Source organism: Vicia villosa, linkage group LG3 (genome assembly GCF_029867415.1).
Source record: "Vicia villosa cultivar HV-30 ecotype Madison, WI linkage group LG3, Vvil1.0, whole genome shotgun sequence".
NCBI classification, from domain to species: domain Eukaryota; kingdom Viridiplantae; phylum Streptophyta; class Magnoliopsida; order Fabales; family Fabaceae; genus Vicia; species Vicia villosa.
The window spans coordinates 49,129,462-49,201,550 of record NC_081182.1 but is presented as its reverse complement, the minus strand read 5'-3'; the positions used below and the strand labels follow the sequence as shown (position 1 = coordinate 49,201,550).

At 33.7% G+C, this 72,089-nt stretch overlaps 2 protein-coding genes across 7 annotated transcripts in view; one reads left to right on the top strand and one right to left on the bottom strand.

Moving 5' to 3' along the window:
- The first annotated feature begins 49,418 nt into the window (after positions 1-49,418).
- On the top strand, positions 49,419-50,320 carry LOC131655669 (uncharacterized). Of its 2 annotated transcripts, none has more exons than XM_058925502.1 (3): positions 49,419-49,613; positions 49,718-49,780; positions 50,048-50,320. In XM_058925502.1, exons 1-3 carry the CDS (start codon positions 49,470-49,472, stop codon positions 50,183-50,185), a joined length of 345 nt encoding a protein of 114 aa, XP_058781485.1. In that variant the 5' UTR covers positions 49,419-49,469; the 3' UTR covers positions 50,186-50,320. The 2 variants fall into 2 exon arrangements, with proteins under 2 accessions (XP_058781485.1, XP_058781484.1); XM_058925501.1 differs by having other exon boundaries at positions 50,039-50,320.
- Positions 50,321-63,322: 13,002 nt separating this feature from the next.
- The window catches only part of LOC131661348 (bidirectional sugar transporter SWEET1-like), an 8,804-nt gene continuing 37 nt past the window's right edge, over positions 63,323-72,089 (bottom strand). The window contains exons 1-8 of one of the 5 annotated variants that reach the window (XM_058930864.1): positions 65,146-65,533; positions 65,008-65,038; positions 64,743-64,847; positions 64,639-64,675; positions 64,400-64,495; positions 64,050-64,329; positions 63,781-63,900; positions 63,323-63,665 (exon numbers count right to left, since the gene is read on the bottom strand). In XM_058930864.1, the coding sequence (XP_058786847.1) occupies positions 63,486-63,665; positions 63,781-63,900; positions 64,050-64,329; positions 64,400-64,495; positions 64,639-64,675; positions 64,743-64,776 (747 nt within the window). In that variant the 5' untranslated portion in view covers positions 64,777-64,847; positions 65,008-65,038; positions 65,146-65,533 and the 3' untranslated portion in view covers positions 63,323-63,485. Of the gene's footprint in view, positions 63,666-63,780; positions 63,901-64,049; positions 64,330-64,399; positions 64,496-64,638; positions 64,676-64,742; positions 64,945-65,007; positions 65,534-70,108; positions 70,457-70,567; positions 70,688-70,836; positions 71,117-71,186; positions 71,283-71,413; positions 71,451-71,519; positions 71,740-71,784 lie in introns of those variants that run through there. The other 4 variants (XM_058930862.1, XM_058930863.1, XM_058930861.1 and 1 more) reach the window with 4 other exon arrangements.

Genomic DNA, 72,089 nt, shown 5'->3' with positions numbered 1-72,089 from the left:
ACATGGATTTTTATCGGAGTGCTGACATGTTTGCTGTTGCTTTTGCTAGCTCGCTCATGGGATCTCTGGTTTTCTTTCTTATAGTTTGCTGCAATTTACAGATCATAATCCGTTTGGTATTGATCTCGTTTCATTTTATCTTCTTCCCGTATTTTATTGCTTTCGTTCATCCTTTAACATGAGAAGTAGGACTTAGACATGCATCACATCTGAAAATCCTCTAAGGCGTGTGCCAGAGGTTCTGTTCTTGCCGGTGTGTTTATGTTTGTGCTTACAGGAAGTCCTAACAAAGGCCATTGTAAGTCCTCAAGAAGGCAAGTGGAAAGGGTTAGCAATCAACCCTCGCAACTTTCAGTCCCCAGGTCGTCCTTATGGTCACTTTTTGCAAGTTCAGAGCTCTGGACAAGTCCCTAAGATCGTCATGTCAAAGGCCCAATGGGTAAAGTGAAGTGGGTTCATGCAATCGAACCCCCACGTTTCTTAGCTCACGTTGACCGACGTTGATGCTTGGTGTACGCACACACCGATTTGACTCTGCTCCTATTTGCCTTGGTAATACAATGCCGCGGTTAAAGATTCACATCTCCTTGGTCTAATGCTTGGTTGACTCGGGTGATACGCTCCCCTTGGCTATGGCGTGACCGCTTTTCTACTACTTGGCCCGCGCCAGTAGGTGTTTGCCTTACGAGCGAGACTCGTTTGTGTGATACTTTTGTTTGCATTCGCTTTTTCCCATAGGTTGCTAGGTTAGCTTAGTCTTGTACCCTTTGTATGACAACATAGGTAGCAAGATTTCCCCCCTTAGCTTAGGTTTTCCTCATGCATCCTTTAAAACACAAACCATACTCTATGATTTTCTTTTCTTAAGAGCTTGTTATTTCCGCTCCATTCCCAAGCGTAAGACTCCAAAAGTCGAGAGCGGAGTGCGAATGTAACTCGTTCACCTAAAAAACATAAAATAAACAGAAACTAGTTAGCCGAGCTACGGTACCTCTGATTCCTCAAAAAAGGATACGTAGGCAGCGGGGTAGGGCCCGTGCGAGTACAACTCTTTTTTCCCCTATATTTTGCATGCATTTTAGTCCAGATTAGGCGTAGATTCTTTTACTCACCCATAGATTAGACTACAAGCGTGGATCCCATCGAGTACAATGGACGCGAGGGGTGCCAACACCTTCCCCTCGCGTAACTGATTCCCTTACCCTCTTCTCTGGTCGTGAGACCATTGTTTTGTTTCGTGGTTTGCTGGCATTCCTTTCCTTTCAGGATAAACATGTTAGTGGCGACTCTGTTGATTTTCGTGGTAGCGACAATAGGATACAAACATCATTTGGTCCTAGCATCACAGTCATGGAACACAGGATCAAAGACAACACTATATATTCTCAATTGGTCGACAACATATCTCAATCTGCTCTGAATTATATTTTTCAGGAAGCCAAAGAGTTGATAATGTAGGTTCTGATAGCTCAAAGTGTGGTTGCACACTTGTGAAAACCTATGGTCTCCCATGTGCTTGTGTTATATCTAAGAAGTTGAAATTTGATAGCTCGATACGAATGGACGACGAAGTTTGCACTCATTAGAAAAGGCTCATTTTTTTATGAAGAAGGCGTCATGAAAGACGATAACTCTAATATCTCTATCTTGACTGAATGGGAAGCGAAATAAGAAAGATTTTTAAAGCCAATGACAACATGAAACTCAACATAAAAGAGCAATTGAGGAAGATTGCATATTCGGAGACCGCTGACTTGAAACCACCCTCTCAACCGGTAAAAACAAAATGAACACCTAAGAAGGCCAAACCAACACAGAGTGACAATTCAACAATGTTGAGTCCTTCATATTTTGAACACGTTGACACAAAATTTCCCGATTCACCAACTTCGAAATCTCAGAAAAATGTTTTCAAAGGAACTAGCATTAGCAAACCACCTCTTTTACCGCCTCCACCAAAAATCCCATTCATTGAGGAGATACCAATTTTTATGCACAAATACATTGAACGAATCGTCAATGTTAAGGTTGACGGTAACTGGAGTTTTCGAGCCGTTTCTACTTTGCCCGGTAAAGGAGAAAAAGATCCCACACTTGTTCACCATGCTCTTATATAAGAGTTGAGTAGCAATAAAGAATCATACACATGACTATACGAGAATAAAGAAAATCTTGAAGTAATCTATCACTGTCTAGTTCCATGCATTAGTAGACCTGCGGTTGAGGATAACTGGATGCGCTTCCCTGAAGTGGATCACCTCATAGCAAATGCACATGATATAGTGTGTATTGATCTTATAAGATACGGTTCTTAGAATTTTTTTCCACTTTGCACTCCTCCACCTTCAAATCCAAATGATAGTATTATCTATGTTGGGTGGGTTTAAAATCTGCGACATTTTGTTTAAGTTTATTTGAAACTGGGATGCCTTATACCACTTACATCACTAGAGTGGACAACTCATTATACAACCAAAGTTGAGAGTTGGCCGGATCAGTTTGTTGAAAGGATGCAAGAGTTCACAAAATTGAGCAAGATTGAAAGAGACATAAATAAACAAAAGTCAAAGGTACCACCAATAGTTGTATATTTGACCGGTGTCAAGTTTTTTGGTTCATTTTAGTATTTATTTATCAATTTATTGTAAGTGATATTTTGTTAATGTTTTATGATGTCTAATATGTACATTTTGACATTTGCCAAGAAAATTATGCATTGATTACATGTTTTTGTCCTATTCTATTTCTGTCCTGTTCTGCCAGGGAAGGTTTCAAAAATACATCTCCAAAATAAAGGGAGGTTCCAGAGATACATTTTCGAAACTTGCCCTGGTACAAGATAAAATTTGTGAGGTCTATATTAGTCTATCGCTGCTATAAATATATAGCACTTGTCATTTTGTTTCATACCAAAACACAATACACCAGAATGAACATCATTTGACAACTTAGAAAAGTTCACTTTAACAGCGTTACACCCTCGAGAGAATTTAAGGTCACTGAGTACAATTCTCTTGAAGATCTGCAATACACATTGCAGGAGCTTCGACCATATGGCGACAATCACAAAATTATTAAGATTGAGTATCGCTCGCCATCTATTGACAAAGAAGGGAAGCTTGAGTTTAGCAACTATGAGCCGAAGACAACCGCTGATTTAAGGGCTACGTGGAGAACATTTTTCTGTTTATAATGAAAATTTTTGATCGAGATTGATGCGACTGTTTCGAGATTGATCATTGATATTATTAATATGTTACAACATCCACCCTGATATTGAAATGTAATATTTAATCTATGTTAAACTATACCCTAGTATATTTTATGATAATTATACCCTAGTATATATCATTCTGACAAAATTTTAAGTATTAACTACATAACTTACCGAACTCGGGTGGAAAGGCATCTTTGTCAAGCCTTTTATGATGTATGACATGTCCATTTAGCCTTACTATATTTCTAGTTATGGTAAATTACAATCATTATTGTGCAATAAAAATGCAGTTTAAGAATAACAAAAGAGAGTGAGAACAAAAACAATATATTTGTACCTATCAATAATGGCGTCTTCTTTGTCGCTCTGGTCGTGGGATAATTGAACTTGAGGTTCAAGTCAATTTTGTTAGCAATGAGTTAGGCCTATCTCAATCCTACAACCCGATTTTAAAACCACCCTGTAGGGTGAGAATTGCCTTCATTTATAAAAATATGTTTAGACTATATATTTTCCGATGTGAGACTCTTAATACACCCTCACACCCAGGACTGAACATCTAGAGCGTGGAAATAAATGGTGGGTGGCCTGATAGCGAAAAACTAATAGCATAATGCATAATGTTGGTTAAATTATTATCTGTTTTTCATGTAATGAGAGATTTATAGACTCTTTGAGCCTGTATTCGAGATCCATATAATGGTTTACCCCAACTTCAGGACCAAGAAACATGGTTATGGGAGGACTTTGTCTCCTTGAATTGTAGGGAGAGCAATTTTCTCCTTTTGACTGGCCCTTCACCAGCTAGTCATAATGGGCCCACTTCGTCACCCATGTTTATGGGCTAGTGGATAGCGAGATCCCAATCGAGGCAGCCTCAAGGCCTTTTTCATGTGACTACATGACTCATTCGTGCGGCTCCAAGCTTTCCAGGCTAGTATGTCCCTCGCCATTGTGCCTAGCCTTCCTTCTTTTCCATGGACTATACCTTCTTAGGGGTCTGATTAAATCATATCAGTACAATAGCATATCCCAACAAAGTCACTAGTAGTCCACAAGAGAACTGGTTGCATTTGGAATGCTTGATTTAGAGATGCATCATATGTTTCTACATAGAAATCCCATAAAAATTTCAACTCTTCTATCAATGGTTGAAGGTACATATTAATGTTATTACCTGGTGAAAGTGGTTCAAGTATTTATAAAGACAACGTAGAGTACGCAACCTTTATGCACCACCAAGGTGGACATTTATATGGTATTAATATCACATGCTAATGACTATAAGACAAATCCATGATTCTAAATGGATTAAATCTATGGTTGGCCAATCCAAGTCTTATATTACGTGACTCATCAGTAAATTCAAAATGACATTTATCAAATTCTTTCCATGCTTATGCCTCAACTTTCCATCTTTTGAACGCTCTTCATCATGCTACCATAATCAGCTAGATATCTTTGAACATGTACATAAACATCTGTTGAAGTCTAGGAATCAAGGGAAAGTGTCTCAAAACTTTTGAAGGAACTTTATGAGATTTATGATTTTTTTTCAACTTCATCATTTCTTTTTGCATCTTCATAATTCCAACATACGAGCTTAGGGTGAAGTTGAAGGAGACACGGTCAAGTAAAGCCGACTTCACAAGAAAGAAAGGAAAATAATAGGGTTTTATCCTTACTATTTTATCAAGGAGAAGGCGGGAAACCTGTCAAGCATCAACCATTTAAACGGGTCCATCTTTCTTAGTTCGATTCTTATATGTTGGGTGCCTCTTCCTCTTTTGTGGAGCACCAGAACCATTGCAAGAAGTATCATTGTCGTGATATTTCAAATAGTTCATGTAATCATTAAGGCAATTATAACCCGTCCTAATTCCTTTATCATACCTTTAAGGCATAACTTCTCTCAACAACTCTAAAAGAGCAATGAATGATATGTTGGTTCAACGATACAAACACTAATAAATATAGACGAATGTTGAACGTCAATTTAGAGAAGTGTTTACAGCCCGAATACAAATCTTGATTGGCTTCTTCGACTAGATTATAGAACTTTTTTGCATCTTTGTTGAGGCTACATTTACTTCATTTTCAATTTGATCTTCTTCATGATTTATATGATTATGATTAAGATCACCGGGTTTCAGTTTCTTTTTTCCATGTCCAACCCAAACTCATATCCATTATGGTAGTCTGAGGAGGCCACTTTTCAAAGTCTTTATTTTTCATACTACATACATGTAAATAGTTCAAGCTGAAAGTTCTTTTGGACCTAGTAGACAGTATATTCACTTCTATACATATGAATGTAGAAAAGTTGATGAAGATGGCAAGGTCTGTTAGAATTGGTGGTAAGGGTACAGTGAGAAGGTATATCCTATCAAAATAAATTTTCCTTATATATTAAAGCTATGATACTACTTTCCACTGTCCACTTATGTACTGCTTGCAGTCATATTAACTAAAGTTCCTTTCTTCTTTTATGTTGATATTTTATTTTCAGTTTCACTTTGTATTATGAACTTGTTAATTACACATGCAAATACCTTTACTTTGTTGTTTTATATTTTAGTTTAGCATAAAATTTGATAGTTTATGTTAATCAAAAAGTATATCACTCACTAAAATTGAAGTTTAATGTTATCTAATAATATAATATATTCTTCTCAATGTGTAATTTCTAAATGTTTGTGTTAGCTACTAAATATTTCAAAGTTTAGTTTAGTTCAAAATGCTTGATTATTAAATTCAATGTACTCTAATACTTGGGATTTCCGGTTCTTTGAGATAAAGCAATGAACTCTAATTGCTAGAGTCTAAAATCTGCCAAAATACTCTCACCCTTGGAAAAAATTAAGACCAAAAGGAATCAGAAACTTTAACAAAGCAGTTTAACTGGTCTACAACAAATACAACTAGAGGAAGGAATATAAAACTAAGTAATATATAAAAATGAAAATCAGCTAATTTAATCAAAACTCCAGTAGTACTAACACAAACAGTCTTTGAACTAAAACAGGCAGATTTTTTTCAAGTCAAATTTGCACAACAGTGTAGGAGAAACACAATATATTTTTACAATTTTTAATATATATATATATATATATATATATATATATATATATATATATATATATATATATATATATATATATATATATATATATATATATATATATATGGGTCATGCTAACATGTGCCCTAAGGGCACATGTTAAAGATGCTATAATTAGAAAAAGTTAATTATAATTAAATGTAATAAAGTCATATTTAAAGTTTCGAGACATTGAATGCACATGTTCCAAGAAAATATTTCTATAAATAGCTTATTAACGTGTGCCATTATATAGTTAAATATGTTTTTGGTCCTTTTAAATATGTTAAATTTCGTTTTGGACTTTTGTACATCTCAGAATTCTTAGAGCCGAGTTAGAAGCTCACAAAAAGCCGAGGAATCGGATATGCCCAGTATTCGTAAGACAACAAGAGTTCACTTGGTGCCTATGTATGAGAAACGAATAAGATCTCGAGTCGGACATGTGATTCTCGTGAACACGTTCACGAACAATATCTACACTGGGATCAAAGGTCAGAATTGTAAGCCTAAAGTAACGAATATGGGATTAGTTCCATGGTTGCATGGGAGTTACGAAATTAAAGGAAAAGACGTTACTCAATACTACCTCTGTCCCTAAATATAAGACTGTATAGAGTAAATTATTTTTATTAAGAAAGTTGGTTAGAGTATTGAATTTATTGACTATTTGTGTAATTTTATAAGTTTATGCAGAAACTGTGTTTTTTTTATGTTTTTCGAAACAGTCTCGTATTTTTAATTAAAGGAAAACGCCAAATAAAATAAGCGACATATAAACAGAAAATACGAATATGATAAATCAAATCCAAATAATATATACAAGCCGATCCAAATAGTAATAGTGTGCGAGAGATACAATCCGAAAACAAAAAAAATAAACCCGGACCCCTACTGGGTATGCCTAACCCTCTCTCCCTGGGACCTCCTCTGCCGCCTGTATGCCGCCGCACGGCCCGCATCAGTGACGATCATCTTCATCACGGCGACTGCCTCTGGACCGCCCTGATGAACGACACCTCGATCCAACGCGTCCCGCCCAAGCATCTCTATCCCCTGACAGATCGGCAGGAGATCAATGGCGTGGCCATCCTCGGCCTGCTGGTTCTCCAGGATCTCCTCGTGTGCTGGCCTAGGAGCGCCAGGAGCGTTGAGTCTCAGCAGAGAATGTGACACCCGATAGAACCATGTGATATAGCCCTCCACACTGTGCCAGTCCTGGGTGACCCGAATGCGACGATACTCCTCCAGTACCACATGACGCTGTAGCGGGGAAAATCTGAGATCGAAGCCATAGGATTGACTTGACTCAATATTTTAGTGAAAGTCGCCACCGCGCTTTATTATTTCCAAAGGAAAAGGGAAAAGAACGAAGAAAACCCAAAGTTTGTTTTTAAAACAAAAAAAGAAGAGATCTTAGGTACGGGTGTTGTTTATACAAGGGGAAGGTTTTAAGCACCCCTCATATCTGTGGTACTCCACAGGAACCTTTTTGAAAATCTGTGTCGTGTGTGCTAAAAAAGGGTTTGTTTTATTTTTAAAATAAGCTCGGAAAAGCATTAAGCCTTGTGCCTACATACCTCCTCAGTGCAATGGAGAAGTCAGAGCTAATGTAGTTCCGCTTAAAAGGGAAAAACGTTTAAAAACCGAATAAACACTTTATCGTCGTCGGAGAGAAATACTCAGCCATTGATCTTTGAGCATGAGAACAAACGAGTTCTTTGCATCGCAAATGAAAGAAGGGCCCCAACTCGGATAGAAATCAACGAGTATGCCACTAGCTCTCTCACGCGGAAAAGATCTCATTATATCAATCAATTTCTAAATCGTGGGGTATCGCCACTCGTTTCGACAATTAGTCGTGTCTAAACTTTGAAAGAAAAGGCCACTAAGGGCAAAAGATAGTTTTAAAGAGGTTGCAAACATAAGAAGGTTTTGTAAAAAGGGAGAAGATTTTGAAAATTAAAGAAGGGGAGGAGATGAAGAGGCTATCCTATTGCGTAAAATAAAAGCTAAGGAAAAGAGCGGTCTAACCGAAATAAGAAGCCAACACTTGACATTGTGAGTCAAGGTAGATTTCTCATCCTTTGGAATATCGACACTAAACCAACACATTATCACTTGGGGATCCAGATGAACTTATTATCTTTAGCACCACTTTGCATTAAGCACGTTAAAATTCTGACGAAAATCGGGCAGAGTAACGGCTGTTTTCGGGTAAAATCCTTATATCAATGCCTTGGAATTAACCATCAAGGAATTTCAAGGAAATACCTACATGCACAAACAGACAACAATCCAGTGCCAGACTGACAGAATAACGACAGAGTAACAACAGAATAAGGGTCCAGAGGTACTAAGTCCATAAGTCCAAATCTCCAAAATGCTCGGGATAGTAACCAATAGTCCGAAAGAGCCTTAAGTGTTTTTTAGATTTTTCTTGTTTATTAGTGTTTTAGCATAAAAGTAAAGTATGGCCCAAGTGGACAAAAGAAAAATAGCGGAAGCATAAACATATGTCCAAATGGACAAAGAGAAAATAGCGGAGTATAAACGTCCAAATGGACAAAGAAAAAATAGCGGAATGTAAATATGATGAAATGATAAATTAAAGCGATAAAGCGAGAAATATAAAGAGCAATATAATAAAGTGCGGAAATTAAAGTCAATTGTTAGATGTTAAAGATAACCATCTTGAAACTTGTCAAGTATGTTATCAAAGTTAGTAATGAAGATCGATGGTGAGTGAAGGATCTTCTCGGATTTAAATTCAATGGACATTTATCAGAAGCTTGATAAAATCATAGCGACTACGCGATAAACCTCCATAAGTCTTAAATCAACCGCATACAATTCTCTTCCATATTTGATCTTTTTTATTCGGGACACGAAATATTGCGCTATGTTAGGCAGATCGCCAAGTGATTTATATAGAAATCACCCTACAACGAGGCCGGTCAAAACTTTATGTGCTAATGCATGCGAGAGAAATCATATGTAGATCATTCTCCGAAAGCAATACCGCACGAAAAGAAAATAAGGAGTGATCTAGTCTTTACCAAGAATCCATAAGAATTCTCAAGGTATCAAAGACTTTCATTGATCAAAAGAAAAAGAAATAGAAGATGGAACCATATTCAAAAGCTCCTTTCATCCATAATTTCAATCTCTTAATATTGCGGATTTGGATTCTCATCCTATCGACGCCCTAAGTCCATTGAAATTAGAGAGAAATTAGGCCTCTAACTTGTGATTCAAAGAAAATATCAAAAGAAAGGAGTAGAAGATGAATTAGAACCAAAAACAAGTCAAAAAAAGGCAAAAAAAACACATTCTACTCAGATGTAAATCGATTTGCACATAGTGTAAATCGATTTGCATAACTCTGTTTTCAAATCTGCGCAGTTTTTCAGTTATGTAAATCGATTTGCACCAGATGTAAATCGATTTGCACAACACAGTTTTTCAAAAAAACAGCAAATCAAGAGAAGAAAACTTGTTTAAACATAAAACCAAACACCTTGTGATCTTGGATCAATTTGTGCACGAAAATGTATCAAGTAAGCAAGCAAAACTCATCAATGTAGCACCAAAGGTGCATCAAACATAAACAACAATGGATCACATCTTGAATTATGGAAAGGATCTAGAATTTTACCAAATCTTCCACAAACTTTGAATCTTCTTCAAGAACACACAACCACAAGCCTTGATCTCTCACAATTGATGAAGAAAGTAGTGTTTAGGTTGAGGTTTAGCTCTAAATTAGTGAGGTTCAAGATGTGACTCACTAATTTTTGTGGAAGAAACAAGAGCTTTGAGTGAGGGGTTTGGAAGAGGTGAGGAGAGAAAGAGCAAGAGTTTTCTTGGCTATCAAAGCTTGAAAAATGAAGAGGGGAATGGTTCAATTTATAGGGGCTAGGCTTGGGAATTTTTGTGGTTTGGAGTTAGGATGGGAAAATAGAATTAGGCTTGGGAGATGGATTTGAAGCCAAAAAAGAGATCCAATGGTCTTGATGCAATCACATGAGGGTTTATGATCAAATGATGTAGGTAATCAAATACAAGAGCTAAGTCATGCTTCCCATGCTTGCAAATGATGTCAACACTTCCAAAAGCTGAAATTTTCCTTCATTTTTCCAAATTCGCACTAGTGCAATCGATTTACACTTTATGCAAATCTATTTACATTGCTGAAAAAGGCAAAATCTGGGGCAAAAACAGTTGTGTAAATCGATTTGCACATTATGCAAATCGATTTGCACTGATGGCAGAAGCAAAATCTGGGCAAAATCTATTGTGTAAATCGATTTACATCTTATGCAAATCGATTTGCACAGTAAAATTGTTGAAAAATGCCCTTTTTGAAGGATACTTTGACTTGGTACCTACAAAACACAAACATACAAAAGCACAAGGCAATATTTTTGGTATTTTGGTTAGTAAAACAACATATACAAGAAAAACATTAGTGTTTGATGATTCCTTTACAGATGAATTGTACACAACATCACAAGTAGAGTTCTAAGTTGAAAACTTCTTGATTGATGATTGATATGCAAATGATGTATGATCTTAGGGTCAAAAATTGGGGTATAACAGATGCCCCTATTTAAGTTTCTTCTATCCGGAGATGTGAGGGTTAAATTCTCGGCTCGACGTAATTGAAGAGACTTAAATATAAAACACACAATTTTTGAACCTAAGGTATGATGCGATGCTAATGGATGCATCAAGTATGATTATGGAATAGAGAGAAATATAACATCACTGGGGAGATAAGAAAAGATTCCACTGGGGAGATAAGAAAGGATTCCACTGGGGAAAAGGCATGTGTTATCCAGGAATGGCACTGGACTTCATGGGAGAAAGAGACAGTAAACAGAAGCTCCCAAAAACATGACTGAATTTGGAAAGGACATCCAGGAATGGCACTAGATAAAAGAATCACGATATTCAAGAATAGCAATGAATAAAGTGAAGATCACAACATCCGAGAATAGCATTGAATGAAGTGAGAAAATGAATATCCAAGAATGGCACTAGATAAAGGAATCACGATATTCAAGAGTAGCAGTGAATAAAGTGAAGATCATAATATCCGAGAATAGCATTGAATGAAGTGAGAAAATGAATATCCATGAATGGTACTAGATAAAAGGATCACGATATTCAAGAATAGCACTGAATAAGGTGAGAAACATCTTTCAGGAATGGCACTGAAAAAAAGAAGAAACACAACACTCAGGAATGGCACTGAATGAGGTAAGAAATCACAATATCCAGGAATGGCAGTGAATAAGGTGAGAAACATCTTTCAGGAATGGCACTGAAAGAAAGAAGAATCACAACACTCAGGAATGACACTGAATGAGGTGAGAAAATCACGATATCCAAGAATGGCACTGAATAAGGTGAGAAACATCTTTCAGGAATGGCACTGAAAGAAAGAAGAATTACAACACTCAGGAATGGCACTGAATGAGGAAGAGACATCTAGGAATAGCACTAGACGGAGAAGACAAACAAGTATCTATTTTTGGTAGGTGCCAAGTGAGTTGGACTTTGATCTCAAGGTAAGATGTTGATAATAACAAGACCTCGGAAGAATGTAAATGAGTATGAATTTGTTTTTGCATGCATGATGTTAAAAAAAAATTATGCATGATGAATGCTTAATGCAATGCGATAATTTGTGACGATTGAGGTAGACTCTTTTGTGAGGCACGATAGGAACTCTGATTCCTCAACGCGGGAGCTCTGCCAACACTGCTTATGAAGAAGATGCTTGGACACACTTCTTGTCACATTGGTAGCTGTATCAAAATGATGATCCTTTGCGAAGGACTGATGAACTGCTTGGGGATTGCTGAAGAAGATTGTCCCTGATTGACTGATTGTTGTAAGTTAACTGATCATGGCTTTAGCTGAACTGTATTAGGGATGAACTGATCATGGCTTCAGCTGAACTGTACTCGGGATGAACTGATCATGGCTTCAGTTCTTGAAATGCATGTTGGGATGGCTTGCCCCAGTGTAAGTCTTGAAATGATATTCTGATCAACAAAACTTGACTGAACATCTCAACAACAGGATCTTGAAGTAACGTGCCCCTGATAGGATCACTGATCAAGTTTCTTAACTGTTTGAACTTCCTGAAAGATGAGTGCTTACTTGCAAATAAAATGTTCATTCAAGAATGGTAATTTTAATGCAATGCTCAAAGCATATTTTTTGAAATCAAAGTCATTATTGGAATGAATGTTATTGATGTAAAGCAAATGGAATCACTGGTCAAAACATAAAGGTTAAGACGTTCAAAGTGAAAGATAAAGCAAAGATATAATATGAAAACAAATGATTGGCAAATCTCATGGGAGTCAGGTTTACGCAACCTTGTTGTAGTATGCTTTCAAACAAACCTTGCTTCAATTAGGTCTTTTGAAGGTTGTAACGTGGCTAGGTTCACGGTTTTAGAAACAAAGGATATAAGGCTCAAAATTTGATTGTACCCACCCCATCTTCGTGATGATCTCCAATCCTAAAACTCAGTTAATTCGACTTATGCATTCAGGTTCCAAGAGGCTTCTGGAATTGCACCTTTGATAATGATGATAGTTCACAAGCAAAGAGAACTTTTGAGATTGCAGTCACGTCTTCCTTTTGTATTGTCACAACATTTTGTTGCTTGAGGAATTTATTGACTTCTCTTTTTTCATCTTTCTTTTGATATCCCTAACTTTTGCCTAAACTGTTTGTTTTGAACTTACAGTCAGCGGGATGCCTTTATTTTTGCCTAAGTCATTTTTTGGATTTTTGACTTAGCAGGCTTTTCTTTAATTCTATATATTTTTTGATACATTTTTTTAAAGATAGTGACTGCCTTGCTTAATGATTGATGAGCCATCATTGGCTTTTGATTGGCATCTCCAACATTTCTTTGATGTATGCGGAGGAACACTTGCGATTGAAACCTTTGTTGAAAGGTGTACTGAATGATTCTCTTAAAATAGAATGCACAACCAAATTAACTGAGAACTACCCTGCCCCAGGTTAAAAATGCGGGTTTTTTCGTACAGAAAGAAACACCAACTTCGAAGGCTCAGAGGGGTTGACAAGGGATTAACTTCCTTATTTCTCAAGTGTTTGGAAATTGGAACAATGCCTGTACATCATCAACAAAGTTTTATTTGAAAGCATACAGTTCAACAACTTGGGTATTTTATTGTTATCATCCTCCCTCCAATCTTTGCATAAAACACAAGTTTGATAGAGAAAGCAAATGGAAGAAAAAGTTTTGTAAAAGAAGATATAAACATAAACACAGTGGATGTGAATGAATTCAAAATATGCAATGCTCATTTCATTAAAATTAACATTCAAGAATAAACAAGTTTGAAAGCAAACAATATAATAAAGGAAATGCAAACAGTAAAGAAACGAGGCCTAGTGACTAATCAGCAACAAAGATGAGTTATCTTGTCTGAAACACTTGGCTTTAGGAAAATAATTTCCTTTGACCTGTTTTCAGCCACTCTGGTCTGGTAAAGGATTAGTGAAAACATTGGGACCAACATCTTTAAAAGAGAGGAGCTTCATCCTCACCAACTCTTGCACTAAGGCCTTCAAAGCATAGCAGCCTTCTAAATCATGGCCAGCACCACCCTGATGAAACTCACAATGAAGATCAGGCCGGAATCCTTTTGAGGGAGGGTTTCGAGGAGGAGGCATGGCTCTTGTTGTGATCAACCCTTTCCGATCCAACGCGGGATATAGTTCAGTGTAAGTCATGGGAATAGGATCATAAGTTGTCCAACCACGAATCTGATTTTGTTTCTGCTTATTATTACCTTGAGAAGGAACAGACAATGGACGTTGATGCAGGGTCCTATGAAGCACTGATTGAGGAAAGCAAACAAGCGTTTCCTTCTCTACTCCAAAATATGAATCACATGACATAACAGATGGTTGCCCCTGATTTGGAGTAGCAACATAAAAGGATAGAGGAGTATCCACTTGCTTTGTATCAATCGGAAGAATGTTGCATTCTCTCTTCAACAAGACTTGCAGGATTTCCACAATCTGATCCATCTGGCTTTTCAACTGGCTAACCGCTGCTCTTATCAACTCTTGGTCTTGTTGAAGTTCTTCCATACTCTTCAGATACATGCTTCTAGTTCAATGTGTCGAGGAATCAACTTGACAGATAAGCAAACCACTCTGAGGATGGAGACAGACGAGAATAAGTTTTCTGGACAACCTGGATGTATGTATGCAAATGATGCAATTGCTGTTTTTTGTTTTTTATTTATTTGATTTTCAAAGAATTCAAGTTATTAATTTGTAAACATCAAAACATGAAGGAGGTAAATCCTACATTGGATCAAAGCTTTGATCAAGTTATCATCAAGATCAATCATCCATTTTGGTGGATTAAGGTTTTCACCCCATCGACACCCAAGATCCATTGAGTTTGATGAAACTTATGATGTTTACAAAGAAAGACCTATGAGTTCCTTGGAAATCAAATGAATGCATGGATGCATGGTTTATGCATCAATCACAATCAAGATCACACATGGCCGCACGAACAAAGTCCAAAGGTTCGACGTCACGAGCATGGAGTCAAAGTTAAGAACCACCCACAAAGGTATGTACTAGGGAATTTTGTACCTGTCGAACGGGTTCTACAAAGGTTCCCAGAGTTTTCAATCTTCTATCAGATACTATCGGCTCGCACAATTGCTCATGGGCGCCAATAATATGCCTAAAAAGACCTCGTCTGAGCGTAGCATCGCATGACAACAAGCTCAAATTGGTACTCGAACTTGTTTTTGCGCTACATCCTAAAAAGGCTTAGATGGGTAAAAAGGGTTCTAGGCCATTCAGCTTCTACGGACACTCACTATTGAAAGTAATAGCATTCTTACGATAGTTCGTAACAACATCTACTACCTTCTATGAGGCCTCCACTGATTGGGGTTCCACCATATGACGCTCATGCTAAGGATTGCTCCTGACATGCGACTATTGGTCTTACCACCTCCTATCTCAAGTTACTCACAAAAGTCCAGGTTAGAACTTTATCTCATCACAGAGGAAGCATCGAGCACCAAAAAGAAAAAAGAAAATAAACAAACAAAGCACACAACAATATATACAAATAAAACACACATATAAACAAAAATAGGCTTAACACACTTAAAACTGGATCCCCAGTGAAGTCGCCATTTTTTCTGTAACGGGTAAAATCTGAGATCGAAGCCATAGGATTGACTCGACTCAATATTTCAGTGAAAGTCGCCACCGCGCTTTATTATTTCCAAAGGAAAAGGGAAAAGAACGAAGAAAACCCAAAGTTTGTTTTTAAAGCAAAAAAAGAAGAGATCTTAGGTATGGGTGTTGTTTATACAAGGGGAAGGTTTTAAGCACCCCTCATATCTGTGGTACTCCACAGGAACCTTTTTGAAAATCTGTGTCGTGTGTGCTAAAAAAGGGTTTGTTTTATTTTTAAAATAAGCTCGGCAAAGCGTTAAGCCTTGTGCCTACATACCTCCTCAATGCAATGAAGAAGTCAGAGCTAATGTAGTTCCGCTTAAAAGGGAAAAACGTTTAAAAACCGAATAAACACTTTATCGTCGTCGGAGAGAAATACTCAGCCATTGATCTTTGAGCATGAGAACAAACGAGTTCTTTGCATCGCAAATGAAAGAAGGGCCCCAACTCGGATAGAAATCAACGAGTATGCCACTAGCTCTCTCACGCGGAAACGATCTCATTATATCAATCAATTTCAAAATCGTGGGGTATCGCCACTCGTTTCGACAATTAGTCGTGTCTAAACTTTGAAAGAAAAGGCCACTAAGGGCAAAAGATAGTTTTAAATAAAGGTTTTAAAAAGGTTGCAAACATAAGAAGGTTTTGTAAAAAGGGAGATGATTTTGAAAATTAAATAAGGGGAGGAGATGAAGAGGCTATCCTATTGCGTAAAATAAAAGCTAAGGAAAAGAGCGGTCTAACCGAAATAAGAAGCCAACACTTGACATTGTGATTCAAGGTAGATTTCCCATCCTTTGGAATATCGACACTAAACCAAAAAATTATCACTTGGGGATCTAGATGAACTTATTATCTTTAGCACCACTTTGCATTAAGCACATTAAAATTCTGACGAAAATCGGGCAGAGTAACGGCTGTTTTCGGGTAAAATCCTTATATCAATGCCTTGGAATTAACCATCAAGGGATTTCAAGGAAATACCTACATGCACAAACAGACAACAATCCAATGCCAGACTGACAGAATAACGACAGAGTAACAACAGAATAAGGGTCCAGAGGTACTAAGTCCATAAGTCCAAATCTCCAAAATGCTCGGCATAGTAACCAATAGTCCGAAAGAGCCTTAAGTGTTTTATAGATTTTTCTTGTTTATTAGTGTTTTAGCATAAAAGTAAAGCATGACCCAAGTGGACAAAAGAAAAATAGCGGAAGCATAAACATATGTCCAAATGGACAAAGAGAAAATAGCGGAGTATAAACGTCCAAATGGACAAAGAAAAAATAGCGGAATGTAAATATGATGAAATGATAAAATAAAGCGATAAAGCGAGAAATATAAAGAGCAATATAATAAAGTGCGGAAATTAAAGTCAATTGTTAGATGTTAAAGATAACCATCTTGAAACTTGTCAAGTATGTTATCAAAGTTAGTAATGAAGATCGATGGTGAGTGAAGGATGTTCTCGGATTTAAATTCAATGGACATTTATCAGAAGCTTGATAAAATCATAGCGACTACGCGATAAACCTCTATAAGTCTTAAATCAACCGCATACAATTCTCTTCCATATTTGATCTTTTTTATTCGGGACACGAAATATTGCGCTATGTTAAGCAGATCGCCAAGTGATTTATATAGAAATCACCCTACAACGAGGCCGGTCAAAACTTTATGTGCTAATGCATGCGAGAGAAATCATATGTAGATCATTCTCCGAAAGCAATACCGCACGAAAAGAAAATAAGGAGTGATCTAGTCTTTACCAAGAATCCATAAGAATTCTCAAGGTATCAAAGACTTTCATTGATCAAAAGAAAAAGAAATAGAAGATGGAACCATATTCAAAAGCTCCTTTCATCCATAATTTCAATCACTTAATATTGCGGATTTGGATTCTCATCCTATCGATGCCCTAAGTCCATTGAAAGTAGAGAGAAATTAGGCCTCTAACTTGTTATTCAAAGAAAATATCAAAAGAAAGGAGTAGAAGATGAATTAGAACAAAAAACAAGTCAAAAAAGGCAAAAAAAACACATTCTGCTCTGATGTAAATCGATTTGCACAGAGTGTAAATCGATTTGCATAACTCTGTTTTCAAATCTGCGCAGTTTTTCAGTTATGTTAATCGATTTGCACCAGATGTAAATCGATTTGCACAACACAGTTTTTCAAAAAAACAGCAAATCAAGAGAAGAAAACTTGTTTAAACATAAAACCAAACACCTTGTGATCTTGGATCAATTTGTGCACGAAAATGTATCAAGTAAGCAAGCAAAACTCATCAATGTAGCACCAAAGGTGCATCAAACATAAACAACAATGGATCACATCTTGAATTATGGAAAGGATCTAGAATTTTACCAAATCTTCCACAAACTTTGAATCTTCTTCAAGAACACACAACCACAAGCCTTGATCTCTGATCGCGACTTTGCGTGTCTATTAGTCGGGATAACTGCAAGTGCACAGTCGTGTCGCGTAGTTTTAAAAGATATCGAATCCACAGGGACTATAAATCGACCTACCGTTATCTAAAGTTACTATGTAAAGCTAAGGCTAATGATATTTGGGTTTTTTTATAAATGGGGAAACTAAAATCCTAAATCTAGATAAAATATAATAACAAACGGATATCAGTATGTATTTCATCTAACTTAGGTGATCCGAAGGTCCATTGGCTATGGTGTTAATTCAATTAAAGATCTTTATTAATTCTATTGATTAAAAGTCCTCCTCTCAAACTCTCACTCTATTGATTCAGACTACGATCCTAACTCTTAATGTACGCTTTCGCCATCCCACCAGATTTAGAAACGCTTTTTGAAAACAACGTAATTAATAAAATGCTTATTTTATGAAGTCGTTATCTACTTAAATCTCCTAATCTCAAACTCTCGCTCTGTTGACTCGGAACATGCTAATATCCCTAACGTACGCTTTCGCCATCCCGCGCGGGTATAAAAACACTTTTTGAAAATAAATAAGTTCTAATTAGTTCTAATACGCTTTCGCCATCCTTAAAACTAATGTCCTATGTCTACTATCCAGTTAAAGATCTCAAACTTTCGCTCTATTGATTTTAACCTTTGACCGTCTTAACCCCTCAAACTTTCGCTCTATTGGTTTTAAGACTTACTAATTAAATTAGACATACAAACCAAAAACAAGTGATAATTAATAAAACATAATTAAGCCAATTTAATTCGGATCCCTACGGTTAAATTACTTTACATACCGACATCTAAATAAATTAGCCAGACATACTTAAAGAAACAAACATGAAATTATAATTATTAAACATGGAATTATAATTATTAAACATGAAATTATAATTACTAACCATATTATAATAATAATGATAAAACAATATTATAAGAACATAAAACTAAAATAATTGCAAATAAATAAACCTGGAAGTAAAGCAGACGAAATAAACTTGAATTAAATTGCGAACAAAACAAATCTTGAAACTTGAATGAAGCTTTGAAATAATGTCGGCAAGATTGTGATCCAAGAGTACATAAATTGTAGGCCTAAAACTAATGGTGTGGTAGTTCCTCAATGTGAGAAACTACCACTTTTACAAAGTGATAATATATGCCTAAAACTATGAACAGCGCTTCCGCGCCTAAAACTTGGATGAATTCAAATGAATGCTAAGACCCTTTATATAGTGAATGGCAATGGAAGTTACATTCAGCATCACGTGAGAAGTAGTGGAGATAGTGGAGTGGGAAGTTGAGAAAATATAGGAAGACTTGGTTGGTGGAGTATAGAACGGAGACGTGGGCCTTCAAATTTAAACTATCTTTGAACGAGTCTTGAGACGTGGGTCTCAAAGTGGCTGGATTGTTGGAGACGGACGTCTCCTTCATGTGATGTGGCCTATGAACGTGGGTGAGCTTGGGAGACGGACGTCTCCTTTGATGACGTGGCCTTAGAACTTTGGAGACGGGCGTCTCCATGCAATTGGGCCCTTAGACGGGCGTCTCAGCTTCTTCATAGTGGGAGCTTCAGCTCCTTCGTGGGCTGGGCTTCCACACTTGATCCATCGTATTTTCACCCTTCACATTTGATTAATTCCATTTGCACCTCCACTTCACTACAATACCTCTTTTCCATCTTTTAGGCACAAATAGTAGTGATTTTAGCTCAATTTCTTTCCTTTTCACAAATAGTCTCAATATGAGCGTAAAACCTGAAACAATAGAAATACCGGCATAAAACCAACATAAAACAAAATAATTAAGATAAAATAAGGAAATAATTGATATAAATCGAGCCAAATAAACGATACATTTTCGTGTTATCAAATATCCCCACACTTAAACCATTGCTTGTCCTCAAGCAATCAACCACACGGTAAAAGAAATAATTAAGCTCGATTCGAAACAAGGGCATGACACGACTCCTAATCATGTTTGTGTTAGGCAAATGTTACATCGATAGGTAATAGATATCAACACTAAGGATATCGTAACGACACAATGTTCAAAAACTCCCTCCTTATACAAACCAATTCGAATTATGCCATTATAACTTAACCTATATCTCTCGTTTTTCATTTCACTCTTTTCATTAAAGCGCAATCACATTAAGCCCGTTATCTGTACACGCACATAGTAGGGAATTCGGTTAGCGACTATGATCCTTTTCTTTTCTTTAGCACGGGGTTCTGGTTTTTTAAATGGCGAAGCCCCATCTTTCCCAACTGCGGTTGCGGGGGATCGGACCGTAATCCACCCTACCAAGCCCAGTACCAGTGACCTCTAGGCCAACCAACAGTGGGTGCTAATTATTAAATCTTTATATGCGTAACAACCGTTGGGCTAAATGACCGGGTGAGGGTCACCTAACTTAGAGGGTTATTTTTCAATCAAATCATTTATCTATTAAAAACAGGATCATTCACTTATATTCATCGACTCCCTACGTAGTTTGTGCTTAAGATGGTGCCGACTGCTAATATAAACTACTTAAGAGCTACTTTGAAAACTTGAGCCTAAGGTCTCGACATAATGGGCATCCAGATTGATATCACATAAAGAGGGGGTTTAGGGTGTCAGGACGGTATCGATGTTGTTGAAACATCTCCAAGTCTTTCTAACAATGCCTAAAGTGTGACAACCTCTATACTTTCAGAGTGTGTATGCCATGCGTCAAAATTCAAATTTTTGTTGGAGGTTAAAATTTTTAAAATTTCGGGGAAATTCAATAGCAACTAAAAATCACGTATAAGGACTCGACAACACAACTAGAAAACAATAAATAAAACAATAAATGAAAGCGGTAAAGCTTCTCCCCCACACTTAAACCAAACATTGTCCTCAATGTTTCAATCCAAGGTGGAGAAGAAAAGACAGAACCTATATGGATGCTACCGGAGGGCTATCACAACCAAATCTGCTCCGCGTCCGGAGGAAATATCTTCTCTTATCATGCTCATCAATGGTGTCACCACCAGCAGCAACATTCGTAGGAATGTGCGTGGAGACCCATTCATCTTTGAGATGATCGTCTATAGATTTTTCGCCTAGATATGGTCGAGAAGTAACAAGCGATCCATATTTTTATTTTCTGCAAATTCAAACAATTAAAAGGAAAACATTAAATTGAAAACTCGTGGGTTGCCTCCCACGCAGCGCTTTGTTTAACGTCGATAGCTCGACAGCTTAAGAGTGCAAGCACTCAAGGTGGTTCTCTCGAGAATGACTCCTCGGTTGAACTTTTAGCAAACCTCGTTTTCCATGGCCACTTATCAAGCCATCTCACATATCCCTCACCTTTTCTTTTCTTTCTTCTTTGGGGTGGTTCATTCTTTTGAAATCGTGGTGGCGGTTCTGGATCTATCCTAAGTATCAGCTTTTCGAGTTCGGGCTTAGTGATATTATCCACCACCTCAAAGGTTAACCTTACCCTCTTAACAATAGTAATATTCCTAGTTTTATGGTTCTCTAACTTCTCTTTTCTGTGGGGTGGTTTGCTCCTTTGAACTCGTGGTGGTGGTTCTGGATCTATCCTAAGTGTTAGTTTTTCAAGCTTAGGATTAGTAATTTCGTCCACCGCCTCAAAGGTTGACCTCACCCTCTTAACACTAATGATCTCTTTGGCTTCATGGTCCTCTAAATTTCTCTTTTTATGCAAGACTTCAAACAAGAGTGAATTTGTGTGGATATTTTCCAATGCCTCCACATACGTTTTGGATTGGGATTCTACCTTAGCTTCCATAAAACTTTGCGAAAAAGGAATCGGTGGGGTATAGGGAAAAGGAATAACTATAGGTGCTTCCTTCTCTACCTCTTCTACAACCTCCCTTTCAGTTGGTGTTGGTGGATTTTTCTCAATCTCCACTCTTTTCTCACTAGAAATCTCTTCAACCACACTATCACTCTCCTCAATCTCATAATCACTCTCCTCAATCTCATTATCACTCTCCTCAGGAATTTCAATTTGTTTTTCACTAATGATTGTTTCAACATCCACATACTCCTCAAGGAAGGTTCCTAGAAGGTTTTGTTCAAGTTGGGAGATTTGAGTCTCTAATGTCATGTTGTGGGTCGCGAGGGACTCAACCATATTGGTCAGTTGCCTAAGGGTTTCATTGTTTTGAAGACTTTGTTTGATAAACTCTTGGTTTTGAACAGTTTGTGTTTCTACAAAGTTCTCCATCATGGATTCTAATCTAGAGTGAGTTAGCATCTCTTCGGAATCCTCCATTGATGTTTCGAAGTTAAAATTATGGTATTCTTGAGATTCTTCAAAGGGAGCTAGCGTTGCATTTTGAGTTTCCTCAAAGTGCTTCGTCATCATAGATTCTGGCCTAGAGAGAGTTTGTGCTTCAATGAATTCCTCCATTATGATTTCGAGGTTGGGTTTAGGATAATCTTTAGACTCCTCAAAATGTTGGGCGTGGTGATCGTAGAGAGAATTCGGTCGATGATAAGTTTGCGTTGCATTGAAATCCTCTATTAATGCTTCGGGGTTAGAATTATAGGATTCTTGTGGTTCCTCGAAATATTGGGCGTGGTGATCGTAGAGGAAATTCAGTTGAGGATAAGTTTGGTTGGAATAAAATTCTTGTGGTTCCTCAAAATGTTGGGAATGGTGATTATAGAGGGAATTTGGTTGAGGATAAGCTAGTGTCGAATTGTAATCCCCAATTAATGTTTCGAGGTGACCTAGGTATCATCTGCACATACCCAAACTGTCGCATGCACCGCTCAGGGAGATACCGCACCATGGTGCTGGTCCCGCATGCCAACCAGCCAGAATATAAAGATATGCCGTCAAAGGGGACAACATGAGTGTAGTCGCTGAACGGCCTCCAAGTGACGTCATCGTGTATCGTGCGGTCGAGGTACCCACGGTATGGTCCCACTGCATTGTTCCCCCTCTGGAGAACGTATCTGGCGGCCCTGGGCATGGCGTCATCGTACTCATGATCAATGTGGAAGCCGTGGATGCGGGAGAAGAAAGAGATGATCCAGCTCTGAAACACAAACACGATAATGTATTAAAAATAAATACGAAACATAAATAAATACAAAACAATTAAAATGAAACGTACCGTAAGTAGTGCGCAGGATCCGGTCAACTGCCTCGTCCTCCAGTCGGAGGCCTCATTCAGCTTCTGGTATAGGTATGCCAGAGTAGCTGCCCCCCAGTTCCACTGGTGAACGGTAGTCAAGTCCATGAAGTAGCGGAGGTAGGTCACGTCGACGTACCTTGCACTCTTGTCCACAAAGATTGCAGCGCCTACCACAAACATGTACCGGCACCGGAGAGCGCAGCCACGGTGATAATGTGTAAATAGGTCGTCACCCGCATCCTCGGCTTCGGCCGCCGCCACCAGGTGGTGCTCGAAATAAGTGCTCAGTGTGGTGAACCGGATATGAGGCCCAGATGTCGTGATGCACTCATAGTCAGCAACTTCGGGCTCCATACCCAAATAGAGCGCCATCCACTCACTGGCTTCGATCCTCTGGATCCGGGAGTGGTGCAACAGCGTCCCCCTGATCGGCAGGTGGAGAAGACACTGCACATCATGCAAGGTGATCGTCATCTCCCCAACCGGTAAGTGGAAAGAAGACGTCTCCCTGTGCCACCGCTCCACAAAGGCCCCCTGCATGCCGTGGCTGATGGTGGTATGCCCCGTCATGCAGAGCCCACTAAGCCCTGAAGCTCTCACCGCGTCGTTAAACCACTCAGCAGTTGGTTTAAACAGACTGAAAACCTTTTGGGAGTGGTTCACCATTTTCAAAGGCTCTCTCTCCTGTTACAAAAAAAAAACAAATAAAAAAGTATGTTAAATAGACCGTTAAGAAAATATTGAATAAACGGCTAAATTATAAACGGTTAAATAATATAGTCGGGCAAATTATAAAAAATATCTCTCCCTCCCAGATACACCGAGCGACGTGCTCTTGGTAGGTAATCAGCACGGAAGTGTCACTGGGCCCTCCCGGGTAGCCCTCCTCCTGCTCCTCCTCCTCCCCGTGTGGAGGGTCAACATCCGGTACCTCCTCCGCCCCGTGGTATGTCACTGCCTCCTCCTCCTCCGCCTCCTTCTCCTCTCGCTGGCCGGAAGAAGATACCCGAGCCAGACGACTCCTCGATCCAGATGTAGAAGTACCCTCGTCCCTCTCCACGGGAACTCGCACACGTCATCCCCGGTCCTGCCCCCGTCCCTGCGTCGACGCCAGCTGCGTCGCTGCCCGCTTGCGTCTAGCCGACGCAGTCTGGGTCTCTCTACCCTGTCTGATGCGTGTTTGGTTGCCTGACATGTTCCTGAAAACAATTGAAATCGATTAATATGCGAGACAACAGAAAAAACTAAAAAAAATTGCATTTCTGATACACTTCGGAAGTTCATTTCCGAAATTGGGAATGGAGGTGTTTTCGGAAATGAACTTCCGAAACACCCCTGCGATGAAGTTTTCTGCAACTTCCATGGCAGACCCCAAAACCCTAAATCAAAACTACTTTTATTCATTGTAAACAATCTAAATAGCAGTACCAACCTACATTAATGTGATTTTTGCAATTTCTAAACACCCTAATAGAGATATGAATAATGGATCTAAAAATTGAAAAAATTGATAAACTTACCACTAATAGAGTTTGAGATGATTTAGGTTGAGATTGGAAGAAGATTTTGGCAATCTCTGATACTTCAAACTTGCTTTTGCAGAAAACTTTAAGAGAGCCTGAGTTTGGAAGAAGATTAGGGTAAAATGAATGGGGGAGGGGGCTGTTTTGCTAAATCTGCAAAACGCGCAGTATTTCGAAAATGAACTTCCGAAATGGTGTTTTCGGAAATGCATTTCCGAAATAAGACAAATTTTGAAAAAAAAATGCGCTTTCGGAGATGCATCTCCGAAAACACTTTTTTCTTGCATTTCGGAAATGCATTTCCGAAGTCAGGGATATATATGATTTTTCACCAGAGGTGACCTAGAAGGTTGGGAGGTGGACAAAGAAATTCTCTATTTTTTCTCTCTAAAATTAGATGTTGTCGTAAGATAAAAATATTGTAGTAAGTACTCAATCAAATTTTCATTTTCTTTCATTTTTTCTTATTCCCAAATCTCTTTTAGGAGACATAAGTTTGATTGTTCTTAACTTTAAACCTCCTTTAAACTCTTGTTGTAGAGTTTCCCATTTGAGGCTTGTGTTTGCTTTAATTATTCTTGAAACTATGGTATTTGAGATGCCTTTTTGAATTTTTCCAAGAATTCTATCATTTTGTGTTGTCGTATGTATGTTCGACTCAAGGTGTTGGTTCTTTGAACCCTTACTTAACAAATTCTATGACTATGTTTGAATATCATAAAATATATAGGACACTACAAAAAGAAGTGGAGTGGATGGAGCGGAATGTAAAATAAAAATTACATTTTATAATTTGGATATTTTAGAACGGAGCAAGGCAAATCTTTTTTCCGTTCAAATCTGCGATGAAAAGAATATGATAGTAATTGATGAAATGAAATTCATATCACTCCATTTCCCTCTCTACTATATAATTTTAATTGACCTAACCAATTTAAATTTATTCCATTCCATTTTCTTTCCATCTATTTTGTCACATTGCTTCAATTAAATATACCCTAAAAAATCCTAAGATGTGAATATTGTCTCTATTTTTACCACTAAGAAATCAAAATATTCTCATACAAATAAAGGGACATGAACATTGTTCTAGGTAAATGCTTGTTGAGCCATTACATGAGGAAGCCACAGGACTGAGCAATGTTTCTTTGATTTTTTTTATACATTAACTCTCATATTTTTTTGACGAGAGATAGAGTTCTCTGAAAAGCTTAGTTACATTAACTCATAGACTAGGTGCATGCTTCTATATTAAACTAGTACATTATTCCAATACTAGTATTGATGATATTTCACATTAACTCACAATAGCCTAGGTGCACCCTTCTCTATTAATCTACATACATGATTCCAATGCTAGTATTTATGATACAGCACATTATTCAACAATTTCTATAACAAATAATAGATGGCAAAATATTTGATATTTGAATGGAAATATACCTTTAATGAAGCGGCATCAATATGTTTGCATGCCATTTAATTCATTTATTTGAAAGACACTTGTTAACATATCCTCGTACTAAGCTCATGGCCTTTGTAGGTTAGCATCAGCTTCAATTATACCCAGGGGTGTTCGCGGTGTTCGCGGTGTGATTTGGGAGTTTTGATAAAAAAAAATCATCCGAACCGTAAGAAAAAAAATCATGCGGTTTGGTTTGGTTCGATTACTTTTAAAAAAAAATCTGAACCAAACCAAACTAATACGGTTTGGTTTGGTTCGGTTCGGTTGGTTCGGTTTTTTACAAATATTTTACTGAGTCATACATACACATATAGATGACAACATAATTTTGTATTTAGACATTCATACACTATCAAATAACGACAAAACTTGTCATATTTTGACAACAATTTTCTATTTAATATGTAAAAATTAAATTAGACAAAAGTGGAATATTAAACCTAAAATAATAGCATAAAAAAATATAAAAATTATTGTAATGAAACAAAAAAATAGAAGAGACGAGAGATTAGTGAAGGTGAAAAAAAAAGTTGAGAGATTAGAGAAGAAGATGTGCGATAAAAACGAAACTAAAATACAGAACATTTACATAAAAATGAGAAGGTGAAAAAGAAAGAATATAAGAGAGTAGAGATTATAGAAGAAGAGGGAAGATGTATGTGGCAAAAAATATGCGATAATGTTATTAGAGATTTGAGAAGATCGGAACTGAAATTATATGTGTGAGGATAAGAAAATTGATCGTAATCATAAGACTAAGATATAATAGGTTTAAGTTTGGGTTGGAATTGAGTTAAGTAAAAGTTAGGTTGTAACATAATGCAATTTGATTCAGTTTGGTTCGATCTACAAAATATAAACCGTAAATCGAACCGAAACGTGCGGTTTTGTTAAAAGATGACCCAAACTAATCTGAACTAAATGCGATTTTTTGCGGTTTCGATTTAATTTGATTTGGTTTGCGGTTTCCTATTGGATTGGTTTAGTTTTGAACACCCCTAATTATATATCTTCATCCATAAGTTTATTTTTCTTCCTCAATAATTCCATTTCATAAAAAAAATTGAATTTTCGTCATGCATCTAATGAGTTTTTGCTCTATGCTTCTAGAAGTATTTTTGCTTGAGGGCCATTCAAATTTAAATATATGATTGAGATGTAACTAATTCTTTGAGTAATCAATCTGATCAGTATGTGAGATTGATCAAATTGTCTTACACCGATCCATTGTTGTGTTTCTAAAGCTCGTTCGAGTCACTTTTCTGTAGAGCTCAGACATGTTTTACATACGAGTATCCTTCATAGGAAGGTTATTACTTATTACGATAGCAAACGCACAGCTATATTGCATTATATAATAAAATCGATCATGCAGAGACTTTTTTTAATGGTTTAATTAAGTAATGTGATGATTAACAATTAAAAAATTCATAAGTTTGATTTATGATAAAATTAAAAAAAATAATAATGCCTTTAGATAATGTCTTCTCACAATTATTAAAGATCAAACATACTACACCATTTAGATTAGTTTAATTTTTGTATTGTTATGGATATATGTTATTAAAGATCAAACATCATTTCTTGTAACTTAAATATTGTATTTGATTAAGAAAGCATATTTTCGACCAACAATCTCCTAATCTAGAGGTGTGGATATACAAATTTTTTTTACATCGGACGAAAAGTACTTTTTATATTGGGCGAAAAATATTTTTTATATCGGATCTGAATCCGATGTAAATCCAAGTTATGTATTAAATCAAAGACATTTTACATTGAGCCACAGTCCGATGTGAAAAATTAACATACCACATCGGTTGAATTCAGATGTTTGATGTAAAAAATAATTCAATTTTTTTACAAAAAAAATATATGTCATATTTTACATCGGTTTTTTCAGTTGCCCAATGTAATATGTAGTTTTTACATCGGTTTTTCATTTGCCCGATGTAATATATATGTTTTTACATCGGTTTTTCCGTTAGCCCGATGTAATATGTTTTCTTCTTTAAAGCGAATTCTAGGTGTTTTTCCTATTTTTGCTGTAATTTTTTTTGTACCTAATTTTTCATATGTTTTAAATACCACACAGACCAAAGTTAGGTCGCTATTTTTCACATTTTTCCCACATCACACATACCACATTTAGGTCACTATTTTCGTATTTTTCTAGCCAGTGAAGGATAATTTCATTGCACCAAATAGCTAAGATGCATATATATATATATATATATATATATATATATATATATATATATATATATATATATATATATATATAGAGGAGGGATCAAATTACACCCGAAGAGTTACACCAAGAGTTACACTCGTTCAATAACCATATTTTGAATTAATATTTTTTAAATTCAACCGTTCGATTGAAACATAATATCATATAGATCATACCTATAAAGTTTGACCTTAATCTGTAATGATTTACTATATCATCAAGATATCCAAAGATTAACGTTAAAATGAGCTTTCATATAACGTTAATTTTGATGTAATTCAATGACATAGTAAATCATTATAGATTAAGCTCAAACTTTATAGGTATGATCTATATGATATTATGTTTCAATCCAACGGTTAAATTTAAAAAATATTAATTTGAGATGTAGTTATTGAACGAGTGTAACTCGTGGTGTAACTCTTCGGGTGTAATTTGATCCCTCCTCATATATATATATATATATATATATATATATATATATATATATATATATATATATATATATATATATATATACATATATATATATATATTCTTCAAAATGAACAGTTGATTTACAAAAGTATTAATCTAGGATACACAAGTGTACAAAATTATAAGAAAGTTTACACACGGTGGACTACTACAAAATAACAAAACAACAAATATCCAACCATTTAAGTACTTTCGCGCACTTGAAATACCAACATGCATCCACGAGATGATGAGTTGTAGCTTCTGAAGACAACACCAAAATTACATTTGCTGATAATAAACAATAACACTAATTAACATCAGCAGACAACACCAAAGTCAAGAAACTAGCTCGAATCAGAAATATAGACAATTCCATATAACTCACCAAATAAAGCTTAATCTTTTTATAACTCAAAGAAACATTTTGCCCAACTGAGTCGCAAATCATACAAATCATATTTTCTTAATTCTGTAGGATCATCAAATACCTACAATACGTAAATAACAATATAGAGTTATTCTTTGAAAATTCACATTAAGTTGCAAAACGCAAAGTAAATAACAAATTAAAGTTATTTTATTACCTGCATCCAAGATTCGATTATATTGACAGAGACAATATCCAACATATTTTCATCACATAGTACCCACAATCATTAGAGTTATGTTGTTTCATTGTCTACAAATGAATGACATAATTAGTGAATAATTATCATAAATTTAAATATAGAATTATAATTTACATCACACTTACATTGGGCTGAAGCCATGTAGCCATTTTTCTATTGTCATTTGCAAATTGATGAACCTCTAAAGCACTAATTCAGAAAAAAATTCCAATGTTGTCTCTTGGACACATGACTATTAATTGCCAATGTTGTCTGTACGTGTGTGTGGAAACACAAAAGTCACATAAAATATTTATGTTATCAAAATTAAAAAGTAGAAAACGGAATTTCATAAAAACTTACCCATGAATAAGTGGTAGTAAGTGGCAAAGTCGGTTTTCCAATATTAACTTATCTTGTATGTATTTTTTAACACCTGCTATAGATTTCGGCACATTATCATTATATATACACATAGTAGTGTCCATAGTTCCATATACTTCTGATGTGGAATTATCAATACATACACAATGAATATACCAGAATAATTTTAAAATAAACATTAGATTTGAAGTGATGAGAGATATAACCTATTAATAGATATTGACAGTAATAAAAAAAAAGAAAATGTACTTACGTGCACCAAACTTGCAGAGTAGACACGTCAAACCAATGAAAACCCACCAACAACTCTGATACACTTGGCTGACATTAAAAAATGAACGACAAATTTACAATGACTTAATTCTATTTCCAAGTGTTGGCCAGTCATTTTCACAACCATGAGTAACAATCTCTGAACACCGTCAACTTCCACGTCTTTTGTGCTTCCTTTTGCAACTGAACAACTTCCTTTTTCGCTTCCTTTGACAACTTCGATTTTTTCAATGCATTTATTATTATTTGTGCTTTGGGATAAACCGATAGACTTAAGTGTCTCCATAAAAGATTGTTGCAACTCCTTACACTCTTCAACCAACTTTTGATCAAAATCAGCTCTAAGTCTTGCTTCCAATTTTGATGAAAGTTGTTCAAGTTGTTCATTTACATCTTTATGTTGTCCTTGATGTGAAGACGACATTCCAAAGTAAGTGCTTTGTTTATGGTGCTTTCCAACACCACGAACACGACCATCATGCTCAGATGTTCCAATGGCTGCTGTTAAGATATCGTTACGTCCATGTGGAACAAAGACACCTTTTTTCAGTTTCTTCAACTAGAGAATCCTACAAAATGCAAAAACCACAACTAATTTCAATAGTTTTTGTCAATCACAAATATAATGATACTTGAAGTAATTTCCAAGTTTTACTCAAAATTTTCTCTGCAACAGCTTGTGTAGACTTTGATGTGTATTCTCCTCCTTTCTTTTGTCGTGCTCTCTTCCATAACTCATGGCATGACGGTGGAGATGGACTGTCATTATCATCTAATGTAGAATCATCTCTCGATGATATCCTTTCATTTTTAATTGTCTCCTCAAGCAAGCGATATCCTCCATGAGATAATACGTGTGGGTATACATTCCTAGCCACATAAAATCACTTATAAAAAATTTTCTTTTTGAAAAAATTATGTAACATTTCCCATCGGTTTTAGACTGGCCCGATGTAAAATCCCTTATAAAAAATTTCCTTTTTGAAAAAATTCTGTAACATTTCCCATCGGTTTTAGACTGGCCTGATGTAAAGGCCCACTATGCTACTTTTTACATCGGTTGATATATATTACCGATGTAAAATCCCTTATAAAAGAATTTCGTTTTATTTACAATTATGCCACCGCATATTTTTTTCTTATATTTTTTATATCATTGGAAATAAATACCTAATGTAAATTTGTATGACAAATATTTTTTACATCATATATTTTAATACCTGATGTAAAATCCTTTATGGAAATGTCATATTTTTACTAGTATAAATTTGAATGCCCGCTTTAAAAGTAGTTTCATATGATTATTATCTAAAATTATATAACGACACATTCTGAACCTTGATACAAAAGATAATCAAATTTTTAAGGGTTCGTGAGTTGGTTTAGTTCGATTTTGAAAGAATATGATATCCAAATGGATCATATATATGAATTAGTTTTGACTGAATTTACATATTTTTATGATAAAACTCAAACCGAACCAAACCAAAAGATTATGGGTTGGATTGGATTGATAATGGGCCTATGGCTGGCCCCCCGTCGAGTAGGCACCAATCCAGCATGTTGTAATGAAGGTTCAATAAGAGCGATCCAGATAGCAATAGTCGTTTGGGAGCTTCTCATCCACGTGTCCCTCTAGGGGCACATGTCAAACTGTCCTCCAAAAGAATCAGTCCTCCACCTTCCGAGGATCACGTGTAGTTGACCCAAGACGAATATCACATGCTGATCTTGCCCCACCCACGTATGATCCTGGCAGTCTCCTATTTTGGGTTTGTAAATCCAGTCCAAAATGCATAAAACAAGTCGATCAATACTCTCCTGCGTTTTTCTACGATTTCCTTACGGAAATTTCACTCCTAAACCCAAATTCTACGATCAAAACCTATCTCCATTCTATTCTAAACATGGATTATCATAACTAATACATATACCCAAGACTCAACACTTTTCCTTTATTATTGATTTTTAGATTATCTTGTTATTTTATTTTCTCGGGAAAATAGGCCATTTGGGATTTTTGGCCTTTTTAGTTTATCGCTCAAATAGACCAACAACACAGCAATATCAACAATATTATTGTGTATATTTCAATCGATCGCCAAAAAGTTTTTGCCCAAACCCTTTTAGCCCAATAGGGAAAATCAAAACAGAAAAATAGTCGTAGATTCACAGCAAAACAACAATTCCAGCAATATTATTATGTATATTTTAATCAATAAATACTCAAAGGAAACAATAAAATCCAACATCAAATCAACATAAGCAACGTCCAAAACCATTGATTCATCCAACAATACATTAAAATCACGAGAAAATAAAATTCGCACTTAGATCATATCGCTGCAAAATATTACATACATATAATGTATACAATCATTACGATCAATCCTATAGTGACCAAAAGATATTTATGTTGAATTCCATTTGATCGCATTAACAAAGGAATTTATGATACATACAGTGGCCAAATGGGATTTATCCCAAATCCCATTTGATCATAAATTCTTACACGATGAAAAACAAAATTATTAATCGGTGCCAATGGGGTTTTGCTCAAACCTCATTTGGCCAAACCCATACAAAAATCACAAAATTTACAGAATTATATACAAATCCCATGACGGTGGTGAGAGGGTAAGGAACCCTCATCTCCATGGCTGCCCAATTGTCACCAATATTGTAAAGTAATTCCTCCTTATCTCAAACCAAGCTTTACAGTTCTTCACGTTCCTCCCTCTTCAAAGCTCTGAGTATTCTCAAAAACTCGATCGGCCGCTCTTCCCAATTTTTACTTTTTTAATTGTAATTCGCTCTCCCTCATTCTAACTATTACCCTAAAGTCCCAAATACTCTTTTCACTCAATTTATTTCTCACACCCTCAAGTAATAACAATAAACCACTAACAGTAATAAAATCGTCCCAACTTTTACTTTATTCTAATAAATTATATATTTTTAAATAAGTGTGACACATCATTTTGATTAAATAAATATTTCACTTAAATAAATATTTAGTTAAAAATATAATTATACGAATTATTTCTTAAAATTCTAATTATTTCAATAATTATTAAATCATTATTTAATAAAAAGTTAAATTATATAATAACTATAAAATAATCATTTTATATTTTATTCAACTAATTTATCTAATTATCTCTAAATAATTAACATATTTAATATTTTATTATTTAATCAACATAATAATCCCAACAATCATTTAATCTATAAAGATTTAATTTCCAATGATTTAATAATTAATACTTTAAAATAATTATTTTATTTTTTATTCCACTAATCCACTAGTTATCTTTAGATAACTCAATTATCTAATTATTTCTATCAAATTAAATAAAATTCAAATTTATTTTCCTACTCTCAAATACTATAAATTTCTATTATTTATTAATTTACCCGAAATACTCTTAAATATCATAAAATACGGAAATAACCTAGTTATTGAGAATAATAAAATAATAACTATTAAACAAACAACACATATTTACTCAATTAAATTAAATAATTAAATAAAAATAATAATCTAAAAATTGGGGTGTTACATTTCGTCTTATGCGCCCCCTAGAGATCATAGGAATATATATATATATATATATATATATATATATATATATATATATATATATATATATATATATATATATATATATATATATATATATATATATATATATATATATATATATATATATATATATATATCACATACAATATATAATTTCACAAAAACTATTCCATATGTCTATAAATGTAATATGCAAACCTACAATTAGTTCTCATTACTAACGAGATTGATTCCCTAAATTCCATTGACGCGAAAAGAGAATTAAACACAAAATAACACTCAATAATTATAAGAAGAAGTTCATTGCAGTGAGAAAATCTACACATACCACATAGTTCATATTATTTGGGAAAAATTCATCAAAGGGAGATCTAATATAAAGGAACTAGTGACTCATCCTTAAAGGATTAACGAAAATTACAACAAAAAAGAAGAGATTATTCTTGCCAATGATTAGGAATGATTACATAATGATTGCATTTTTCCTTCTCCATTTCTTCACAATATTCCTTTCTATCATGAAATTTGAAACCCTTATTTCTAAGCGAGTTTAATGTTAAATAGAAAAAAATTCTTAAATCGCAAAATCACATAGTTTTAGATCTAGATCCAACTGTTATTTTGTTATTTGTTTGATTGAGAAATTTATATTCGTAGAAATTGAGCTACTATAGCGTTAAGGAGCACTACTCGGGTAACCAAAAGTTCAAAATAGTGTCGCATGTGATCTTGAAGTGGTGCTTTCTGGTGTTTTGCTCAAATAACACCAATCTTGTATATTGGCGCACCACTACGCTTGCTCTTTTGAAATTATTCCTGTTTTTCTTATGTTTACCATGTGCTTGTCCTCTATTTACTTTGTCATCGTAACTTCCATAATAGAATAATCTAGAGTTGGTTTGGTTAAGATGACTTTGACTGGTCTTTTTCACGCTTTTTCAGAATATTTATTGAAACCTACAAAAACATAAAAATATAAAAAGATAAAGTACTTAAAATGAAGGAAGCTAATACTAAAAACATGTTATGGCGAAGTGTTATCACAAGCCCAAACTTGAATCTTTCCCTGTCCTCAATGAAAAAGATTTGAAATTGCGATCTTTAAGAAAACATGGGAACTTACCTACTTCGATGATAATGTATAAATTTGACGATATTTACTAGAGTACTTCCATATTCCTATTAACTTTTGTTAGAACAAGATTGGGATCTATGTTCAGAATCTGGTTTTGATGATAACAAGCATATATTTTGTGATTAACAATTTTATTACTAATGATTTCATTGAGTGTGCAGATGTTATGCTAAAGGCCTTATACGACATTCATCTAAAACAAGCATAATGACTGTATCAGAAATTGGCTTAAAGACTGAGGAATGAAACAAATCAGAAAAAGTATCAGACAAGCTCAAAAGAATAAACCAGAAATATCAAATGCATTAAGTCTCAAAACAACAAGAAGATCACAAAAATGAAACATCGTTAAAAAATTAGATGTTCTGATTGAAAGCAAGTTCAACAATTAAAGTCAGAATATCAGAAGTCATCAAAGAAACAAAAGCTCGATATTACAAAGAAAAATAAGCTTCCTCAGAAGAACAAGCAATGCCACAAAAGATGTTCTGACCTAGTGATCAAAAACTTCTAAGAACATTGTAAATTGCTCTAATTAAATCACATGCAAGAAATCACGGTACTCAAAGTAAAGACAAAATTATGACATCTATTTTGGTCTACATCTTGGAAGAGTGAAAGAAGACACGCCACCAATAGTAACTATCTTGGAAGAAGAACATTGAAGAAAACACGTCACCAACACCAATGATAAGATTCCCCTTAGAAATAAGTATTTATTGATTCAGTATATACTAAGCATTAAATGCTATGTTCAAATATGGTTCAACGGCTATGTTCCAACGGTAATATACCAAAATTATATATAAAGAGTAGAACCTTAAAAAATAATTATGTGTGCGTGCGCATGAGAGCGTGAGAAAAATAAGCTGCACCATTAGAGGCAACATACGCGAAGTGTGTGATGAGAAAACAAGAATGTTAAAATACATAACATGCCTATGAAAAGAAAATCTTAAGAGAGAAATAGAAAAGTCTGCATGTTATGCAAGATGCTCTAATGGAGAATTGAGAGATCTACAAATACATGATCGGCCCAAATAATCTTCACATTGAATGACTAGAGAAACTGAATACACTGAGTTGTTACTCTATAGTGTTTCATGTCTACTTAAGATCATCAATGTTTTACTGGCTTAAAAAGTTCCATGATCAGTATTGAAGAAGAAGATGGATATCAATGCACGAGAAACAATCAACATGAGAGCTGTTGTTCCACATCTGATTATTAAGAAGGAAAGAAAATGGTCTTACAAGAAGGAATTACATTCAAGAGTTGAAGCTCTAATCCCCTTACTCAAGTAAGAGAAGACCAAGTTAAAGAAGCAATTTGAATCAAGTGTTGTTGCTCTTAAATCTGCTTATCAAACAAAGAAGAGAATATCTCAACCAGAAGACAAAGCAAAGAAGACTACAAGATAATTTTAATTCTTGTAATAATATGTAAAACACAAGAGTTATTGCTCGTATTGTGTTATTCCTTAGGAATCTTCTGATAAATTTTTTAGGCACCAGAAGTGACTTCTAGTCAGTGTGTCATAAACAATATACAATTAGAATAGGAGTAACTTTGCTTGATAAGAAGCAAAATTGCAATCTCCAAAAGAACAATTCTAGTTAGAATTGATGTTCCTTGAGTATCCTTCTGATTAGGACACTTGAGATGTCCAAGAGACTTAGTTAGACTATTGGAGTTTCAAGGTCAATGAACGTTATATCTTGCTGAGATCACTGAACGGTTCATTGTCTAGGGTTAGTCACTTGCGGGTAGCTTGTGCATGAGTTTCTAGGTTGATGAACATTATATCTTGCTGATATCACTGAACGGTTCATCATCTAGGGTTAGTCAATGGCTGGTAGCTTATGCGGATGGTTAGTCACAAGAAGGTTGCTTGTGCAGTTGTAATCAAGATTGATTATAGTAGATTAAGTCCTCTATGGAAAGAGGCAAAATCACCTGAGGAGGCAGGACTGGAGGTAGCCTTATTGAGAAGGTGAACCAATATAAAAATGAATGTGTCTTTTACTTTCTTAACCTTCATTTAACCCAGAATTTCTATGTTGTCCTTATTTAGAAATTGTGCTTAACAAAGTTAGAAGTTCTGATGAAGAAAAGAAACTACACTTAACCGTGTAGAGAGATCCAGGAGGAGAAAAACCACATTGAGTAGAAAAAAATCCATACTCATACTATCAGTGTTATCAGAAACTGAGTGGAACAATGACATTCCATGTTCAAGAAATATCACTGCTCAAGACTCTGAAGAAGCTGTTCAAATTTCACAAAAAGAACTTGTAAATCAACAAGAAATTTTGAGGATGCTTATATCTCAAGATGGATAAATGAAAATATTTCAATAATGCTCATATATATTCAACTTTTACTATGCTCTCACCAATTTACTCAAATGATAAGGTACACTTAATCAACATGTAAATTTCATTGTACCATGAGCTTAAAATTTTTCTAAATGGTCCATCAAATCAATTTTATTGCATACACTTTTAAGGTCTTAAAAGTTATAATGTGGCTTGGGTTAAGGTAGGATAGATTTGGGTAAAATGAGCAAATTCTTGGAGTTAGAAGCACTCAACTCCTTCTTGTATCAATTCTTTAGACTTCTTTTCTTTCTTTTTTTTAATACCAAAATAACACTTTAAGGGATTGATCCTAAGTTTTTGAGACTTTTTATTTCTTTGGAGACTTATAGGTACCTATTTTTCTCAAGCTCTTTAAATAGAATTTTCTCTTAAGACCATGATCCCAAAATTAAATCTTTGTCATTCTAGAGCAACTCCAAACTTGAAATTATGATATATTTTTATTTTTCTTTCTCATGACTATCTAACATCAAAGAGATTAAATTATTATATGTTATTTATAATGTGACTATCTAATACCAAATAGAGATAATGAAATTCTCAAATTCCTTGCCATAGTCATTCCTTGTCTTTACAATTTCACTCCCTTTTTCTTTTTGAATATGTCAAAAGTGTCAGATTTTTCTCTAATGAAGTTAATCATGTGTATCTTGAGAAATCATCCACACACACAAAAACATATCTCTTCTTACCAAGACTTTCCACTTGAATTGGCCCCATGAGTTCCATATGAAGTAATTCAAGAACTTTTGAGGTGGTCAAATGCTGAAGCTTCTTGTGGGACATGCTGATATATTTACCTATATGGAAATTTCCATAGATTTTGCCTTCTTCAATTTTCAGCTTTGGGAAACCCCTGATGGCTTCTTTATAAATGATCTTCTTCATGCTCTTGAGGTTGAGATGACCAAGTTTCTGGAGCCATAACTTAGATTTATTAACCTTGGATATCAAACATGACGAGGGCTGAGATATCCATATATAACAATTGGCCTTAGACCTAGAACCCTTCATTAGCACTTTTTGCTCTTTGATGGTGACAATACATTCATACTTGTTAAATTTCATATTAATACTTTGATCACATAGCTGACTGATATTGATCAAGTTAGAGTTTAAACCTTCTACCAGTCGCACATCCTCAAGGCAAGGGAAACCTAGACTGGCCAATTTGCCCATCCCCTTGGTTCTTCCTTTTGCTCTATCACCAAAAGTAACATCGCTATTGAGTAGGATTTCAACTCTTCAAGATATGTCTTTTCTTTAGTTCTGTGTCTAAGACATCCACTATAAAAATAACACTCTTCTCTTGAAGAAACTCTAAGGGATGTATGAGTTATTAGACAAGTGATAGTTTCCTTGGGTTTCCACGCCTTTTTTGCTGGAGTTTTCTTCCCTTTCTATCCTTTGGGCCTTGAATGACTACAAGAATGAGGATATACATACCATCTATAGCAAAAAGGTTTTATATTTGCATATCTTTCACAGTGATTACACCTCCAAGATGATTTCCTGTTGCCTCTACTGTGGGGGTACACATATTGAGCAGGATGTTGGAACATGTGGTCATTCATCAAGAACTCTATTTTCTTTTTAGGAGCAACAACCTTCTTAGTGGGAATTTTGACCTTCTTGTTATTGGAACTGTAGTCAAGCGCTATAACCTTTTTCCCTCTAATATCCGATATCTTATCTAATATATCAGAACCATTATTTAGCATACGCACAAATTTTGTCATATGTTCAAGTTATTAATTTAACCAAGTAACTTCATGTTCCAAACTTGTGATGGTTGAGACAAGCTTCTCCTTTTTCCTTATGAAGTACACCTATAGTTTTCTTCTGTGGCTCTATAGTTGTGCATGCTTCCTTCCACTTGGTGTACAAAAGCTTATATATAGCAGTTAAATCTACATCATTCATGTCTTCGTCAGTAGAATCACCTTTGGCTCATGCTTTCGAGTGAAAGCTATCCCTCTGCTAGTTGTTTCTTCTTCACTTTTGAAATAATGGCACTTGCAATACAAATGTCACTATTGATGTCCCAATATCAGAGCATGATTTCAAAACAGATATTACAACATCTGTTAACAGACAGAATAGAACATAATACATGCATGATTACATTGCATAAAGGTGAATAAGACAGTAGATTGTTAACTCAGTTTGCTGCAACATCATCTACTCTAAGGGCTACCAAGCCACGAAAGAAATCCATTATAATAGTATTAGTTCAAAGTCTAATAATCCCAATTTACAACTTCTCTCCTAATCATTGTCCCGTGCAAATTCTACCTAGAAATCACCATCTAGCTATGAGAAATCTCATTTCACTTCCAATCACCTCAATGATAAAAGCAGTCTCAATCCCAGTTACAATTTCAAAATAAGTCACAATTCTAATAACAAAGACCAATCACAGTCCCAGTGATTAGTAATCAAAATAGGCGATTACACTTTCAATAAACAATATTTAGTCAAGAACCTTAACTAAGAACAGTACTTGATCTTGCTTAAAAGTTTTAACCTAGAACAATATTCAACTTTATGCTTAAAAGCTTCAAGAGTGAGAACAATAACTTGACAAACAATCAAGTAACAATCAATCTACCACATGGTTGACTTAAAACACAAGAGTCTCTAAAAACCCAAGCCTTCTAACCTTCCCCTGATTTCACAATTGTGAAAGACTTGGTTACATTAGGTCTATGTGCCTGTTTAAATACTACTCAGCAGTCCATGGGCTTCAAAATCTTTAGCCAAATATTACTTGATCCACAAGCTGAGAGCTGCAACAATTCTACAGATAATCTCCCAAAATCTTGGTAAGTATGGTGATCATAATAAAACAAGGATCATATATTCTAGCTAAGTTCGTAACTGTCCCAATCCAATGATTGGTGGATTTTTTTAGTTGAAGGTTTAAAACATAACTTGATAAGTACTAATTAGTTATGTGATAAAGGTAAGAAAGGAACATTTGATTCGTCCGTATGCAAGATTGTAAAATCTGAAAAGAATCAAACTCTTTTTACAAGTTTAAGAAGTGTAAACATCTGTGTTGTTAATTTTAATAAATTATCTTTAAATAATGCTTGTATTTTATGTAAAGAGGACGATTTCTGGCTATGACATATGAGAGTAAACCATATCTATATTGACAATTTGAACAAATTGGTCCATAAAAAATTAGTAATCATTTGGCAAAACTTTCATTTTGAAAAAATCGGTTATGTGATGCATGTCAAAAGGGTAAACAAGTAAAGGACTCCTTTAAATCGAAAAATATTATTTTTACAAATAGATCTTTAAAACTCTTGCATGTAGATCTTTTTGTCTCATCCAAAATTAGGGGTGGCAAAACGGACCCGGCCCGCGGGGAAAGCCTGTTTTGCTCGCATTTTTTCGCGGGGCGGGGCTAGGTTTTAGGCCCGCTCCCTTTGATGTGCCCGTCCTGCCCCGCCCCATTTTTTGCGGGCTTTTGCGGGCATGATATTTTTCATACAATTTTACTATTTTTAGGCCTAAAAGGTTTAATGCCCGCGGGCTTTCCCCGCTCCACCCTCACTTTTTTGCTGTGCGGGGCAACGTTTTAGACCCGCACTCTTAAATATGCCCGCCCCGCCCCAATTTTTCGCGGGCTTTTGCGGGGCGGGCCTAAAAGGGGCGGACATGCCCGTTTGCCACCCCTATCCAAAATCAAGAGTCTTGGTGAAATTGTTAGTGCAACAATCAGGTGGTCGAGTGATGAGCATTCTAATTTGTGGGACTTTCCTTTTAGCAACACACCGATGTCTGAGACACACCACATACTAACCCAAAACCTTAAGATGATAGGTGAATGAGTTCTCCCACTTATAAATGCTCAAGTCTCCACTTTCTTATCAGAAATTCTAGTGTAACAGATCTAGATATCGTGAAAGATGTCGAGACATGTGATCTGTCAAGAAACATCAGCAAGGTATATACACAAAATTATGCCAAACTGAAAGATAAATAACACCAGTAATTGTTGACCCATTTCGGTGAAATCACACCTACTCTGGGGGCATACCAAGCCAAGAATGAAGTCCACTATCAGTAGTATTAATTCAGAGCTAAACTAGTCCCAAGTTTACAACCCCTCACTTAATCCCTACCCAATAACCCTTCTACCTAGGTCCTCCCTTGATATGGAATATCCTCATCCCACTTCCAATCATCGCAATGATGTTTACAATTGTCCAATCCCAGGAGCTGTATCAACGACTCAATACCCAACTCATTCTGATCACATATATTAAAACAGTTTGGATGACATACTTCCATGACAATCCCTAGCCAAGACTCTTGACTATGACCACGAACTTGGAGTTACTTCAAAGCTTCCTCCAAGAACAATACTCCTCTTGCATACAGGCTTCGAGGATCACAATGGTAACCTTCCCACATGCCGGGAGGTTTACCTCGACAAACCCTAAAGATGACATCTTTTCTACTCGGTGGTTGTCTACTTTTCTAGGTTACAAAGTCTTCTATTTATAACCTATACCCAACTGGATTTAGGCCTTCAATCACAAAATATTTGCTGTTACAGTATTGTAGTATCTTCTGCTACAATCAAGGTCTTCAATCTGTTAGTTTCTGAGAATATCTCTATAATTAGAAACTATATAATCTTCAAATATTCTGATTTGATTCTTCTGAATGATTCCTCAAATCTTCTTATTGATTCTTCAGACCTTTTAAATAGTATATCACGCCTTTATTTGATTTGCATAATATCCTTGAATATTCTGCATTCTTCTGTAGTAATTAAATCACATAGATTTAATTAGAACTCTTCACTTCAGCTCAGGCATGATGTCATAACATCCCATGTGACATGTTATTCTAGATGTTGAATTACTCCAACATAACATGTTCTATCATTTCAGTGGGACTCTTTGTTGTACCTGTTGTCCTTATACATTTATACAAACGAATCCTTTTATTTGTTTTACAAAAATTAAGCCAACTCTAAAAACAGAGAACTAACAATCTCCCTCTTTGGCAAATTTTTGGCTAAAAAAAATAAATTACAGATTACATATAAGCATTTCATATAAACAGGTATAACAGAACTTCTGATTTGGGCAATGGCTGCAACAACTGTTGAGTAGAGTCAGTTTTCAGTTACTATGTCAGGACAACTCGTTCATCATCATCTCCTTTGGTCCAGCTTCAGATCAAGAACACCATTTTCGGATTGGAGTGATTTCTTCCTTCACCTTTCTTATAGATTTTCAATGCAGCACAGGCCTTAACACCTACAACCTTATTCTTAACGCTAAGAAGGTTTTGAGATTATTTGATGAATACTCCCCCTTAACGTTAGAACCGTTTTATGTTACAAGGAAATGATCTACCTTTGTAGTGGTGGAGAAAGAGGGCCATGAACAATGACAAACCTCTCAAGTAGAACATCATTCATTCTCTTTGTATCTCAGAACACAAGTCACAATTGTGTTTGTTAACTTAGATCACAAGTCACAACAGCAACCCTTCAGTAGATGACGCAACTTCCTCTTTGACATGTTCAGCAATGGAAAATCAAGTTCTAGATCTCTTTGAACTAAACCCAGACTTTTCTCCCCCTTTTTGGCCAAAAATTTACAAAGAAGTCCCTCACAGTACCATAGATGGATGCAGCTCACCCATACGTAAATGAATCCCATGTTTGTTATGAACCCAGAATTCACAATATGATGAAATCAAGAAGAACTCTCTATAAATAACTGAACCTGAGCCTCGAAGGTAACAATCTTCAACAGTCTTTATCAAAAGGAAACGCTAACCTAGGAAAACTCCCATCCATTCACTGTATGCTTTGAATACCTTTTCTGAATCTTGATTGTTTCTGCTGAAAAGGTATAAGTCTTGATGCATGCATTTGGACAATTTTTTGCTTCTATCTGACACATGTGTGATCTTATCAACTCAACATTGTTTTCAGTTACTCAACAAACATGTCTGATATGATGTCCTGACATTCTATCAGACATTGTCTTCCCTTTCTGACTAACAGCATCTTGTGAAGGTGAATTTTCTAAGGATGTCCGTTCCATATTTCTTGACAAGCAATTGACAAAAAAACAATGAAAGTCCCAAGAACCAATGAATAAGTCGAAGTTTCTTCCCAAAGAAAATATCCCTAGGAATCTAGAGTAAGTCTAAGATTCCCACACAAAGAATTGCAAGTCAAGATCAAGATACACTAGAAGAGTTTCAACATTTGTTTTGCATTATAAGTACACACTAGGCTCAACTCATGAACAAATCACATGCTTTCTATAGATGCACTACACATCTAGAGACCAAGAACAATACATTCTCTCCCCCTGCCACGGGTAATTGATGTCACTCTGATGTAAATGAGCACTTCATTGAAACAAATTTTTGCTAGAAGAGTAGACACAACCATCTCCCTTTGCAAGTTACCTTATAGAAATCCTTTCCCCCGCTTGTACATTCACCAGAGAGAACCCAAAGTAGAAAGGTCATCAACAGTAGTCATGAATTACTAGATCATCATACTATTGATCAGAGTCTTCAAAAACCAACAGCCAACATGGTGTCAAGACATCATTTAGGACATGAGTAACTTCACTTAGAAGTCAGTCACAACACCTTTTCTGAAAAAGGATAAAAGGCATAATTGCATAATAGCTTTAGAAAAACACTAAGTCTCCCGTCAAAGCTCTTAGTCTCAGGCATATGCACATTCAACAAATAAACGCTCAGCTCCCGACATAGTATTTATCCTTTTGTCTTACCTTGCTCATCTGAGTGTAGTTGATACTTTGTTGACAAATGTATGTACCTCATGCTACTCAGGCTGAGTTCGATATTGAGAAACTTCTTTAGAGAAAACACGGATCAGCTCCACACTCTTGCAGTCTGTTCAACAGAGACTTTACACGGTCTCCTAGTGATCATCCTCGAGTTCTGACTTTGTGATCATTGAGTAACTGATAACCTTTTACACCTATAGAAGAGATTTCTTCTATAAGGTAACTGGAACAACCACTCCCCCTTACTCCAAAAAGAGACTGATTTATTCATTCAATATGATACTCCAGCTTTGCAAACACATATCAACCACCTGACTTAGTTTGATACTTTGATACAGCAGATGATCCTTTGTGACAGGAACCATTTATCAACACAACAAGAGTTTCATGTTCTTATAGACTTGATCAGAACCATGATGTTAAGACATTGTGTCTCACACCTCTTCAGAGATCTTAGTAGACTGAGACAAGAAACACACCAGTCCAAGCCACCTCCTCTGAGTAGTTGTAGACTGTGTAGAAAAAGTCTACCTCTTCACAACACAAGGTTCCATGATATTCCTTGTACTACCATCAATTTATTATGCGAGGACACCACATAAGTGAATCCAAACACTAAGAACCTTCTTCACAAACAAACTGAAAAAAACCCACATCCTTTGATTTCAGAGATGAATATCTCATCCACCTGGTTTCTTTGATCCAAAAAGTCCTCTAGTCATGAGCTCATCCTTCAAAAGGGCTTCAGTGCAGATGCCTTTATGAGTTCTTCTCAAGAGCTCGACTATTGTACATCCACATACCTTGGCTAGAAATAAACTAACACAGAGGTAGACGGACTGTTGATCGTGTCCTGATCAACGTGCAAAAATCAGATGTCTCCTCTTCCAGGTCAGGAGTAGGTTCCAAACAAAGATAATCACAACAATTTTTTAGCACCCAAAACATATGTTCTTCACCAGTAGCTACATACTTGCTGAAGTAATGTTCTAACATTTCATTGAACATCATTTCCTTCCATACATATGAAATTGATGTTGTTGATATTATATCATCCCTCGAACAACCCTAATACAGATGGCCCAGCTATCCTTTCAATAGTCAGATTCAGAGTTACTTCCTGAAAGGAGTAAAGAATTATGAATACTCACGTTGAGACCAGTCTGAATGGTTTTAATCTTTCTTCATGCTACTTGAAGAAGCAACTATTCAGCAATGCTAAAGTGCCTTTATGAGTGGACTTGAGACCTAGAACTCAAGTATCGTTGGCTCCTTTGACTAATCCACCATTGTACATACCCCATTATGAGTGCAGTTTCCGAGGAGAACAAACCCTAATGCTAAAAAACCAGGTTTGAAAGAGATACCATGCAGCGGAAATTCCATAATAGTTCCTCATCATCTTCTAGGCACAGGGCTTTGTACCTACTCACCATATTTCATGTACCGGCAGAACAACCTTGAGTTTGAAAATAAATCAAACCCTCACCAAGACATACTGTAGTCCTCGATGTTCAACACAGTCCATCCTCCACTTCTAGGGACTATGTACATATCGACGATCAACACATCTTTTCATCATAAACCTTCCTTGCCGAACCAGAAAGTATCTTCCCAGGATCTCATCCAGAGATAGAACAGGATGCCTGCTCTGATACCAATTGAAATTCTGATGTAACAGATCTAGATATCGTGAAAGATGTCGAGACATGTGATCTGTCAAGAAACATCAGCAAGGTATATACACAAAATTATGCCAAACTGAAAGATAAATAACACCAGTAATTGTTGACCCATTTCGGTGAAATCACACCTACTCTGGGGGCATACCAAGCCAAGAATGAAGTCCACTATCAGTAGTATTAATTCAGAGCTAAACTAGTCCCAAGTTTACAACCCCTCACTTAATCCCTACCCAATAACCCTTCTACCTAGGTCCTCCCTTGATATGGAATATCCTCATCCCACTTCCAATCATCGCAATGATGTTTACAATTGTCCAATCCCAGGAGCTGTATCAACGACTCAATACCCAACTCATTCTGATCACATATATTAAAACAGTTTGGATGACATACTTCCATGACAATCCCTAGCCAAGACTCTTGACTATGACCACGAACTTGGAGTTACTTCAAAGCTTCCTCCAAGAACAATACTCCTCTTGCATACAGGCTTCGAGGATCACAATGGTAACCTTCCCACATGCCGGGAGGTTTACCTCGACAAACCCTAAAGATGACATCTTTTCTACTCGGCGGTTGTCTACTTTTCTAGGTTACAAAGTCTTCTATTTATAACCTATACCCAACTGGATTTAGGCCTTCAATCACAAAATATTTGCTATTACAGTATTGTAGTATCTTCTGCTACAATCAAGGTTTTCAATCTGTTAGTTTCTGAGAATATCTCTATAATTAGAAACTATATAATCTTCAAATATTCTAATTTGATTCTTCTGAATGATTCTTTAAATCTTCTTATTGATTCTTCAGACCTTTTAAATAGTATATCACGCCTTTATTTGATTTGCACAATATCCCTGAATATTCTGCATTCTTCTGTCGTAATTAAATCACATAGATTTAATTAGAACTCTTCAATTCAGCTCAGGCATGATGTCGTAATATTCCATGTGACATGTTATTCCAGATGTTGAATTACTCCAACAAAACATGTTCTATCATTTTAGTGGGACTCTTTGTTGTACCTGTTATTCTTATACATTTATACAAACTGATCCTTTTATTTGTTTTACAAAAATTAAGCCAACTCTAAAAACAGAGAACTAACACTATCCAATATGAGACTATTTTCCCACACTACTCACACTCGCTACATTCTCAACACTCCCCTAAAGTGTGAGTCCACAATGCTCCCCCACAAGTGGAAGCTCTTCACAAACTCTTATACCGCACAAAACGTTTCTTACTCACCACCTTTGTGGCGCCGTTGACACTCTTCAACTGAATGTTTCTTACTCACCACCTTTGTGGCGCCGTTGACTTTCAATACAAGTTTAACCTATCTCTTTCTCGAAAGCAAGCTCTGATACCATTTGGTAACGCAATAATCGGGGGTCGAGTGAGAAACATTCTACTTTGTGGGACTTTCCTTTAAGAAACACACATTTTTCAGAGATACACCACTTATTCACCCAAAACCTTAAGGTGATAGGTGAGTGAGTACTCTTAGTTATAAATGCTCAAGTCTCCACCTTCCTATCTAAAGTAGAACTATTTTTCCACACTACTCACACTTGCTACATTTTCAACAGAAATTACTATATTCTTGTAATATTGGAGGATTATACTCGCTATATGAAACATTTTTTATCTCATAAAAAAGATGTGTTCGTTATTTTTTGGAAATTAGTCCATGTCATTTAAAAAAAAAGCTTAAACATTGTATCTATCCGAATTGATTTTAGAGATGAATTTTAAAAATAAAAATAAAAAATTTTGTATTAAAAATTACATAGAGCATACTTTCTCTTCTCTATTCCACGAATTCTCCAACAAAATGAAATAGTGAACCGACAAAATGAACTACCTAAAATTGTTTTAAGAACATAAGTTAATCTTACTTTTAAATTGGCAAAAACCTCATGACTTGAAGAAGGCTTATGAAAGAACTCTTGGAGTGCCAAGTAATTTACACTTTCTTTTATTCACGCAAACATTCACTCGTAAAAAAGAACTTTAAAAAAGGAACAAATTTATTGAAAAAGAAGTAGAATTTATTTTAATTAATGAGAAAATCTTAAAGTAGAAATTATCGAGAATAAATATTACTATTGAACTATCAAAACAAGAGTTAAGTTTATAAAGTATAATTTAATGAAGTGTTTTAATACATGCATTTATATAAAAGTTAAGTTTATAAATAACGTGAAAATCTGGTTACGTTATTTTCATATTCAGTAAATATGGACTTTATTTATTTGTTTTTAGGACATAAAAGAATTTTTTCTATTTATAAATTGAGATGGGTTCAATTGTAGGTAACTGTGAGGTTGAATGTTTTGTGTTTTGAATGAATTGATTTTATAAAAATAATTTTTAGTATAGGTTCGGTTTAATTCTGCATGTGTTTCGTTGCTTTCTAGTTTAATTATGCTATCCAGAATTGGATTTACTTAAAATTAAGTTTGTAATTTTTGAGTTTAGACATGAATTTTACACTCATAGTGTACTTATTATATAACTCACATTTACATAAATTATTTTACTGTGAACTCATTTTTAGTTATAGTCAATACATTTCTAACAAATTTTTTCACCAATTAGTCAAATACAAAAGAAATTATTAAAAATAAAATAATTTATGTTTGAATACGAGAATATAATAATTAAATTTTAAAATGATTTATGTTTGAATCCGAGAATATAACAATTAAATTTTAGTGTAAAAACAACAGTTAAAATAAAAAAATTACAAATTTTAACTTCATATATAATCAATTATAAAAACATAATTATTATTAGAGGCATAATCAATATTTAACTTTAAATTAATTAGATCAATTTTACACTTTTAAAATTATTTAAATGTACGTTAAGTTTAACGGTTGGAGCACTTAAATTTGATTCTGCATTTATATAACTAATTTTAACATGTTTGAGTGCTCTCGAGTAAAATTAATTTTAAAATTAATTATATTTAAAATTATGATTCGTAAATTTTGAGTTTTAGTGAATGTATTATTCCACACACTCCCGTAAACTTATTCAAATATAAATTTGATTTAACTTTAATTCACTTTTAATCAAAATTAATTTTAAAAAATTAGTTTATACAAATTAATTATTTTTAATTCAAAATCAAACATACTACATAAAGCTATTCAAAATAAAAATCAAATTTTGAGATAAAGACTAGTATTATATTTTTTAAAACAACTAAGAAAATAGTTATCTTTATTTCATTCTAAGAAACTAACTTTGTTCCTTATTTTCTGTGAAGTACTTTAGTTACCTTTGATTATAAATTAATAATGATGTAACCACCCACAAAGTATGGTAACTTTTTGTTTGTCATGTACTATAAACCTATGGTTAATTTCATCAAGTAGTAAAGCCTATGAAACCTACAATCATCAGTGGCTTCTGCCATTTGTTTATCACAATCTGTTCTTCATCGCCATGCCTGCCACGTTAGTGTTTCTCTTCAAAATCACAGCTGTGCATTCATCTCACACTCTACACCCTTGCCCCCCTTTTCATGATTCTAGTCAAAGATGCCATTTTTTTTATTGCTTCCAATTTTGGTAAAAATAAATAACTTGTGTTTTATTGTCCTTTATTTACTCTTTTTTTTATTATAAATAGACCTTCAATGTTAGCCTTAAGGCAAGCTCATTTGTATTTGTGTTTTATTATTGAGTGTAAGTGTAAGGCTGTTTTTCTCTCTGCTAGTAAAAATGAATAACCAAGTTGAAGAGAAGAAGAACAATGTCGAGGCTGAGAAACCGAAACCGACTGCTGGTCCTTCCAACCTTGAAAGAACTAGTTCTATTGACAATGAACCAAAAACTTTACTTCAAGAAGAATTAAACTTAGCAAGGGTTAGATTTTTTTTTAATTTATTTTCTTGAATTTCTCTTCTTTTTTTTTGGTTGAATTTCTCTCTATTTTATATGTATAATTAAATTGAAAAATATTTTTGCAGGAACAAGCTTGGGGAGTTATCAGCACTCACCCAAAAGAGGAGGCGCTGAAAATATTCTTGAAGGTAAACATTAATTTTTTAATTATTTATTTTTCTTTTGTGTTGTACTTTTAAGTTTTATTATGGATCTACTACCATTTTTTTAATTTTTTTTCTAAATGCAACAGGATCTAACATGCACTACATTATTTAAGTACTTACTCAAACTAGAATTAGTCTACTTCATCTAAAAAAGCTTATACATTGTTTAATCATTCTATCAAAACTCAAAGGTGAAAAATTATGAGACATGCATGATATGTTCTTAAATTTTGGTGTTAGGGGTTGAAGCCTGTCACATGCTCTAAGCAGCCATCATCAGAGGATGGTGTTGTATATGATGACTCGGATGATGATACTGTGTATAATTACTCAGATGAGGATTTTGTGTATGATGCCGAAGACGAAAATGAAGATGATGATGAATAAAATTTTTATTGAAATTATTGAAAGTAAAATTTGGAAGAGTACTTTTTATTAAAATAAAATAATTTACTTGTTTGTATTATCTCATGTCTTTTGTGGATTCATATTAAAATTAAATATGTCTTATGGATTTGATAATTTTAGGTTGCAAAATAATTATTTTATTTTTATATATTGCATGCAAAAACAAAAGCTTTTATGGAGTGTCAGTAAAAAAAACTTCTTAACGTTACTCTAGCTATTTCTTGAAAAATTAACTCTGTGGTGGCAGATAACACTAATACAAATAAATTTGAAAACAGGCTTAGTTGTTCTAAAAGCTCTTATGAACTACCATCATTTCCAAGAATTTGACTACTTAATTTCAAATGAAATAACAAATGTAAAAATAATTGTGCCTTTGTTTGGTAAAAAAGACATTGGATACTTTATAGGTTAACTTTTTGGGCATAAATTTATTGATAGCTTTTTAAATTAAATTGATAACTAATAAATAAAAAGATTAAATTTATAATATCGAGTAGAATTATTTTTTGATTCTAAATTATAAGATATTTTCGATATTTTTTACAAAATAAAGTGGAAGTGGAAGGTAGTTAAAAGGAATAGGAAGTTTAGAGTTCAAATTATTACTAATATATATACATACATTATTAAAATTTAATTTCTAGAAGTTAATGATTAAACAAATATTTTTATTTATAATAGCTCTAAAGTAGCACTAATAATTTTCTTTGTTGAATTTCCATAAACTAAATAAGATTAAGTATTTTTTTAATATATGTATTTTGATCTATTTTATTTAGTGTCATTTATTCATAAAGAAGTTGTACAAGGCTAGTATGATTCTTTCCTAAACTTAACTAGTTATCCATCTAATTTGATTAGGTGTTTCTTTTTTATCTTTTATATTTATTTAAAATAATAATTAATTGGATTGATTTTAATAATAAAATAAGTGTACTTCATTTATTAAAATACTTTTATTAATAGTAGTTAGTAGTGAAGTAGTTAGATAAATTAAATACAATAAATAAAAATAAATTAACAATAATATAGTAATAAATCCTGAGAATGTTTAATGATTGTCTTTAATAACAAAATTTATATATAGAAATTAGAAATAAAATCTACAACAACATGCTTAAAGTATTCAATGGAAACTCGATGAGTAGTATTGCATGCTACCCATTCATAAAATAAACATTTTCTTTGTGGTTGCACCATAAGTGCATGAGCAATGAGTATATGCAAGTTTTGTAAAATGTTAAATATTTAATGAATATTTTAATAGTTGTGTGTTAGGGTTTGAGTCATATTATTAAAGCTTTTGCAATTTAGTGGACCCACAAAGTCCAATCCTTATACACAATATTGGGGTTGGTACAAGCATAGAATTCAAGTACAACGCTTTATAGAAAATAAAGGCATAGAAACATGCAAGAACAACGGGAACAAGGTTTGATCTGTGTGTGGTTTGGACTCAGAGTGAGAAAAACACTACAGACAGAGAACAAATAAGACAAATGAATGACAGTTTCTTTATACTTCAAAAACAAGATTATTGTCACTGTGTTGGTCGTGGGCACCAATGTGTTTCAAACCATAAATCCCTTTGATTTGTTATTTATTTATTTAAATAAACAAATGGTTTAGCGAAAAGTATGTTTTTGAAAGTTCTTATAAATATTATTTTTTTTAAATGACACTTTTTTAATTTTTTTTAAAACACCTTAAATCAAATTGAGTTCGATTATAGTTCTCCATAACTCAAGGATTAGTCTATACATTTGCGTCTAGAGGATATATGATTTATTAAGAAAATTCCATTTCGACAATTTTTTTCATGTAGAATTTCAAATAACAAGTATGAGAATTACCTCTTAATAATTAACTACATAATGGTCATTAAAGTTTAGTCTAGTAGTGAGGGTGTACTTTCAAACACTCAAAATTTCAAATTATTGACAATAGCAAATGTAAGATTTTAGGTTACAATAATATGTACATGAGATTGATTTTTCTTTTTGCTTTATAGATTTTCATTATAGTTTGATGACTTAGAACCTTCCTTAGGGATATATGTCTTAGAGGATAGTTGCCAACATGTCATATAGCCCTGTTTTTAAACGATTTGGTTGAATGACCTTGATATGTGTCATACCTCAAAATTTTCCCACCATACTTCAAGATATTTTGGATCAAGCGATTTCCTCAGGCTCATATGACTTTCAGATGCTCAAGGCCACACAAGAATTGGGCATACCTATCTTCCTCCTAAGCAAGAGGGCTCTAACTAGGGTTTTGTTTCTTTTCAGGGAAATGAGATTTTTGATACCTCAAGGGGACTTCATGGCTTCCCATATGCTTCAAAGAACCCCCATGCCAAGTTTCAAGCTATGATTCACAAGATTGCCCAGTCAATTGCTCAAATGGTCAACAGTCGACTATGCTAGGTTAAAAGTCAACTATGGTCAACCTACAGTCAAAACTCCTGATTTTTTATCAACATCAATATTTTGAGGTTATATTCATCATTTGATCAAGGGTTGATCATGAATCATCAAGAAAAGCTCCAAGATCATCAAAAGTCCAAGTTTCTAAATTAGGGTTTTTAAGGAGAAAGTCAACTAAACTTTGACCGGCCATAACTATCACATGGTTCATCAGAAATTGTCCAACCAAAGCTTATTCTTAAGGAAATTCAATTCTCTACAACCTTCAAGTTGGCCCCAAACCCAAGAAATGCTTCATTTGAGAGATATGAGCCAAGACATTACAGGTCCTTCTAGAAGTCAACAAAAAGTTGTCTTTTGTCAAAGCCAATATCATCAAGATAAAATCTCCAAATGCAAAAAAGGTTCCAAAGTGGGTTGTAGAGGACATCTTTAGCTTTCCAAAGTTTGTCTTTATTTTCTTTTGCTGACTGAGCCTGCAGAGCCACATCGCTCTTCAAGTTGCTTGCAGCTCTTTCAGCCATTCTTTGTTCATGAGATTCTAGCGTCCCTTGAAGCTCTTCTTTTGTCAATTTCGAAAAATATTTTGATTCTTCTATGGCTACCACTATGTGAACGAACTTGGGATCCAAATATGATCATCTTTTCTTTCTTAGGTGCAAATATGATGAATGTCAAAACATATATGATTTCAATTATTGCTCCTGTGCCATTTATTGTTGATACTAGTATGTTGTGTGGAGACACAAAAGGAAGACCATACCTATGGTTCTAAGAAATTAGAAGAGACTAAAAAGGCTAACACTTTTAAAGTAAAAATACAATTCAAGCAAAAACTAGCTCACCAAACAGAAAGAAGACAATTGAGCAGTGTCATAACATATGGAATGCCTTAAAACTGCTCTGTTGATTTGTTCACTATAATCCTCTTAAATGTAATCATGTACAAAACTCAATTGGTCACAATTTTTTCTCAAAACTTCCCTACTCCACACATTCAAAATAAAAAAAGTTGTTTTCATGCATTTGAATTGTGTCCAGAATCTCCATTAAATAAAATAATTATCATTTATAAAAATATTTATAAGTGGTAAATTAGAGACGCTTTCAATCCACAGTATGAAATTGAAAAGAATAGACACGCTTTCTATCAAACACACTTTTAATTGAGAATGTCACATAGGGAAGGAATCATCTAAGTAATACATACACCGGTGCCAAATAGAGGAATAGAGCAGAAGCATTTCCTGAACCAACCAAGAAAAACAATAAGAAACAGAACAATTGTATGCTAAAGTTAAAAGGGATCATTAATTAGTAAACTCACCAAATATGCCAAACAAAATGTGTGCAACATCCATGAAGTTGAATATTCAATTCCCCTCTTTTCTTCAACTTAATGTACAAAAGTTGTTGAGATGAGAGAAACAAAGTGGTGAAACAATGCTAATTAGTTTCTTTAGAAATGGTAATGGAATGTTATGATAATATGAGAGATAACATGTTTAAGGTGAAACAGGGAAAATTGTAATTTTTTAAAGTGATCTTATCTGTAAGATTTTATGCTTAGAGATGATTTACCTTACAAAACTGTACAAATGGATTCAACTGCTCTTGTTAGAGTTTAATTTATATTGATCCAATGTCTCGAATCGGAAACGGTTTTTACCTTCTTCATACTCAAACTTAAATCCCTGAATTAATTCTTGTTTCTTGTGTTGATTCTCACCATGGATGAAGAATTATAACGTAAGCTCGTGCTAAACGAAATCAGGTTGGATTCGAGTATCTCTGTTACACCACAATCCATGCAGTGAAATCAATTTTTTAATAGAAACGTTTATTTTTCTCAACATTAAATTATATTAGAAATAATAAAATAAAACAATCTTAAAACATTTCATATATATATATATATATATATATATATATATATATATATATATATATATATATATATATATATATATATATATATATATATATATATATATATATATATATATATATATATATATTTCAAATATTTTAAATAATAAAATACAAATTAAAATATCAAATCATTGAACATATATTCAATATTGTAAATTATCAAAACTAAATAATAAGTTATATAATAAAATAAATGGTGCAAGTTTGGAGTCGGTACTAGGATTTTCATTATCTAAATTGTCTTCAAATTTTGTAATTAAAAAAAAAATGTAAACTCAAACCCCAACTTAGTTAAAGCGGCTTAAAAGACTAAAAGATTATTTATAGGCTTCATTCTACCATTAATATAATTAAAAAGTAATTAATATAATTAAAAAGTCATTACCCATTAAAAGTCATTATCATTCATCACTCAATATAATGATCATTTAACTTAAGACTCTTAAAAAATAAAATTATTGGACCACTTAAATGGGGTTATCATTAACAATTACTCCATCCGTTCCTTTTTAAGTGTCGTTTTAGAAGAATTTTTTTGTTCCTATTTAAATGTCGTTTTATAATTTAATGTTATAATTGGTCAATTATACCCTTATTTTCTCAATAACTCTACCTCACATTCTTCAATTAGTTAGTAGAAAAAGAGAGTGTATGAATGAATTTATTTGAAAAGAGAAAATTAAATAAGAGTATGATAGGAAAAGTAACTCTAATAAACCACTATCTTGGTTGAAGAGTTTTTTACTAAAATGACACTTAAAAAGGAACGGAGGGAGTAATTTATTAACGTTATAATATTGCAATCTCCCTCTTGGTTCATACGATTTGTTTGTCTAAATTGAGTCATCATATACTTTTCTTAAGAAATAGACACGTGAATCTAAAAACAAGTGTCATCATCCATATATTACGAGATGTTTATTTTATCAAGTATATACATAAAGTAAAGTGGTAATTAAACTTAATTAATAACCTACATTTTTTTCTTGATCCAAGTAAATTAAAGACGTTTTTTCGACTAGTCAAAATGTATTTTACGACAAAACTTTCACCTCATCTATATATATATATATATATATATATATATATATATATATATATATATATATATATATATATATATATATATATATATATATTTCCTTATATATATATATTTCCTTCGTTATGACATCCAACCGAGAGAAAATGTAGTTTAGGGACCAAACCTCAAAATTCACATTTTGCCTTCTTAGTTTTATTTTTTAAAGTTGGCGCATTTTTATTATTTTTATTTATAATGTATCTAATCCTTTGGTTAGGACTTCGGAAATGTGGCTCATGGACAAAGTCTCAAAATCCATCTTTAGCATTTTTTATTTTTTATTTATTTTTAAATTGACATCTTTCTTATTTTTATAATTTAAATTTATCTATTTCCTCGGTTGCGACTTCCAACCGAGAGAAAATATTAGCTATCTATTAAAAGTTAAATTTATCTACCGCCTCAGTTGGATTATCCAATGGAAAGAAAATCTATTTTACATGTATTTTCCAAAATTAAATTGAACTATTCATTTACTTTTCAACATTCATTTCATATTCGTTGTCTTGCGAAATTGTAACACCTCATTCATTAGTGATGGTCTAAATTCTTAATGAGTAAATGTCATTAGGATAATTTAGGATTAGAATGGACTTTTTCCATAGTCACTATATAAGTCCCAAATGTGAGGAATTATTTTCAAATTATTTCATCTCTCTTCACACCAAAATCTTTAAGAATATATATATATATATATATATATATATATATATATATATATATATATATATATATATATATATATATATATATATATATATATATATATATATATATATATATATATATATATATATATATATATATATATATATATATATATATATATATATATATATATATATATAGGGGCGGAGCTATAGCCCAGCGAGCCCGGGCACGCGCCCGGGCTCAAACCCTCCCTTCGTTGTATATTTCCTATTTAATAGTTGATTTTTTAGAAAACACTAGGGGCAAAATTAGTAATTTTTAGATAAAATTAAGGGCAGAATTAGTAAAAATAGGGTGTAAAATTTTTGGACAAAATTAAGAGCAAATTTTTTAGATAAAATTAAGGGTAAAATTAGTAGAAATAGGTTGTAAAATTAGTAAAAACAAGGTATAAATTTTTTGCCCGGGCTCCCTAAAATTTCTGGCTCCGCCACTGTGTATATATATATATATATATATATATATATATATATATATATATATATATATATATATATATATATATATATATATATATATATATATATATATATATATATATATATATATATATATATATATATATATATATATATATATATATATATATATATATATATATATATATATATATATATATATATATATATATATGTGGAGCATATCAAGTGAGACCATTTTTAAATGAGAGATGAGAGGAACAATAATTAACCATTGGATTCATCAAGAGAGAGAATGTTAACATATTAATGAGGCTATTAATTTCTCTCTCTTGATGAATCCAATGCTTGATATTACTTACTCTCATCTCTCATTTAAAAATACTCTTATTTGATATGCTCTCATATATATGGCATATCATAGGAGAATGTCATATTTATATGAGAATGTGAGAATGAATCTGAACCATTAGATTTTAAAATAAATGGTGGAGATTATGTGCGAATCTTTTTTTCTCTCTCCCCCTTTATTAAAATAAATGATATTGGAGAGAGAAAAAAAAGATTCACACATAATCTTCACCATTTATTTTAAAATTCAATGATTCAGATTCATTCTCATATTCTCATATAAATATGGCATTCTCATATGATATGCCATATATATATATATATATATATATATATATATATATATATATATATATATATATATATATATATATATATATATATATATATATATATATATATATATATATATATATATATATATATATATATATATTTTAATCTATTATTTATCTTTAATAATATATTTATATATTTTATAGCTAAATATTTTTTTTCCTTTTTTAAATAAATTATAATAAAATAGAATTATTTAATATATTAAAATAGATTAATTAATAAAATTGAATTAAATAAAATTAAAAACAATTTTTTTGTTAAAAAATAAATAAATATATATTATATGTTAAAAAGAAGTTTAAAAATCAAAATCATATTATGAAATAAACTTGTATTATTGAATTTATTGTTCAAATTACTTTTACACAAATTCAAAAAACTACTCTAACTTAAATTCGCTTTTAACTAAAATCGGTTCATTTAAAATTGATTTTAGTTATTATCAAACCGAACACAATTTAAATTTTAAATAATCAATCATGTCAAAAAACACTATACCAAAGTCGATAGTATCATTATTTATTTTCTCTCTCTCTCTCTCTCTTTCTCTTTTTTATGAAAAAAATAGAATGAACATGTCTTACAAAGAGAGATTTACACACACCTTTCTAAAGATTTCTTTAAAAAGGATACCTGCAAAATGCAAAATGCAAACAAACATGTTTAAAAAACTATGGGACTCATTCCTTATCAAAAATCTCTTTCCTCTCTACGCGATCGACCACATTCACGATATTGTAGGTATCAATTTGCCTTTTCCATAGCTAGGAAGAAGCCACCTTTATGAGATAAAATCTATCTTCATAGTCAAGTCCTTGAAAACAAGAGTGAAATTCATCCTTCAACGTAATCTCATCGGGTAAAGGGACCTAATTTAAGGCGGTAAAAATTGACAGTAGAATGGAATTGAGGCCAAGACCGATACTTTAGGAATCTATTTTTGTAAAAGCGAGAAGAATCATCTAGAGCATAGCAGAAGAATCCTGGGTTCATAATTATGGGTTTTCTAGTAAACCTAGACGTAATCCTTAGTGCGTTCTCTAATCAACTTAGCAGCTCGTATTTCTACATCAGACAAAACGGGTAGGGGCGTGGAAACCTCGGTGTAACCTCCCTCACGTCAACATCTTACAAGAGGGCAATGAAAGAATCCAGCGAATGAGCCTTCTTATCAAGGGAGCTCTTAGATACCTCTTTTGAATCATAATCATTGATCAAGGACACAACTTCGTGGCTCGTGTAATCATAAACAAGGGAATGAGATTGTGAATTAGGAGATACCACCATTCATATAGCAGAAGAGACATCACTCTCAAAATCACTATCTTTGTGAATAGGAATGAATAAAGGCATAAACTTTGAATTAAGAGCCACAACTACTCTAATAAGTATTTTCCAAAAGGAAAATATTGAAACATTATCTAGTAAGAAACGGTTATGAAGGAAACTAGATATCAAGGATTATGAAATTTTTTCTCAATGCCCAACCGCTCCTATATATAGGCAAAGGCGATTGAACGAGCCATATCAGCTGTAAAATGAAGTTACAAAATCAACTCTTGGATTTTCCTTGGAAATCCCAACAAACTCAAGTGCATTCGAGTGCATTATAAGCAGCGTCAGGTCTGACTGTTCAATTAATCCCATGTGTCAAAAAGAAGTAGCGAAACATTTTAGTGATAGAAATGCATTTAATGCGCTTTTTCCCTAATACTTTTCCAACTAACTCCAAACGTTTTCACTCATAACTCGAATCAGACGATATTCTTGGAGGTCGTCCACAACCACTAAAGACTTCCCCAATTTTTACACATCCGACAAGCTCTAGTGTCATACCCCAATTTTTACACGTCCGACAAGCTCTAGTGTCATACCCCAATTTTTTACCCTAAGATCATACATCATTTGCATTTTTATCGTCAATCAAGATCACAATCTTGAGGTTTCATTTTTGGTGCCATGCTCACTTCATCTTTAAGGGGAACCATCAAGCACCTATGTTTGTTTAGCTTGTATATATTATACTGACAAAAATACCAAGGCATCTATTAAACAGGGCATTTTCAGCATTTCTGATAGGGGAAATCAATTTCCCTTGGAATGAAATTGATTTCCATACTGCATTTTGCGCCACATTTTCACTTTGAGCAAGAGGAAATCGATTTCCCTCCTAGGGTAAATCGATTTCATGCAGCAAATTTGGTCAAAAATGAACAATTCTCAAGTTTAGTGATATTTGGCACCATTTTTGGGAGAATATTCTTTATCTCATAATTCTATACCTCATCATGATTAAATCCTATCATACACCCTCATTTGATGACATGTGCACCACTTGATCATTTCTTAGATCACTTTTTATTATTACCAAATTTCCACATCACTACCATAATTAATTTCCTTCATAAACCCAATTTTAATCTCATTTCTTACCAATTAAATTCAAATTCATCTCCAAGGGATAATTACCAATTTGCCACTACCCTCACTTCCAATTCTATAAATAGAGACCTCCTCTCATTCATTCCTCAAGCTTTTGAAAGCCAAAATCACTTTTGCAAATTGTCTTCCCAACCTTTCCCAAATCACTCTAAGCTCTTCTTCCACAAAAAGTTAGTGAGATTCACATTGAATCTTACTAATCTTTGAGCTAAACCTTCATGCAAACACTTTTTCTTCATCCATTCTTGGTAGATCAATGCTTGTTGGTGTTTGTTCTTGAAGAAGTTGATTTCAATTGGTAATTTCTAGATCCACTTCCATCCTTCAAGATGTGATCCTATGTTGATTATGTGTGTTACATCTATGGTATTACTTTGGTGTTATTTGATGGTGATTTGATGGTATTTTCGTGCACCATTGTATCCAAGATCACAAGGTGTTTGGTTTTATGTTTAAACAAGTTTTCTCCCTTTAGATGTTGTTTTTGCTGAAAAATGCACTGATGAAATCGATTTCCCTCTAGATGAAATTGATTTCATGTTGTTGTTTTGCGCAATTTTTGAAAAATGCAGCTGATGAAATCGATTTCATGCTGACAGAATGTTGTTTTTTGCCTTTTTAACTTGTTAGAGGTCTAATTCCTCTTCAAATTAAATGGACTTAGGGTGTTGATGGGGTAAAAATTCTAATCCACAATATTAAGTGATTGAACTTGAAGATGGAAGAAACCTTTAATGTGATTCCATCTTTTTCTTCTCTTTTATTTTGGTAGATGAAAATCTTCGATATCATTGGAACTCTTTTGAGTTCTTGATGAAGATGAGACCGCTACCTCTTTTCTTTTTGTACGGCATCACTTTCGGAAAATGATCTACATATCGTTTCTCTCGCATGTATTAGCACACAAATCATTATTGACTGGCCTCGTTGTAGGGTGACTTCTATATAAGTTACTTGGCGATTGCTTAACATAGCACTACATTCCTTGTCCCGAATCGGAAAAAGATCAAATATGGCAGAGATTGCATGCGGTTGGTTTAAGATTTATGGAAGCTTATCGTGTAGTTGCTTTGATTCTATCATTCTTCTGATGAGCTTTCATTGAATTTAAACCGAGTTCATCATTCATTCACTATTGATCTTCATTTACTAACTATTAACAATTAACTTTACTTTTTATGCTCTTTATTATACTGTCCTTTATTTTATATTTCGGTTTATGTTTTAATTTTCTCATTTATCATTCTACATCTTTATGTTTATGCCATTTTTTTCATTGTCCACTTGGACATATGTTTATGTTTCTGCTATTTTTCTTTTGTCCACTTGGACCATACTTTACTTTTATGCTTAAAACACTAATAACCAACTTGAACAATAAAAAATCCTTAAAAGACTCCTTGTGGACTATTGGTTACTATCCTGAGCATATTGGAGATCTCGACCTCTTGGACTTAGCATTAGGATCATTGTTACCTTAATACCTCTGGACCTTGTTATCTTACTATTATTCTGTCTGGAAGTCCTTGGAGTCTACTCCAAGGCACTGGGTTGTTTTCTTTTTGTGTATCCAGGTGTTTCATTGAAAGTCCTTGATGGTTAATTCCAAGGCATTGTGATAAGGAATTCATCTGTACACAGCCGTTACTCTGCCCGATTTCTGTCAAGAGCTTATGACGCATTCTAAAGGCTTGGTGAAAGTTGTGTTAAAGATAAACAAGTTCATCTGGATCCCCAATTGGTATTATGTTGGTTCAATGTTGGTAGTCCAAAGGATTGGAAATCTACATTGACTCTTAATGTTAAGTGTTGGCTTCTTATTTGGTTAGATCGTTCTTCTCCTTAGTTTTTATTTTATGCTCTAGGATAGTCCCTTCAACTTCTTCGTCCTTCTTAGATTTTCAAAATCTCCTCCCTTTTTCCAAAACCTTCTTATGTTTGCAAACTCTTTTAAAAATCTCTCTTTAAAAATATATTTTGCCCTTAATGGCTTTTCTTTAAAAGTTTAGACACGGTTAATTGTTGTGGTGAGTTGTGATATCCTACGATCTTGATATTGATTGATATGATGAAATCTTTTCCACTTGAGAGAGCTAGTGATATACTTGTTGATTTTATCCAAGTTGGAGCCCTTCTTTCATTTGTGATGCAAAGGATCCATCTATTCTCATGTTTAAGATCAATGGCTAAGTATTCACTCCTAAGATGATAAAGTGTCTATTCCTTTTAAAAACCTTTTTCCCTTTTAAGCGGAACTACATTAGCTCTGACTTCTCCATTGCACCGAGGAGGTATGTAGGCACAAGATGTAATGTCTTGCCGAGCTTATTTTAAAAACAAACAAAACTTTTTCTTTTGCACACAATACCCTTTAATAAACACATATTTTTAAAAAGGTGTGGAGTACCACAAATATGAGGGGTGCTTAAAATATTCCCCTTGTATAAACAACACCCGTACCTAAGATCTCACTTTTTTGTTTTTTTTGTTTCAAAAACTTCTTTTTAGGTTTATTTCGCTTTTTTCCCATTTCCTTTGGAATAATGAGTCAAGTCAAATCCAATGGCTTCGATCTCAGATTTTCCCCGCTACACCTAGGGGCAAGTGTTTTGAATCGGTCAAAGGCCTAAACGGGTCAGGCTCAAATCAATGCAAATCCAATGCACATGGCTCAAGGTATAAAGTCACTTCGCACAAAATAGAAGGTACACTTTTATGATGTCCACTTTCCATTACAGTCATCTTGAATCTTGTACTGACTTGGGCATTGGAGCCCTGACCATGCAGGTCCACCCCCGCACCCCTATATCAGACATTAGCACCCCCGGCTCAGGATTCTTCACCACCTACTCAACTATTTTTTATCACTGGACAAACCAAATATGATTTCTTTCTATGAAAGAAGGCCGAAGCCCAAAGAAAGTAGATTACATAGCAATCATTCTAGGAGTAGAGACTCCAATATAATTAGCTAACAAAGAAGAGAAATTTGAGCAAGAACTCGCTCATATTTGAGTATAAGTTATTTATATAGTTTCGACAGGTGTTTAGATACACTCCTAGTCATATGTATGATTTTAAATTTAATTATAATCAAAATCAAATATTTTTATTAATTTAAAAATTTTGACAGATTATGAATATAAAAAATTCAGTGGTTGACTTAGTGGTGAAAGTGTGAGTTTTGAGATTGAATTTCTCTCAAAATCTCATGTTGGAATACGGTTGTGTGTGAACAATATAAAATTTTGCTTGTATTTAAACGGACCCTCGGTAAATACACGATAAGATTGGTCACTTTAGATTAGTTGGTTGCAAATGAGAAATACCAAAATTTCATTAAAAAATAATCAATATAAAAATATTTTCACAAATAATATATCAAATTTAAACTCAAAACAATTAGTTCTACTTTCCAATTTTATTTTTTAGGCTACGGAAAAAGATCATCTCTTAAGAGAAACTCACTCACTCATGTGTCTCATCAATGGGAAAAACCAAAGAAACAGCTACATCTTATGTAGCCAAAATACACATATTGTTTTGAATTACACAATGCCCTTGAAATGTTACCCTTGAATTTCATTTGCATTGGATTGTTTCATATGATGTGTTTTTCCAATGCCCATTTCCAATGAATTCTCCTTTGTTGTACTCCCATGTTTTTTAGGAGTTCCTTTGTTGTCACGGTATATGAAATACAATATAAGTTGTATTGCCCCCAAAACAGAACCAAGACCATTAGGTACCTGAAAAATCATCATTCAACAATGAAAATCTCTTCTTGAAACAACAATTATTAACTCAAACTTGCAAATTCAGTAAAAATAATAATCATATTTTAAACCGAAAAGAGTAACTTACAGTAATAAATGGGTCATGACCTAGTAGACCAAAGATAAACCAAGAAGTGCCACAAAGAAACGCAAACAGTGACAAGAAGAATGGCATGAACTCCACACTTTTGCTTTTGATTACTAATCTCTGCACATTATTTCAAACCACCAATCAATTGCATATATTGGCTTCATAATAGTGTTGTCTTAACTAGTGATAATTGTCTGTTTGATTGCGCAGATAACCTGTTTGTGGAAATGCTCAAGTATCTTACTAATGAAAAAGACTTGGCTTACCATAACAGAGAGAGGAGAACCATACATGATGACGGAAAATATGGCGGCGGGGAAGCCGCAGAAGATCTTCCTCGGCGCGCCGTGTAGGGCAAAGAGCGACACGAAAACGACAACGGAGAACACCGAGAGTACTCCGGTGAATAGGCCAAAGATTTTGATCTTTTCTTTCTTAGGTGCAAATACGATGAATGTCAAAACATATATGATTTCAATTACTGCTCCTGTGCCATTTACTGTTGATGCTAGTATGTTGTGTGGAGACACAAAAGGAAGACCATACCTGTAGATGTTACAAATTAGAAGAGACTAAAAAGACTAACACATTAAGCACCAAGCAAAAACTAGCTCACCAAGCAGAAAGAAGACAATTGAGCAGTGTCATAACATATGGAATGCCTGAAAACTGCTCTGTTGATTTGTTCACTATAATTCTCTTGAATGTAATCCTGTACAAAACTTAATTGGTCACAATTTTCACTCAACACTTCACTAATCCACACATTCAAAAAGATACGACAAAATGTCAAAAACCAGACACACTTTTAATCAGAAGTTCATATAGAGAAGGAATCATGTGAGTAATACATACATCGGTGCCAAGAAGAGGAACAGAGCGGTAACATTTCCTGAACCGACCAAAAAACAGTGAGAAACAGAACAAATGTTATGTAAAACTTTACCAAGTTAACTCACCAAATATGCCAAACAAAAAGTGTGCAACATCCATGAAGTTGAATATTCAATTCCCCTCTTTTCTTCTACTTAATCCACACAAGTTGAGATGAGAGAAGAAAAATGCTGAAACAATGCTAATTAGTTTCTTCAGAAATAGTAATGGAATGTTATGATAATATGAGAGTACTACAAAACTAGTTAGTGGTGGGTTTATATAGGAAAAGGAAGTAACATGTTTAAGGTGAAACAAAAATTAATGATACTGTTTTGAAAGTGATCTTACCTATAGGATTTGATGCCGAGAGATGTTTGACCTTACAGAACAATACAAAGGAATTCAGATGCTTATTCTGTTGTCCATTGTCATACATACACGTACATAACTCACGAGATGTGGTACAGAAAAAAATAGGTGGCTTACCTTAACATGTGTGCACAACAATTGCCATCACATTTCAATTAAATCAAGTGTTTTTTTAATGAAAATTGTTGTTACAAAAGGCCAATTTGAAGTAAAAAGCAGCAAGTGTTTTTCTTTGTTTCTAGTTTTCTCCGAGGCTATCATAGAATTACATTGTGCATTTGTGGGATTAGCAGCAGGTACATAATGTAAAGCTGGATAAAGCCAAAAGCTTATTATGTATGCATTGTTTACAATTTTTGGGGAGAGTAGTTAAAACACCCCATGCATATTCTCTTTCTTTTTATCTTCAATGGGCTACACAAATTTGTTTGAAAACAGACCACAGACATTGAGTGGCACACTCACACATTTATATGAAGAAAAAAAACAAAACCGGTCGGAACTGACTTCACCGTCCCAAACTTAATGGATGAAAAACGATTTAACTAGATGCGATAACGAGTGTAAATGCAGGGAAAATTCGGATTTTAATTAGGGAGGCATGTATGTTTATACCTCTCCCACATTCACCTGTCCCGTCCAGACTAATTAAATTTAATTATTACTCTTGTTTTCTATAATTTTATTTTCCATTTATCTTTAATTTTAAGACAACAAATATACTATAATTAATATTCATTTTTTCTAAAATACCGATTAAATAAAAATTATCAAATATTATGATTATTATTAAAATTTTCAAATATTTAATTTGATTATTGATTTTTGATGCTACAGAAACAAAAAAACATGTATTTTTGTAAATATATAATTTTTATGGGTGAAAGTAGGGTGGAAAAATCCAATCCACATTAAAGATGAGGCGGGTGATCAATAAAAGTAGAAATATTTTAAAATTGAAGAAAATAATACATATGTTGTTTAACGACAATCAATGAATAATAATTATATAAAAAATAATAAAAGAGAGGCTTTTCTCATACACTTCCACCATGAATACTTATCATATTATTTGTATATATATATATATATATATATATATATATATATATATATATATATATATATATATATATATATATAGAGGCTTAAATAGTCCCTTCGTCCCTGTAAGTTAGCGTGTTTTTGAATTAATAGGTTTCGAACCCACTCCCTTTAAATCATTTCTTTCATTCATTTCCACTAAGCCACTTGTGCTAGTTGATATTTATTTGCAATGCATGCTATTTGATTATAAATGATATTTGATTTTTAAATGCATTAAATGTTGTTTGTTTTTTAAATGCAATGTTTCCTCTCTTTTTTTGGTACAGTAATGTATGCTATTTTTAAATGCATTTTTTATGTTACAATATATTATTATTTATTATTTATTTATTTCTATTACTGTATATTATTATTTATTAGAACAAAACAATAATTATTATCAAAATTCAAAACAAAACAGCAATTATTACCAAAATTCAAAACAAAACAAAATTTATTTCAAAAAAAGTATATTTTGAATTAACGTATAAATTAAATATATGGTCTCCAATTTATTATTGAGTTGAAAAATGTGTTGTACATTGAATGAATTTATAAAGTACTTAAAATATATCATACATATTGAAGTTTATTTATAAAGTAAAAATAATGTTTGAATAAATATTTGTACTATTTAATATATAGACTATTTTTTAAATATTTAGACTATTTAAACTATTCAACAATTTAAACAAAATTTAACACATTTCATTTAAAAAAATTCATTTAAACAAAATTAACACAAGTATGTAATATATACTTATGCATTGCAATTATAAAACAAGAAATACAAGTGGCTTGGTGGATATACAAGGTTGTGGTAAGTAGGAGGTACAAGGTTCAAACCTTGATTTTGACAAAATTCAAAAACACGCTAACTTAATTAGGGAGGCATGTATGTTTATACCTCTCCCACATTCACCTGTCCCGTCCAGACTAATTAAATTTAATTATTACTCTTGTTTTCTATAATTTTATTTTCCATTTATCTTTAATTTTAAGACAACAAATATACTATAATTAATATTCATTTTTTCTAAAATACCGATTAAATAAAAATTATCAAATATTATGATTATTATTAAAATTTTCAAATATTTAATTTGATTATTGATTTTTGATGCTACAGAAACAAAAAAACATGTATTTTTGTAAATATATAATTTTTATGGGTGAAAGTAGGGTGGAAAAATCCAATCCACATTAAAGATGAGGCGGGTGATCAATAAAAGTAGAAATATTTTAAAATTGAAGAAAATAATACATATGTTGTTTAACGACAATCAATGAATAATAATTATATAAAAAATAATAAAAGAGAGGCTTTTCTCATACACTTCCACCATGAATACTTATCATATTATTTGTATTGATAACAAAACACACACACACATATATATATATATATATATATATATATATATATATATATATATATATATATATATATATATATATATATATATATATTCATGCTAATCACAATCCACTAATCATATATAAGAGTGTCTTGCTAGTCGCAATCCACAAATCATGCAAGCCATAGTGTACATGCCTAAGGAATCACACCAAATTTACCTTTTAAGTTGATTGAATCATATATGCCTAAATCATTTGGTGAGACGGTGAGCAATTTTGATTAGTTGTAGGAACATGGGATACAAGTCTACAACAATTTTATTTTGCAGCACTTGGATCTTCGAAGTAATAACATTAATTTTTCGGGAGAATTTTGTATTCCACCTCATGTCTAAAAGAAAGATCCTACGCAATTTTTAAAATGTTTTTTTTTTTTGAAATTGGTAGTATATTTTTGGTACGAACCTTTTTTTTTGTTAAAATTGATTGAAAATCAAAAGTATATTTGCAGTTGCTAGTAGCAGAAAAAAAATTGGCAGAGAAATGTCATTTTTTTCTCGATGTTTCGCATTAAATACAAAAATCTATACAGTTCATACAACCAAGACAATTGGAACAAAGACAGACATATATATATATATATATATATATATCACTGTTGAAGCAGGCATAGCGGCAAGTAACAAAAGATTTGGAAAAATTACTCCAGAATTTATCGTATCCACAGAGATGGACAGATGCCATTCAATAGTTTATATAGTTTCGAGCTTGGGTTTGAATGAACGAAAAGTAAACAAATATGGACAGGAAAGGGACATAGTTTGAGGCGGTAAAAATTGACAATAGAATGGAATTGAAGCCAAGACCTATACTTTAAGAATCTATTTTTCTAGAAGCGAGAAGAATCATCTAGAGCATAGCAGAAGAATCCAGTTTCATAGTTATGAATTTTCCAATAAACCTGGACATAATCCCTAGTGTGTTCTCTAATCAACTTAGCAAATCGTATTTCTACATCTGACAAAATGGGTAGGGGCATTGGAACCTTGGTGTGACCTCCCTCGCGTCATCATCTGACAAGAGGGCGGCGAAAGAATCCAGGGAAGGAGTCTTCTTATCAAGGGAGCTCCTAGATACCTCTTTTGAATCATAATCATTGATCAAGGACACAACTTCGTGGCTCATGTAATCATAAACAAGGGAAAGGGATTGTGAATTAGGAGATACCCTCATTCATGTAGCGGAAGAGACATCACTCTCAGAATCACTATCTGTGTGAATAAGGCTATCACTCATATTGACCAAAATATAGGAAATCCTGAAGGTAAAAGCATGAATTAAGAAGGGTACATGGAGATGCGAGAGTGAAAAGGCAAAAGAATGAATAAAGGCATAAACTTTGAATTAAGAGCCACAACTACTCTAATAAGTGTTTTCCAAAAGGAAGAGAGTGAAACATTTTCTAGTAAGAAACGGTTATGAAGGAAACTGGATATCAAGGATTATGAAATTCTTTTCTCAGTTCCCAACCGCTCCTATATATAGGCAAAGGCGATTGAACGAGCCAGATCAGCTATAAAATGAAGTTACAAAATCAACGCTTGGATTTTCCTTGAAAATGCCAACAAACTCAAGTGCATTCGAGTGTATTATAAGCAGTCTCATGCCCTGACTATTCATTTCAGGCCATGAGTCAAAAAGAAGTAGTGAAACGTTTTAGTGATAGAAATGCATTTAATGCGCTTTTTTCCTAATATGTTTTCAACTAACTCCTAACGTTTTCACTTCTAACTCGAATCAGACGATATTATTGGAGGTCGGCCATAACCGCTAAAGACTTCCCCGACTTTTACACGCCTGACAAGTCCTAAGGGAAACTGTTTTGGACAGGCCAAAGGACTAAACCGGTCAGGCTCAAATCAATGCAAATCCAATGCACATGACTCAAGGTATAAAGTCACTTCGCACAAAATACTAGGTACACTTTTAAGATCTCCACTTTCCATTACACTCATCTTGAATCTTGAACTGACTTGGGCGTTGGATCCCTGACCATGCAGGTCCACCCCCGTATCGGAGATTAGCACACCCGACTCAGGATTCTTCATCGCCTACTCAACTATTTCTGATTACAGGACAAAACAAATATGAGTTTTTTCTAAGAAAGAAGATCGAAGCCCAAAGAAAATAGATTACATAGCAATCAATATAAGAGTAGAGACTCCGATATAATCAGTTAACAAAAGAAGAGAATTTGAGTAAGAACCCGTTCATATTTGAGTAAAAAGTATTTGTATAGTTTGGACCAGTGATATCTTTGATTCTAAATTTAGTTATAATCAAAATCAAATATTTTTATTAATTTAAGAATTATGATAGATAATCAATATATAAAAATTTTGGGGTTAGCTTAGTGGTGAAAGTTTAGGTCTTGAGACGGGACTCATCTCAAAATCTCATGTTCGGATACCATTATGTGTTAACAATATAGAGTCTTGCTCGTACTTAAATGGACCCCAACAAGTAAACAATAAAATTGATCTCTTTAGATTAGTTGATAGCAAAGGCCGAATACCAAAATTTAATTTAAAAAAAAAAACTATATAAAAGTATTTTCACAAATTATATATCAGAATTAAACTCAAAATAATTAGTACTACTTTCCAATTTTATTTTATAGGCTACAAGGAAAAAGATCATCACTACTCACTTGTGTCTAATCAATGGGAAGAATAAAAAAAACAGCTACATCTTATGTTGCCAAAATACACTATATTGTTTTGAATCACACAATGTCCTTGAAATGTCACCCTTGAATTTCATTTGCATTGGATTGTTTCATATGATGTGTCTTTCTATTGCCCATTTCCATTGAATTCTCCTCTGTTAGACCATGTTTTTTCTGAATACCTTTGTTGTCACGGTATATGAAATACAATATAAGTTGTATTGCCCCCAAAACAGAACCAAGACCATTAGGTACCTAAAAAATCATCATTCAACAATGAAAATTTCTTCTTGAGACTACAATTATTAACTTAAACTTGCAAATTTAGTCAAAAACAAATATTTTTAACCGAAAAGATTAACTTACAGCAATAAAAGGGTCATGACCTAGTAGACCAAAGATAAACCAAGAAGTGCCACAAAGAAACACAAACAGTGACAAGAAGAATGGCATGAACTCCACACTTTTGCTTTTGATTACTAATCTCTGCACGTTATTTCAAATCACCAATCAATTGCATATATTGGCTTCATAATAGTGTTGCCTTAACTAGTGATAATTGTGTGTTTGATTATGCAGATAACCTGTTTGTGGAAATGCTCAAGTATCTTACTAATGAAAAAGACTTGGCTTACCATAATTGAGAGAGGAGAACCATACATGATGACGGAAAATATGGCGGCGGCGAAGCCACAGAAGATCTTCCTAGGTGTACCGTGAAGGGCAAAGAGCGACACGGAAACGACAACGGAGAACACAGATAGTACTCCGGTGAATAGGCCAAAGATTTTGATCTTTTCTTTCTTAGGTGCAAATATGATGAATGTCAAAACATATATGATTTCAATTACTGCTCCTGTGCCATTTATTGTTGATACTAGTATGTTGTGTGGAGACACAAAAGGAAGACCATACCTGTAGATGTTACAAATTAGGAGAGACTAAAAAGACTAACACATTAAGCACCAAGCAAAAACTAGCTCACCAAGCAGAAAGAAGACAATTGAGCAGTGTCATAACATATGGAATGCCTGAAAACTGCTCTGTGGATTTGTTCACTATAATTCTCTTGAATGTAATCCTGTACAAAACTCAATTTGTCACAATTTTCACTCAAAACTTCACTTAATTCACACATTCAAAAAAATATGACAAATGTCAAAAACCAGACACACTTTTAATCAGAAGTTCATATAGAGAAGTAATACATACACCGGTGCCAAGAAGAGGAACAGGGCGGAAGCATTGCCTGAACAAACCAAGAAAAACAGTGAGAAACAGAACAAATGTTATGTAAAACTTTACCAAGTTAACTCACCAAATATGCCAAACAAAAAGTGTGCAACATCCATGAAGTTGAATATTCAATTCCTTTCTTTTCTTCTGCTTAATCCACACAAGTTGAGATGAGAGAAGAAAAATGCTGAAACAATGCTAATTAGTTTCTTCAGAAATAGTAATGGAATGTTATGATAATATGAGAGTACTACTAGACTAGTTAGTGGTGGGTTTATATAGGAAAAGGATGTAACATGTTTAAGGTGAAACAAAAAACAATGATACTGTTTTGAAAGTGATCTTACCTATAGGATTTGATGCTGAGAGATGTTTTACCTTACAGAACAATACAAATGAATTCAGATGCTTATTCTGTTGTCCATTCTTATATATACACGTACAATTGCCATCACATTTCAATTAAATCAAGTGTTTTTTTAATGAAAATTGTTGTTACAAAAGACCAATTTGAAGTAAAAAGCAGCAAATGTTTTTCTTTGTTTCTAGTTTTCTCCGAGGCTATCATAGAATTTGACGAATCCTTTGCTGGATAACTCGGAGGATTCAATTACATTGTGCATTTGTGGGATTAGCAGCAGGTACATAATGT

Coding starts and splice junctions, on each gene's coding strand:
- LOC131655669 (XM_058925501.1), top strand. CDS start 49,470: ATGAATAACCAAGTTGAAGAGAAGAAGAACAATGTCGAGGCTGAGAAA. Junction 49,614..49,717: donor AAGAATTAAACTTAGCAAGG/GTTAGATTTTTT, acceptor ATATTTTTGCAG/GAACAAGCTTGGGGAGTTAT. Junction 49,781..50,038: donor CGCTGAAAATATTCTTGAAG/GTAAACATTAAT, acceptor TTTTGGTGTTAG/GGGTTGAAGCCTGTCACATG.